The sequence below is a fragment of the Schistocerca cancellata genome, chromosome 6, assembly GCF_023864275.1.
Source record: "Schistocerca cancellata isolate TAMUIC-IGC-003103 chromosome 6, iqSchCanc2.1, whole genome shotgun sequence".
NCBI lineage: Eukaryota > Metazoa > Arthropoda > Insecta > Orthoptera > Acrididae > Schistocerca > Schistocerca cancellata.
This window is the reverse complement of record NC_064631.1, coordinates 194886537-194958625: the sequence shown is the minus strand read 5'-3', so window position 1 is coordinate 194958625 and position 72089 is coordinate 194886537.

Sequence of the window (72089 nt, the reverse complement as noted above, 5' to 3'; positions counted from 1 at the left end):
ACATTTAAATCTATACTCGATGTTAACAAATTCCTCTTCTTGAGAAACGCTTTCCTTGCCATTGCCAGTCTACATTTTATATCCTCTCTACTTCGACCATCATCGGTTATTTTACTCCCTAAATAGCAAAACTCCTTTACTACTTTAAGTGTCTCATTTCCTAATCTAATTCCCTCAGCATCACCTGACTTAATTTGACTACATTCCATTATCCTCGTTTTGCTTTTGTTGATGTTCATCTTATATCCTCCTTTCAAGACACTGTCCATTCCGTTCAACTGCTCTTCCAAGTCCTTTGCTGTCTCTGACAGAATTACAATGTCATCGGCGAACCTCAAAGTTTTTACTTCTTCTCCATGAATTTTAATACCTACTCCGAATTTTTCTTTTGTTTCCTTTACTGCTTGCTCAATATACAGATTGAATAACATCGAGGATAGGCTACAACCCTGTCTTACTCCTTTCCCAACCACTGCTTCCCTTTCATGCCCCTCGACTCTTATAACTGCCATCTGGTTTCTGTACAAACTGTGAATAGCCTTTCGCTCCTTGTATTTTACCCCTGCCACCTTCAGAATTTGAAAGAGAGTATTCCAGTTAACATTGTCAAAAGCTTTCTCTAAGTCTACAAATGCTAGAAACGTAGGTTTGCCTTTTCTTAATCTTTCTTCTAAGATAAGTCTTAAGGTCAGTGTTGCCTCACGTGTCCCAACATTTCTACGGAATCCAAACTGATCTTCCCCGAGGTCGGCATAGGCAAATAGAACTGGTAGAGTACGGAGTCTTTTCTTATATCGCAGTGTCTTGCAATAGAGAAGGCGTCTGCGTCCTCTTCCGCTGAGAATGACACCGCAGAGATACGCACGCGTGCCTAACGGGAGAGGTAAAGGAGAGCGCGTGAAGAAGTGAGCGCGAGATGACGGTCGCAGCGCACGCAGTACGCATGCCGAGTCGTTGCTAGGCAACCGCCAGTGTTTGTGGGCGGGACGGTCGGTGCCACCAATCACGGCACGCCGTGGGCCGTGGGCTGCTCCGCGGAAGCCTGGGGACAGGCGAGCTGTGGGAAACTGCGCGAGGCAAATGAAGGCGTCCTCCGTGTTTACAAACACCTCCACGTTTCTGTGATGGAGACAGAATTACACGTTTGTTCACTAGGTCCACTGACTACTCCACGTTACCAGTGCACGTAGGGGCGGATCAAGAGGAATTCGCGATACTAACCGTCGGCGTTGACCAGCGACCTAATGCTAATGGCTCCCCTGACGTCACTCAGTGGTGCGTATTTTGAATATCATTTCTTCATAGCGCTATTTGTTGTCATATTTTAGTTACTTTCGAGATAGTTTGTATGTTTAATGTTTGCCGTGTACGAAAACCAACAAAAAATAGTCTCTTCTGTTTCGGAGGGAATTATCAATGTTTATACTAATGGAGCTATCAGTCTTTTTTTAATACTTATTTCTTCAATTCGTAGTAGGCCTGCATACTTATATGCAATCGCTTATCGAATTCCCCACTTGAGCTATATAGTTAAAGTCTATTTTAGATACTAGCTTCGATTTATTTACCATAAATATTAATTTTTAGTTGGCACTGCGTAGCGATGTTTTCATTGCCGTTTCAGGGACGTTTCTACAATACTCGCTTCGGTTTATTTCGCACAAATAGTTTACTTTTAGTGAAACCCTTCTCGATTTATTACTGGTACACGCAATCATCGAGACTGCTTTGTAGCTGAAGTGTATTTTCCGATAATAATCGATTTACAAGACATAATTTTTTAGTTCGTATTGTCTCCGTAATGTCCGTTACAGCCGTACAACTTGTTTTTGCGATTCTCGATTAGTTTTATTTCAAAGGAATGTTTCTCTCCTTCGTATATGATTGATCACACCAATGGTAAATTGAACTTTTTTTCCCGATGTAGTCAGTTCTCGTAATCGGAAAAAAATGTTCAAATGTGTGTGAACTCTTATGGGACTTAACTGCTAAGGTCATCAGTCCCTAAGCTTACACACTACTTAACATAAATTATCCTAAGGGCGAACACACACACCCATGCCCGCGGGAGGACTCGAACCTCCGCCGGGACCAGCCGCCTCGTAATCGAGAATGTATTTGCTGTTTACGTTACAAAATGTCGCTGGTGACATGACGTTGTAGACGTCATGTTGTTTACATCGTTTTTCGTATACTCACTGCGTTACTAGTCAAAGCCGACTCTAATATCGCAATCAGCTGTTTATATGTAGGTAACCCAAAGGGGAGTGGCGGGGTAGAGGGTCAGGTGTGGCTGAAAGCGGCTCGCAGCCGTCAGCATCAACATAGCCAAGTATTTTGTGATTCTGTAAGATAACAATAAACTTTGTCCACGTTATCGTCCATAATTGTCTGAAAGTGTGGAGGTGGAAGGGGAGATGTACCTTTCAAAACGCCATTCATTCATTCATTCATTGTTGTTGTTGTGGTCTTCAGTCCTGAGACTGGTTTGATGCTGCTCTCAATGCTACTCTATCCTGTGCAAGCATCTCTTCGTCTCCCTCTACGATTTTTACCCTCCACGCTGCCCTCCAATACCAAATTGATGAACCCTGATGTCTCAGAACATGTCCTACCAACCGATCCCTTCTTCTAGTCAAGTTGTGCCACAAGCTCCTCTTCTCCCCAATTCTATTAATCCCTCCTCATTAGTTACGTGATCTACCCACCTAATCTTCAACATTCTTCTGTAGCACCACATTTCGAAAGCTTCTATTCTCTTCTTGTCCAAACAATTTATCGTCCACGTTTCACTTCCATACATGGCTACACTCCATACAAATACTTTCAGAAACGACTTCCCGACATTTAAATCCATACTCGATGTTAACAAATTTCTCTTCTTCAGAAACGCTTTCCTTGCCATTGCCAGTCTACATTTTATATCCTCTCTACTTCGACCGTCATCAGTTATTTTGCTCCCCAAATAGCAAAACTCCTTTACTACTTTAAGTGTCTCATTTCCTAATCTAATTCCCTCAGCATCACCCGACTTAATTCGACTACATTCCATTATCCTCGTTTTGCTTTTGTTGATGTTCATCTTATATCCTCTTTTCAAGACACTGTCCATTCCGTTCAACTGCTCTTCCAAGTCCTTTGCTGTCTCTGATAGAATTACAATGTCATCGGCGAACCTCAAAGTTTTTATTTCTTCTCCATGGATTTTAATACCTACTCCGAACTTTTCTTTTGTTTCCTTTATTGCTTGCTCAATATACAGATTGAATAACATCGGGGATAGGCTACAACCGTGTCTCACTCCCTTCCCAACCACTGCTTCCCTTTCATACCCATCGACTCTTATAACTGCCATCTGCTTTCTGTACAAATTGTAAATAGCTTTTCGCTCCCTGTATTTTACCCCTGCCACCTTCAGAATTTGAAAGAGAGTATTCCAATCAACATTGTCAAAAGCTTTCTCTAAGTCAACAAATGCTAGAAACGTAGGTTTGTCTTTCCTTAATCTTTCTTCTAAGATAAGTGGTAGGGTCAGTATTCCCTCACGTGTTCCAACATTTCTACGGAATCCAAATTGATCTTCCCCGAGGTTGGCTTCTATCAGTTTTTCCATTCGTCCGTAAAGAATTAGCGTTAGTATTTTGCAGCTGTGACTTATTAAACTGATAGTTTGGTAATTTTCACATCTGTCAACACCTGCTTTCTTTGGGATTGGAATTATTACATTCTTCTTGAAGTCTGAGGGTATTTCGCCTGTCTCATACATCTTGCTCACCAGCATTCAGTCATAGACACATTGATTCATTCACTCATCGTGTTCCTTAGATCCCATCAAAAAGAAGAACTTTCACCGATCGTGTACCAGTCAAAACAAAGATCAACATAAGACAAGGAAATCATACAAACTTAATTTTGATACCAGTTTCGTGTGACTCAGTGGCCGAGGATAAGTATTTCAAATGGACACCACTTCGAATTCTTGCGGATCCTTAATCAGCTCCCAGTTATCCAACCGGATAAAGGGGATGTACAGTTTAAGATGATATCCGAACCAAGTGCCGAAACTGTCGACTATTCACATCGTTGAGAGGTGAAAGTTAAATTAAACGCAGGCTGAAAATTTCCGTAGTGGGACTCAATCGCGCACCCTATGGGTTTCAAGTCACGCGCTGTACCGCTTTCTTTTCTTTCTTCCCTTTTCTTCATTTTCTCGTCATAGACTTCGTCGGTTGGTCTGGGCTGACGCCATTGGACGCCCCTTCAAGTTCACACTTGAATACTTCATTCAGATTATTTTTTATTACAGAGTGCAGCCAGCCCTCTGACCGAACTCTATGAGCTACTGTGCCGCCCTGCTACACCAGCAGGCACGACATAGAAACCTGATGTGTACACCGTATTATCAGTGAACTGTACTGTACTGCTTAGTACCACTCACACTTAGGCCAGGTGAATTTCATTGAGAAAATACAAACAAACCTGCTTCGGTACAGGTTTGTGCCTCCTTATTTTTACTATATAGTTGCAGTTAATCTGCTCTTAGTCTACACCTCTAAAGCTCCAGTAACGTTGGGCACATCAAAACTTGACTTCTTTCTGTCGTGATAACAAGCTCGCGTAAGGATGGAATTACGAGGGTAATCCCAAAAGTAAGGTCTCCTATTTTTTTATAAGTACAGAATCTGTTTGTGTCCAGTTGGTCACACTGCTATGAAGAGTGCTTCACGCGCTGTGTGTAAACATGCGCACGACGCGCTGAGGCGCTCAGTCTTGGCTTGGCAGCCATTGAGAATGGAGCTACCGTTGGATATTACCGCCAAGTGCGAATTACGCGCAGTTATTCGGTTTTTGAACGCAAAGAGCACTGCGTTGATTGAAATCCATCGCCAATTGACATAGGCGTATGGTGAGTCGTTCATGGACGTCAAAAATGTTCGTAAGTGGTGTAGAGAGTTTGCAGCTGGTCAGACCGAATATTCACGACGAACAAAGGAGCGGGAGACCGTCAGTTTCTGAGGAGACAGTGTTGAAGGTTGAGCAAAGCATGCCTGAAGATCGGCGGATCAGCCTGGATGATCTCTGCACGTTGGTTCCCGAGGTTTCCCGAAGCGCCGCTCACAGAATCTTAACCGGAAGATGTGCACAAATGGGTGCCACGCATGCTGACTGAGGATCACATGCAGCAACGAGTTGATGCTTCTCGCGCATTTCTTCACCGCCTTGCAGCCGAACAGGACAACTTTCTGGACTCAATTGTCACGGGTGACGAAACCTGGGCGTACCACTTTACATCTGAGACCAAGCAACAATCACGCCAGTGGCGGCACCCTTGATCGCCAAAGCCGCAGAAATTCAAACAAACAGAGTCTATCGGTAAAGTCATGACAACCGTTTTATGGGATCGGAAAGGGGTATTGTTGATCGACTTTATGCCCACTGGGACCACAATTAACGCTGACAGGTACTGTGAGACTCTTAAAAATCTCAAACGGGAAATTGAGAACCGGAGAAGAGGAATGTTGAACAAGGTCGTGCACATTCTCCTATAACAACGCTCGCCCATACATCGCTCGGCAAACCGGTGCTCCCCTGCAACAGTTTCAGTGGAACATAGTCACCCACCCACCCTATAGTCGTCACTTGGCACCCAGTAACTATCACCTGTTCCATAAGTTAAAGGAACATTTGGCCGGAAAGCGATTCAGCCCTGGCGACGAGGTGAAAGAAGAGGTTCATAACTTTCTGAACAGCATGGCGGCGAGCTGTTACGACACTGACATACAAAAACTGCCACAGCGTCTACAAAAATGCATCGACAGAAATGGTGATTATGTCGAAAAATCGCTAAATGTTTAAGCTGTAAACTGATGTAAACTGATGTACTTATACAAAAAATAGGATACCTTACTTTTGGAGCCGGCCGCGGTGGTCGTGCGGTTCTAGGCGCTCCAGTCCGGAGCCGCGCTGCTGCTACGGTCGCAGGTTCGAATCCTGCCTCGGGCAAGGGTGTGTGTGATGTCCTTAGGTTAGTTAGGTTTAAGTAGTTCTAAGTTCTAGGGGACTGATGACCACAGCAGTTGAGTCCCATAGTGCTCAGAGCCATTTGAACCTTACTTTTGGGGTTACCCTCGTATAATCATCACATCCCACACGTATATAAAGTCTAGAGTTTGGTAGCGTTCGATCAAGTCGAAAATTGATGTTTTCGCGTTTTATCAGAAACCTACCCACACGAACGGATATCTCCACGCTCCCTTCACACCATTCTCGGCGGGAGGAGGTCGTTTTGGCCCGGTTACGTATTGGACATTGCCGGTTCAGCCATCACCATCTGCTGACGGCTGCGCCGGCGCCGTTCTCCCCATGTAGGCAATTGATGACGGTACGCCACATTTCAACGTCCTGTCCGAATTTTAATTCACTGCGCATTGATCTTGGCCTGCCATGTACTCTGGATGAAATTTTAGGGGATGACCCAGGAGCAGCTGCTCGCGTTCTTCGTTTTTTCCACTTGACAAACCTGTCTAAGGACATCTGATTATGCTGTTTTCTTTTAATCCCTTGCTATGCCTTTTATAGTGTTGTCCTTTTTAGCTACTAGAATGAGATTTTCACTCTGCAGCGGAGTGTGCGCTGATATGAAACTTCCTGGCAGATTAAAACTGTGTGCTCGACCGAGACTCGAACTCGGGACCTTTGCCTTTCGCGGGCAAGCGCTCTACCATCTGAGCTACCGAAGCACGACTCACGCCCGGTACTCACAGCTTTACTTCTGCCAGTATCTCGTCTCCTACCTTCCAAACTTTACAGAAGCTCTCCTGCGAAACTTGCAGAACTAGCACTCCTGAAAGAAAGGATATTGCGGAGACATGGCTTAGCCACAGCCTGTTTTAACCTTGTGCCTCTCAGTGCATTCATAACTTAAGTCTGGGCGTTAATGACCACTGTAGTTGTGCGCCCTAAAACCCCCCAAAAAAACCTACCACTTAGCACCACCCGTAGTAGGAACGTTCTGTTCTGAAGATCTTGATGCGTCGAGCGGAAGCCGTTTCAAACGCTGAAAACCTGCCGAAGGAACTGACACACTTACGGAAAGCGTTCAAGGAAATCGGCCACAACAACCGACAAGTTCCGTAAGGCATATCTCCAACGAGACGTAAGGAGAAGCTCCTCGAGGAAGACATGAAGAAGACTACGTTTTTTTCCGCCATGTGGTTCAGTAACAGAAAGATTCGCCAGCTATTAAGAGGCGTAAATATATTCGGTCTGCAGGCCTGTAGCAACAATTCAACAACTGCTTACGACAGTCAAAGGCGACGCAGGCCTCAGAACACCAGGAGTGTACAGAATACCGTGTAGTGGCTGTGGACAACGCCGTGTAGAACACGAGACGTGTTACCGCTTACGGTATCCCGAGAAATCAGCGGCAGCAGAACACGCTCTGCTAAACCGAATTTCATTCGACGAGACATCTGTTAGTAAATGGGCAAATAGTTCCTGGAACAACGTCGCAAAATCAGTGACTGAAATAAGGACGGCGGCCTGCAATTGAGCACGGTGCGGGACCCGGCCGTCGGGGTGCTGAAGCGGGCGGGGAGGGTGTGCCAGTGTCCCACGAAAGCATTACCGTACACGGGGCTGGAGCGCCAGTGACGTCAGAAAAGGCAGCGTGACTTTCTAAGGACGCCAGTAGCAATTATATTACAGTTATCGCTTGACAGAACAGTCTAATGAGTACAGAATATGGTTCAAATGGCTTTGAGCACTGTGGGACTTAACTTTTGAGGTCATCAGTCCCCTAGAACTTAGAACTACTTAAACCTAACTAACCTAAGGACATCACACACATCCATGTCCGAGACAGGATTTGAACCTACGACCGTAGCGTACAGAATGTGGAAAGAGAGTAAATCGAAGAAGACGAATGAGAAGTAGCAGGAATGAGGACAAAAGTTTTAATATCATTGCCAGAGCGATGTAAACATTTTCGTCCAGCACGGGGTCTCTGCCCTTTGAGAAGGAAACGCTTACGAGAAACTTAACATCAGGATTGATGGTCACAAAGCAGATGAAGTTAAGGAATTCTGCTTCATAGGCAGCAAAATAACCAATGACGAATGGAGCAAACAGGACATCAACAGCGGACTAGCACTGGTGAAAATGGAGTTTCTGGCGAAGAGAAGTCTACTTGTATCAAAGGCCTTAATTTGAGGAAGAAATGTCTGAGGATGTACGTTTGGAGCACAACATTGTATGCTAGTGGAACTTCAACGGTGGGAAAACCGAAACAGAAGAGAATCGAACCATTTGGCATGTGGTGCTACAGACAAATGTTGAAAATTACGTGGACTGATAAGGTAAGGAATGAGGAGGTTCAACGCAGAATCAGAGAGGTAAGGAACATGTGGAAGCCGGCCGGAGTGGCCGAGTGGTTCTAGGCGCTACAGTCTGAAACCGCGCGACCGCTACGGACGCAGGTTCGAATCCTGCCTCGGGCATGGATGTGTGTGATGTCCTTAGGTTAGTTAGGTTTAAGTAGTTCTAAGTTCTAGGGGACTGATGACCTCAGATGTTAAGTCCCATAGTGCTCAGAGCCATTTGAACCATTTTTTGAACATTTGGAAAACATTGATAAGGAGGAGGGACAGGATGATAGGACACCTTTTAAGACATCAGAGTATCACTTCCACGGTAGCCTACTTGTGGGACCTGTAGAGTGCAAAAACAGTAGAGGAAGACAGAGCAGAGACTGGAATACCTCTGGAAAATAACTGAGGACGTATATTGCAAATGCTACTCTGAGGTGAAGAGGTTAGCACAGGAGAGTAATTCGTGAGGGGCCGCATAAGTCAGAAGACTGGAGACTGGTGACTCTCTTAAAGAAAAAAAAAAAAAAAAGAATCACTCGACAATGGAAGCGGAGCACCAGGCTGAAAGTTTGTGGAGATTTAACCAGATAATGCAGTTGGAACCTCCAAAAAATATTTCTTCGGTCACGGTGTGCGTGAAATGCAAAATTTTCTTTTGACAAAAATAATTTCTAGTAAAGTCTCGTTTTCTTTTTTCAGATGTAATCACTTGTGGGAGACGACGCTCTGGCACTAGGTCCGTCAGCTGAGATTAATGCGTGGTTTTGTGGAGTGCTCGATGGACAACTTCCGCGTCGGCAGAGCTCTCCAGCCGAGGCCCCGGGGAGAGCAGGGAGGCGGTTCTCCCGCCCCCCCCCCCCCCCCAGGCAGAGCCACCTGCGGCGGGGGCGGCTGTTGTGGGAGGGAGTGGGCAGACTGTCCGGAGAGTGTTTCATTTTTACAGCCGTGTCCATAAAGGAGAAGCAGAGCGCAGAGCGCAGAGTGCGCCCGGAATCTGTGTAGTTTACGGCGGCAGTAAAAGCGGGCAATCTGTGTCCGTCATAAAGACGGCCTGGACCGCGCCGGGCGGGCTCTCAGATTGCTCGCAGCCCCCGCCGGTTATCGATCCCGGTCCTCCGGAGCGGCGACCGCCGCCGCTTTCCCCGGGAGACGCCCCCACTCCTCCACCTCTTCACACTCTCCCCTTCCTCCGCCGCCCCCGCATCACGGACGTCGTTTCCCGACTGGTCCGCCCCCAGCCTCCCTCACACTGATTGCTGCACTCTCTTCTGGTTGCTCCTGTTGCGCTCTCGTTACTATGAAGAACCCACCTCTTCCTTTATACCTTCTACAAGCTGTCTTCTCAATGTCTCCAATCAACTTCAACCCTTATACAGCAGTCGTGCCAACATCTTAGCGATATGACGTAAATTTCATGCTACTCGAAGCATGCAACTATAGAATTTCCGTTCCAGTTACACTATTTTCTCAAAAGTTTTTGGACATTAGGGATTTTGAGGAAAAAATGAAAACTGAACCAGAAATGCTAGAAATACTCAAGTCATACTTGCAATAATCTTTTATTGAAACTAAATACATGCAGTCAAATTTTACTCTTCTCAAAGTAGCCTAGGTTGGCTTTAATCACTGCTCTGCAAACGCGAAGCATTCTTGCTGGCAGCTTCATTAGGATATGCCACCATTCCTCTTGTAGTCTGGTCCAGAGGTGATGAACGTTGGTAGTAGGCCTCGATTTAACTGCTCTATCCAACTGACACCGAAGGCAGTTCAATAGGATTACAGACGGGGGATTGAGGCGGCCGCATCTCGTGGTCGTGCGGTAGCGTTCTCGCTTCCCACGCCCGGGTTCCCGGGTTCGATTCCCGGCGGGGTCAGGGATTTTCTCTGCCTCGTGATGGCTGGGTGTTGTGTGCTGTCCTTAGGTTAGTTAGGTTTAAGTAGTTCTAAGTTCTAGGGGACTTATGACCACAGCAGTTGAGTCCCATAGTGCTCAGAGCCATTTGAACCATTTTTGATTGAGGCGGCCAGAGCATATTTTTCAGTTCCTTCTTCTTCCAGTTTTCTAAATTTTCCAAACACGCTTTACCCAGTTTTGAAGTTTGTTTAGGGTCGTTATTTTGTTGTAGGACGGGTGCCTTGCCTATCAAACGTCTTCCACATGGCTTTGCATGACACTGTAGAATGCGACGATAATCCTCTTTCTTCATTCTTCCGTTTGACTGTGCGAGATCACGAGTCTTACCGCTTCCAAAACTTCCCCAGAATGTGAGGAAACCTCTTCCATGCTTTAATTTTAGAGACACACATTGGTGCAACGGTCGTTCACCTGGCAACCGGCGAACAAACTTGCGTCGCTTTCTGCAAGGGATCTCAAAGCTGGATTCGTCAGTGAACAGTACCTTTTTCCATTGACTCACTGCCCAACTTCGATGTTGTCTTGCCCAGTGTAGCCGCTTCTGCCCATTAATAGCCGTCAGTAATGGTTTCTTAGCACCCACATGCCCGTTCAGGTTCACCGCCTGAAGACGTCTTTGCACAATACTTACACTCACGGGCTTTTCTCTATTATGGTTGAGTTCTGCCGCTAAAACTGGCGCTGTTTTGATGCGATCACGTTTATTTGTGACTACTATATATATTTGTCATCACTTTTTGATGTTATTTTTGGTATCCGTATGCCTCTGCAAGGTATAATGGACACATCCCAAGGAAATTGTTCTTGACGCGGTATTTGTCGCATACTAAGACCGGCTGCACGTAAAGACACAATTTCACAACGTTTTCCTGTTGAAAGCTCCTTTCTTCGTCACATCATCGGTGTTCTCACTGAGCGCTCACTGAAATTTACTCTTTGATATCTCGTGCATAACTACATGCCCCCTCTTACCTGTAACCATGTTTACAGATTTCTTGACGTCCAATGGGCGCCATGTAGTGAGGAAAGATTATGTTACGCCACCACAATACGAATTTAGCGGCCTGCAGTGCTTGGAACCTGAACAGCATAACAACGGAATGTTATGTTTTGAACTATTTCATTTTTTTAAATGTGCAACGGTACTCTTAAACGTTATATTGAGCATGAAAAATGAAATGTCGTGTGGCTAGGGCCTCCCGTCGGGTAGGCCGTTCACCTGGTGCAAGTCTTTTTAGTTGACGCCACTTCGGCGACTTGCGTGTCGATACGGATGAGATGATGATAAAGACAACACAACACCCAGTCTCTGAGCGGAGAAAGTCTCCGACTCAGACGTGAATTGAACCCGGGCTCCTTTGCACGGCATTCCGTCACGCTGACCACTCAGCTATTGAGGCGGACATTAGCACTGTTATTCAAGTGGCATAACAGTTATAAAGGTTCCTTTAAAAAAGTAGGTTTTCTCATGAAAACGTGTCTGTTCTTATATAATGTAGTAAACACGACAGAATGATGCAACACCTCACACATGGGAAAAATGAGGAATAAATTACACAACACAAAGAAAAAGCACTTGACAATGCGGTTCATTTCCCGAAATATTCCATGGAAAACATAAATAAAAAGAAAATTGTGACTAGTAGCAGAAAAGTAATTTCATAAACAAAACTATAAAATTATTTCCTTTTAAGGGGTATCTACTAAATAAGTAGTAGGTAATTACATAAATCTCTAACACTTTTATTCATTATCCTTTAGGGACAAAAACACAGCAAAGATGGAGAAGTGTGAAGGATTCATACATGAAATATGTGGAAAACCAACAAGGAAGAGGTGGTGACAGTTGCAGTCCCACACACCACACATATATTACAAGCGACGTCTTTCCTTGATGGAGAGTTTCAACGATGGGCGTGAGTGAGACTTCCCCATTTCTGCCTATGTATGTATAAGTTCAATGGTTGAGCAGTAGTGCTATTTCATTCGGTTTAATATCAAAGAGTACACAACAAAAAACGATCATTTAGGACTAAAAACAAGATCTTACTTTGGAATTTATTTCCTCCACCTACATAAAACAATTTCATATGCAGAATGGAAATGTCGCTAAATAATAGCACTAACCCAAGCGGTAACTTGAAAAAGGAATTCATCATTGCAATGCGCAGTGGATCGGGACCTAGGATTCGAAATTCAGGAAGAAATACTTCACTGGGACCGTAAACATAAATTCACTCCTCCGAGACTAAACAGCTCCTGGACGACCATGAAATTCAGATACAAAAAGATATTTCTAGATAAGCACATGATGGACACAGAAAACTACAGAGTATTCAAGGGAAAGCCAGCAATAAAGATAATGGTTAACACCCCTCACCTGGGGACTGCCTTTTACGTAAACAAAACCGTAGTGAACAATGTCATAAACTTCTCATCCAAATCTGAAAGATTAACAATACTGACAATCAAGTGCAAATACAAGACATATACTCTCATAAACTGCCATGCTCCAATTAATGAAGACAACAACAAGAACCCACAGAAAGCAGATGACTACTAGGATGTACTTGAAATAGAAATCTCCAGGATACCTGTAAACCACACAAAAATCCTTCTGGAAGACTTCAACGCACAGATTGGGAGAGAAAGAAAATACAGAGACATACTAAGAGACTAACCAGTACACAGCAGAACAAATCACAACGGTGAAAGGCTCACTAGACTCAGGAAAGCTTTCTAGTTGAAACTAATGTCAACTCAGTTTCAGAAACTCCAAAGAAAAGCAAGTGCATGGGTATCTCCAAATCCCAGCCTAGGAGAAATGCAAATAGACCATGTAGCAATAACCACGACTAACGCTGGACATGTGATGAATGTTAAAGTAATCAGATATGGTAAACAACTCTGGGGAAACAGTACTTCTAATTTGTATTTGAATCTTATAACTAGCTTTCTTTATCTTACAATCAGGGCGTTCGGAACCTTCTGAGCGATAGTGTACATGTGCACGAGAATAGCTTGCTCCAAATGAGCAAAAGTGTAAGTTAATGTCTATGAGCAGGCAAAGCAATGCTATTGTCATCGAATACAGTACTAACGGTGCGCTGTTTGACGCAGTCACGTCGGTTAAATATAATAGGCGATCATAAAGTTTCCCTTTCAAACCAGTACAGTCCATAATCGGTATGCCAATCAGGAAAAACCACCGTGAGCATTAAGGCAATCGTCCCACCGTCGCACCATGTTGAAGATACCCGTTTGCTAAAATACTGTGTCCTGATGTGCGTGAAGAAGTCTGTAACTGCCTGCTGCGTGTCCTCGTCCGACAGAAATCGTCGACCCTTCGAGGCCTTTTTTAGGGTACCGAAGGCTTGAAATCGCATGACGAGAAATCAGACCCACAAGGCGAGTACTCGATAGTCTCCCACTTGAGTTGGAGTAACGTCTGCGTCCGGCATTTGTAATGTGAGAAAGTGCGTTATCACGAAACAGCAGCACACCTTGTCGCACAGCGCTGGTTTTCGACAGACATGCTGCCCCATTCTCCAATGGGTCTCTACCATTGTTTGTTCTTCGATAGCCAAGAAAGGAGTAACTCCACGTTGGTCCTGTTCCGACGAATATAGTAATTTTATGGAACCCTGAGCAGGTCAATTAAAGGAAGACTTCGAAGCAATTCAGAGACGACCTACTAGATTTGTTACCGGTAGATTCGATAATATGCAAGTATTGCGTAAATGCTCCGAGAACTAAGTGGGAACCACTGAAGGGAAGAAAACATTCTTTTCGCGAATCTATATTGAGAAATTTCAAAAACCAACATTTGCGACAGACTGCAACGCAATCCTAGTGCCACCAACGTACGTCTCGCAAAGAACCGAGAAGACAAGATAAGAGGGAAGCATACACACAGATCACAGATGTTTTTCTCTCCCTCCATTTTCGAGTGGAACGTGATAGGGAACGATGTTCCGTGGTAGAATGTACCATCTTCCACGCTATATATAGCGGCTTGTAGAATATGTATGTAGATGTAACTGTAGCTCAAACGCCTATGTTCATGTATTTCTTTTTGTGTTACTGTTTTATTTACAAATCCCTGAAATTATTTTCCTCGTCCTTCAGTTGCTGAGAAGCATTTTATAATTATTTTGATAGTACCATATGCAATCTCTTCTATTGCGCTCTCTCTAATTTGATTTATTATAAAGCTGGTATCACCTACAAAAGTATTAAGTGGAACATCATTCACATGTATAACGAATAGTAGTGAGCCCTATATTGAAGCCTGTGAGACTGCCTTTCTGATTTCTCTCCATTCGCTAAAACTTTCTACCCTTCCAACATTGTTCGAATTTTTCAACAAAACTTTTGGCATGCTAACATTAGTTCTGTAAATAAAACCACCATTTCTTGCTGGAACTGTAGTTTATTTCTCCCAACGGGCTGCGCCTTTTTTTAACTCTAAGTCATCTTTAGTAGGATACTCTGTTGGTATCTGCGTTTCCTCTCATCTGGTCAGGAGGTTGTACTGCCACTTCATTTCCGAAACATAAGCACATTTTTATATCCCGAACTTTTTCTTTTACACCTTTACCATGTTTACCCCTTTTCTGGTGTACTATTACTTTTTCGCGACTAGTTATAGATATCTGTTCAAAAACTGTGTTTTTAAAGACATAATTATTGTGGTTCACCACAAAAATTGGAATCAAGTTGGTGAACAGTGTGAAAGAAAAAGTTCAGATGTAAAAGTGTACTTATGTTTCGGAAATGATGTGTTATTGCGACCTCCAGACCAGATGAGGGGAAAGAAACTATTCCACTGAAGATTCCTTAGAGGAAAAGAAGACGAAACGCGTCTGGGAGAAATAAATTATAGCTGCAGCAATAAAAGGCCGTTTTCTTTTACAAAAAAAATATTTCTGTGCTTGCTGCGGAGGATAGCCACGCAACAACCTTGATTTATGCGTTCTGTTTGTTAACTTCACTGGTGTCCAAAATTAAAGCGACAAACCGCTGTTTCCCCGTCCTGTGTCTAAGTACCGATATACACTGGAGTCCAAAATTAAAGCAACATACCACTATTTACCCGTTCTCTAAGTACCGATATAATCATACAGACTGTCGATGCCCGAATACGAACCGTATACGATCGATGTCCCTATACGATCGTGTTCCGTACGTAAGATGGCATTTTGATCAACGGACAACCACGCCAGCGATGGCGTTATGGCGCCCATCAATCGGGGTAATATCTGTCGGGTAGTTCCACATCCACAATCGCTGTGTACACAGTAACAGACGGTGCAGTATGGCACGGAGAAGACGCCTACCAGACTCTCTGCAGTGGAGAGCCTTGGGAAGAACAGAAGTAGGAAAGTAACAAACTGGTGTAGCCCGAGGGCTCAAAGTGAATCGTTCTGTTGTTTCTCACATGTGGCGACAGTTGATAGAGAGCGAAACCGTATCCCAAAGACCAGGGCATGGCCGACGACGTGTGACATCAGAAAGAAAAGACCGCTATTTGACTTTAAGAGAAGAACGGAACCGCCTTATTACTGCACTACCACTGTCAACTGACCTCGCAGCATACCCTGGACGTGTTGTATCGAGGCAAACGGTGTACACAGTGCTTCGGCAGAGTGGCCTTTATTGTCGGAGACTTACTGTATGTCAGCCTCTGACGGGTCTTTGCAGAAGGGAACGTCTAGACCGTAGTCGTCACCATGCCACCTTGACACTCGAACAGTGGGCCTATGTTCTTTCCACAGATGAGTCCCGATTTGATCTGGAGAGTGAACCTCGGCGGATTCGCATCTGGAGGTAATGTGGAACACGATTTCGGGACCAAAACATTGTGGATAGAGACCGATATCGAGTATGATCCCTAATGGGATCCATTAGTTGTAGGTGTAGACCTTAATTTGGCATCTATTGACTGGGAAAATTTCACGTTTATCACAGGGGGCAGAAGCAAAGACTCGTGTGAAATTATTCTAGTGCGCTCTCAACACACAACCTTGAGCAGTTGGTTAGAAAACCAACTGGAGAAGGGAACATATTAGATATCTTGGCGACAAACAGACTTGATCTTTTTGAAGAAATTAATCTACAAGAATGTATGTCGTTGTGGCTTCTATGTCAGTGGAGGTTGCAAGAAAATAAAAGAAACAGCGTAGAGTTTTCTTGTTTCGGAAAGCAAATAAAAGTGTCATTAATGAACATCTTTATAGTCAGCTCCAAACATTCACCGCGGGACACAAATATATTGAGCATCTTTGGTCGGAATTTAAAGGTATTGTCCACCATGTGCTAGAGAAGTATATGCCTAGCAAAAATATAGGGAAGGGAAAGGATCCAACTTGGTACAACAAACATATTAGGAAGTTACTGAAAAAACAGGGAATTTGTATAGTCGTTTTAAACGTAATTCAAATTGCTCTGAGCACTATGGGACTTAACTTCTAAGGTCATCAGCCCCCTAGAACATAGAACTACTTAAACCTAACCAACCTAAGGACATCACACACATCCATGCCCGAGGCAGGATTCGAACCTGCGTCCGTAGCGGTCGTCCGGTTCCAGACTGTAGCGCCTAGAACCGCTCGGCCACCCCGGCCGGCTTTGCTCTGCCCCGCTGACAAACAGAAATTATGCGAAATGAAAGCTGCTGTCAAAAGGTCAATGAGAAGTTTGAAGTGTAACATACTTGGAGATAGATGGCGCGCTAAGCGGAAGGAGCTGCTCACTAAATTCCGAAATCCGATCTCCGCCGAGGATGTAGAGCATATATTATTACCACCAACTTTCTAGTCGCGCAATGATTACCATTCGCCGGCCGGAGTGGCCGAGCGGTTCTAGGCGCTACAGTCTGGAACCGCGCGACCGCTACGGACGCAGGTTCGAATACTGCCTCGGGCATTGATGTGTGTGATGTCCTTAGGTTTGTTAGGTTTAAGTAGTTCTAAGTTCCCTAGTTAAGTTTAAGTAGTTCTAAGTTCTAGGGGACTGATGACCTCAGATGTTAAGTCCCATAGTGTTTAGAGCCATTTGATTTGAATGATCACCATTCAAAGGTAAGGGAAATTAGAGCTCGTACTGAGGCGTTCAGACAGTCGTTTTTCCCTCGCGCGATCCGCCAGTGGAACAGACGGGGGGAAATATGACTTTGGTGCGAATTGTGCCCTCCGCCACACACCGCTTGGTGGCTAGCGGAGTATATATGTAGATGTAGATATAGATGGTGTGAGTGTGGATTATGTTGACCACTCCAAAACGGCTTCATGAGATTTTACGGTTGAATTGGCAAGGTGTAACCGCTGTCAGCTATCGTGACGAGATCTTGGGACCTCATTTGAGGTTGTAGCGAGGTGCTGTGGGTTCGGACTTCGTACTGAATGACAATACCGGTGGATCTCATACAGCACGGATGGTTGATGCTGTTTGGAAAAGGAAGATATTGAAGGTATGGCATGGCCTGTTTGCTCTCCCGATTTGAATCCCATAGAATTTGTCTGGGATGCACTATGGAGACGGATGGCATCACGTCAGCATCCAACAACCACTCTACAAGACTTGCGAGCAACTCTGCAGGAAGAATGAGCGTTACTGCCTCAATATGAGATTCATGACATCATTCACAGCATGCCCCGTCTTTGTCAAGGCTCTATTCCTGCCAGGGGTGGTCACACTCCATACTGAGCACAGTAATCAGTTGTCGGAATACGTGTGCAAATCCGTTAACTTGAAAAAAAAAAACACCGAAACCATCATGCACTTTGCAGTTGTTTGCGTTCTGTATTCTATACATTGTCTCTACTGTTTAAACTGTTCTGTAGCAAAATAAACGCAACCTAACACTGGAGTCACCAAGTTTCTCCTCTGGATGCATAAAATCGCGAACGGTGAGTTAAGGAAGGTACTTCCGGCGGAAGGAGAGATATTTTTGGCGCCCCGCTGCTACTGGGTGAGAGGGCGCCCGCAAGTTGGAGCCGGCAGCGGCGGACAGTGATACAGCGGCTCGGCTCGTCCAGTCCGGCGCTAGGGAGAGCTGTCAAATCAGGCGGCAACTTTATTTGTCCTGCGGGAGGCGGCCACTAGCCAGCAGCCAGTGGCCGGCAGCCGGCGCGGCACAGATTACGGCGCGGAGCGGCGCGCAGAATGCTGAGCAGGCGACTCCGACGCTTCATCTCGCGGCCCCTGGGAAGAGTCGCCACCCGGCAGCTGAGACCCTGCTGAGCTCAGCGCCGCCCGCGAAAAACGCCTCGGAACTCGCCTGGTGTCGCCCACCGCTTTGTACGAACACGTTTAGTCTTACAAAACGTGGCGCAACTCAACAGCATACTCCGCAGGACAAGTTTGTACTGTGGAGTGATCAGTGGGCTGCCGTTTGCTTATTAGGGTTTTTATCTGCCTTGTCGGTTTACGCAGGGTAGACAAAATAGGGCTTGTCCGGAAAACATTTCAGGCACTTTAAGCAAGGAAACCTAGCTTGCATCCTTTGTATCAGAAGTGGATGAAAAAGGTGGGTTGCCTATCTTAAGGAGCAATCGCACAGTAACGCTCTAAAAAAGTCGAATTTTTGTTTTGTTTTTTTGTTACGAGATTCGAACGTATATACACTACTGGCCATTAAAATTGCTACATCAAGAATAAATCAGTATCCAGAACAGCCACCTCTGGCCGTAATAATGGCCTTGATACGCCTGGGCATTGAGTCAAACAGAGCTTGGATGGCGTGTACAGGTAAAGCTGCCCATGCAGCTTCAACACAATACCACAGTTCATCAAGAGTAGTGACTGGCGTATTGTGACGAACCAATTGCTCGGCCACCGTTGCCCAGACGTTTTCAGTTTGTGAGAGATCTGGAGAATGTGCTGGCCAGGCCAGCAGTCGAACATCTTCTGTATCCAGAAAGACACGTACAGGACCTGCAAGATGCGGTCGTGCATTATCCTGCTGAAATGTAGGGTTTCGCAGGGATCGAATGAAGGGTAGAGCCACGGGTCGTAACACATCTGAAATGTAACGTCCACTGTTCAACGTGCCGCCAACGCGAACAAGAGGTGACCGAGACGTGTAACCAATGGCACCCCATACCACCACGCCGGGTGATACGCCAGTATGTCGATGACGAATACACGCTTCCAATGCGCGTTCACCGCGATGTCGCCAAACACGGATGCGACCATCATGATGATGTTAACAGAACCTGGATTCATCCAAAAAATGACGTTTTGCGATTCGTGCACCCAGGTTCGTCGTTGAGTTCACCATCGCAGGCGCTCCTGTCAGTGATGCAGCGTCAAGGGTAACCGCAGCCATCGTCCGAGAGCTGATAGTCCATGCCGCTGCAAACGTCGTCGAACTGTTCGTGCAGATTGTTGTTGTCTTGGAAACGTCTCCATCTGTTGACTCGGATCGAGACGTGGCTGCACGATCCGTTACAGCCATGCGGATAAGATGCCTGTCATTTCGACTGCTAGTGATACGAGGCCGTTGGGATCCAGCACGGCGTTCCGATTACCCTCCTGAACCCACCGATTCCATATTCTGCTAACAGTCATTGGATCTCGAGCAACGCGAGCAGCAGTGTCGCGATACGATAAACCGCAATCGCGATAGGCTACAATCCGACCTATATCAAAGTCGGAAACGTGATGGTACGCATTTCCCTCCTTACACGAGGCATCACAACAACGTTTCACCAGGCAACGCCGGTCATCTGCTGTTTGTGTATGAGAAATCGGTTGGAAACTTTCCTCATGTCAGCACGTTGTAGGTGTCGCCACGGGCGCCAACCTTGTGTGAATGCTCTGAAAAGCTAATCATTTGCATATCACAGCATCTTCTTCCTGTCGGTTAAATTTCGCGTCTCTAGCACGTCATCTACGTGGTGTAGCAATTTTAATGGCCAGTAATATACAATGAAGAATTCTTCTCCAAAATATTATACTCGAACTATGAGCGTTTGAAGCCGAGCGTGCACGGAACGCCTCGGCGTTACAGAACCGGTTGCCACAATTCGTTATCGACGCCATCACCTCGGCCGCCAACTCCGTCCCAGGAAAATTACTAAGTTATGACTAATGTCTTAATGATGGAACATGGCTGAAATCAGGCGATCTCGCGAGAATAAACGACTGTGGTCACAATAAAAACCTCTGTTGTGGAAAACAAAATAGTCTTAATAAATTTGTAGCTTTGAAACCCGATGTGAACAAACTTACCGACTTCAACATGTTTCTTTCTTTATATCTGTATAGCTCCCATCGCTTCATGCGGGCGGGAACTGGACTTTCATCGGTACAGAATTCCACTCTTTTGCCAAAAACTTTAAAAATTGTAAGTAGGCAGTTTAGGTTTTATGTTGGTAACGCCATGTAGCGCTCTGTACGAAAATCACTGGCTGTGCTGTGTACAGTCTGTGGCTGGTTTGCATTGTTGAAATTTGATATTGTAGTGTTGGGCAGTTGGCTGTTAACAGCGCGTAGCGTTGCGCAGTTGGAGGTGAGCCCCCAGCAGTGGTGAATGTGGGGAGAGAGATGACGGAGTTTTGAGAGCGGATGATCTATACGTATATATATATATATATATATATATATATATATATATATATATATATATATATATATATATAATGACTTTTGAACACTGTTAAGGTAAATACATTGTCTGTTCTCTATCAAAATCTTTCATTTGCTGACTATGCCTATCAGTAGTTAGTGACTTCAATAGTTAGAATCTTTTATTTAGCTGGCAGTAGTGGCTCTCGCTGTATTGCAGTAGTTCGAGTAACGAAGATTTTTGTAAGGTAAGTGATTTGTGAAAGGTATAGTTTAATGTTAGTCAGGTCCATTCTTTTGTAGGGATTTTTGAAAGACAGATTGCGTTGCGCTAAAAATATTGTGTGGCAGTTTAGTGTTGATCAGAATAAGTAAAGAGCGAAATGTCTGAGTACGTTCAGTTATGCTGAGCTGTTTGAAAATCAAATAACGTAAGGGGTTTACCAGCACTGTAATTCAATAATTTTTCGAAGGGGACGTTTCAAAATATGAACAAATACCGAACACATACGACTGAAATCTGAAACGTTTACTAGCATTTTAAAAAATCTATTAAAAGATGTATTTTGTGGTATCGATAGCTACGATGCCACTGCTTAGGTTGGCACTACGACAGACACAGACGACAGCGCCCTCTAGCTGGTGCTGTGCAGCTCTACGAGCTCCGCGACTGCTTCAGCCCATTTGATCAGGTGCAGCCAGCCAGGAAACTACGCTTCAACTTGGCACCACATTGCAAGTTATGTATTCTTATTGCTTGAGTAAAGGGGATTTAAATTCATACAGCAGTACCGACGTGTTTTACCTTTTCCTGATCCAACCCACGTGCCGCCTTCCAGGCGGGATACAAAATATTTCACTGACATTTACATAAACATATTAAAGGTGTTGATTTTCTGTGTTGTTTCAATTACAACTAAGGGACTAAAAAGTAAAAACAGGCAAATATATTTAAAAATTTTGCAGATACTGTGGCTTCTTATAAAAAACAGCCCCGCACCTTCTCTAAAAACCTGAAAGTTCTGTGTGGGGGAAAAGGATTTGGGGAGGGAAAAACGTCTGCCAGAGGGCTGAAGGGCGTGGGTAAAAAATATAGGAGTCCGCTGCGTGGGAAGTGTGGAGGTGTAAATAGGTGCTGGCGGGCAGTGGAAAGACAAAAGGTGAGGAGTAACAGTAGGACAGGTGGAAAGAAGTTATTATTGGCAAGACGGATAAATTTTGATGCAGGTTTCATTGAAGTAGCCTAGTGTGGTCGCTCTATTGGTTGCTTGACACGGAGATTTCCAAGTTAGTTGCTGGATGGGGGTTAGTCCATGGTAGTTTAGTGTATTACTTAACTGGATAGGACTGGTGTAAATGGTGTGGTAGAAGTCGTGGGGGCGGAATTACGGGGGATGGACAAAAATATGGAAACTCATGAGACATGATACCATCTCTGATGCGGCGTAGCAAAACCCTTGGCATTAACAACGGTTTCATGTCGTGTCGGAATGGATAGATGCAGATGCTGTATGGTTTTCAAGACAACTTTACACCAATCGTTCTGAAAAGAGCAACGATGATGCAAGTGAGTAACGATAACGAACCTTCTCTCCACGGGAGACCACGAAGGCTCAATAATATTGAGCTCTGGTGACTATGGTGGCCAGGGGAGAAGTGACAATTCGTCCTCGAGCTCACAGAACCCTACCTACAAGATGTTATCTGTGTGAACAGGGGCGCTATCCGCGTGTAACTCAGCATCGATCTTGATGAGGCGAAATGGTCACATAATCCTTGGGAGTAATTCGATCTTGCACAGTAACCATCGGGCCCATGAAATACCACGATATGGCTGCCCAAATAATCACCGGACCCTCGGCACGTTTCACTCTTGGGACGAAATTCGGTCAGAAGTTGGAAAAAGTTGGAAACAGTGTGCAACAAGACCCATCCGACAAAATGACATTCTTCCATTGCTCCATACTCCAGGTCTTACGGCTCCGGCGCCACGTACTCTGTTACCAGCATTTACATCACTGGTGATTTTGGAAATCCATCTCACCCAGCAGTTTCCTATTAAGAGAGCTCGTTAGTTAAAAAAAAAAGAAAAAAGAAAGAGATACATCTACATCTACATCTACATCCATACTCCGCAAGCCACCTGACGGTGTGTGGCGGAGGGTACCTTCAGTACCTCTATCGGTTTTCCCTTCTATTCCAGTCTCGTATTGTTCGTGGAAAGAAGGATTGTCGGTATGCTTCTGTGTGGGCTCTAATCTCTCTGATTTTATCCTCATGGTCTCTTCGCGAGATATACGTAGGAGGGAGCAATATACTGCTTGACTCTTCGGTGAAGGTATGTTCTCGAAACTTTGACAAAAGCCCGTACCGAGCTACTGAGCGTCTCTCCTGCAGAGTCTTCCACTGGAGTTTATCTATCATCTCCGTAACGCTTTCGCGATTACTAAATGATCCTGTAACGAAGCGCGGTGCTCTCCGTTGGATCTTCTCTATGTCTTGTATCAACCCTATCTGGTACTGCTGAGCAGTATTCAAGCAGTGGGCGAACAAGCGTACTGTAACCTACTTCCTTTGTTTTCTGATTGCATTTCCTTAGGATTCTTCCAATGAATCTCAGTCTGGCATCTGCTTTACCGACAATCAACATTATATGATCATTCCATTTTAAATCACTCCTAATGCGTACTCCCAGATAATTTATGGTATTAACTGCTTCCAGTTGCTGACCTGCTATTTTGTAGCTAAATGATAAAGGATCTATCTTTCTGTGTATTCGCAGCACATTACACTTGTCTACATTGAGATTCAGTTGCCATTCCCTGCACCATGCGTCAATTCGCTGCAGATCCTCCTGCATTTCAGTACAATATTCCATTGTTACAACCTCTCGATACACCACAGCATCATCTGCAAAAAGCCTCAGTGAACTTCCGATGTCATCCACCAGGTCATTTATGTATATTGTGAATAGCAACGGTCCTATGACACTCCCCTGCGGCACACCTGAAATTACTCTTACTTCGGAAGACTTCTCTCCATTGAGAATAACATGCTGCGTCCTGTTATCTAGGAACTCCTCAATCCAATCACACAATTGGTCTGATAGTCCATATGCTCTTACTTTGTTCAATAAACGACTGTGGGGAACTGTATCGAACGCCTTGCGGAAGTCAAGAAACACGGCATCTACCTGTGAACCCGTGTCTATGGCCCTCTGAGTCTCGTGGACGAATAGCGCGAGCTGGGTTTCACATGACCGTCTTTTTCGAAACCCATGCTGATTCCTACAGAGTAGATTTCTAGTCTCCAGAAAAGTCATTATACTCGAACACAATACGTGTTCCAAAATTCTACAACTGATCGACGTTAGAGATATAGGTCTATAGTTCTGCACATCTGTTCGACGTCCCTTCTTGAAAACGGGGATGACCTGTGCCCTTTTCCAATCCTTTGGAACGCTACGCTCTTCTAGAGACCTACGGTACACCGCTGCAAGAAGGGGGGCAAGTTCCTTCGCGTACTCTGTGTAAAATTGAACTGGTATCCCATCAGGTCCAGAGGCCTTTCCTCTTTTGAGCGATTTTAATTGTTTCTCTATCCCTCTGTCGTCTATTTCGATATCTACCATTTTGTCATCTGTGCGACAATCGAGAGAAGGAACTACAGTGCAATCTTCCTCTGTGAAACAACTTTGGAAAAAGACATTTAGTATCTCGGCCTTTAGTCTGTCATCCTCTGTTTCAGTACCATTTTGGTCACAGAGTGTCTGGACATTTTGTTTTGATCCACCTACCGCTTTGACATAAGACCAAAATTTCTTAGGATTTTCTGCCAAGTCAGTACATAGAACTTTGCTTTCGAATTCATTGAACGCCTCTCGCATAGCTCTCTTCACACTACATTTCGCTTCGCGTAATTTTTGTTTGTCTGCAAGGCTTTGGCTATGTTTATGTTTGCTGTGAAGTTCCCTTTGCTTCCGCAGCAGTTTTCTAACTCGGTTGTTGAACCACGGTGGCTCTTTTCCATCTCTTACGATCTTGCTTGGCACATACTCATCTAACGCATATTGTACGATGGTTTTGAACTTTGTCCACTGATCCTCAACACTATCAGTACTTGAGACAAAACTTTTGTGTTGAGCCAACAGGTACTCTGAAATCTGCTTTTTGTCACTTTTTCTAAACAGAAAAATCTTCCTACCCTTTTTAATATTCCTATTTACGGCTGAAATCATCGATGCCGTAACCGCTTTATGATCACTGATTCCCTGTTCTGCGTTAACTTTTTCAAATAGTTCGGGTCTGTTTGTCACCAGAAGGTCTAATATGTTATCGCCACGAGTCGGTTCTCTGTTTAACTGCTCAAGGTAGTTTTCAGATAAAGCACTTAAAAAAATTTCACTGGATTCTTTGTCCCTGCCACCCGTTATGAACGTCTGAGTCTCCCAGTCTATATCCGGCAAATTAAAATCTCCACCCAGAACTATAACATGGTGGGGAAATCTACTCGAAATATTTTCCAAATTATCCTTCAGGTGCTCAGCCACAACAGCTGCTGAGCCAGGGGGCCTATAGAGACATCCAATTACCATGTCTGAGCCTGCTTTAACCGCGACCTTCACCCAAATCATTTCACATTTCGGATCTCCGGTCGGAGAGTTCTACATTCAATTCTGCAGTGACTTTTGGACTTTTGCAACTACTGTCCCTTTATTTTTCGTCACAATCCTCTTCAGTGACCGTCCGTCACGATTACTCAACACACACTTTCGTTGCATTGTGATGCGGATGGTGTTTACCCGCTTTTTCCTGTATACGGCATAAATTTTAGATACAGCGCCTCTCGAAAAACACGAAACGCTTCGGCTATGTTGTTTACGGAAGCACCCACAATATGACCATAAGAACTTCCCCGCATTCTAATTCACTTAGCTCCGACTTAATGGTTCAAATGGCTCTGAGCACTATGAGACTTGGCAGCTCTAGTGGTTCTAGGCGCTCAGTCCGGAGCCGCGCGATTGCTACGGTCGCAGGTTCGAATCCTGCCTCGGGCATGGATGTGTGTGATGTCCTTAGGTTAGTTAGGTTTAAGTAGTTGTAAGTTCTAGGGGACTGATGACCATAGATGTTAAGTCCCATAGTGCTCAGAGCCATTTCAACCATTTTGAACTTGGCAGCTGAGGTGATCAGTCCCATAGAACTTAGAACTACTTAAACCTAACTAATCTAAGGACATCACACACATCCATGCTCGAGGCAGGTTTCGAACCTGCGACCGTAGTGGTCGCTCGGTTACAGACTGAAGCGCCTAGAACCGCTCGGCCACACCGGCCGGCCCCGACTTAATGCACTCGCAACTATACAGACCATTGTTCTTACCACAACTGACAGTTGCGACGAATTGCACAAGTGTCATTCGGTACAACAACTGACAATTGCGACGAACTGTGGACGTTAAACAAGTGTCGTCCGTGGTCAGTTACTTGCGGTGCTCAATGAGTAAAGCAACACTTTTTTTTCTCGGGCGATTTAGGTTGAAAAAAACGCGGAACTTCTTGTAGGACATCGTGGAATATTACCGCATGAGGACCTATAGTTTCATGAAGTTCCGATAGGTGGCGGCGCTATACCTAGGCTTCAAACTGGCGCCAGTAGCGGAGGTGCGTTCCAAGTAGAGATTTGTGATTGACTTTCTTTTGGCGGAAAACCAGAACATGTCAGATATTCATAGGTGCTTGCAGATTGCCGACACAGACATGGAAGTGAACAAAAGCACGGTGAGTCGTTGGTCGAGGTGTCTTATCATCGCAAAAAGGTCGCGCTAAACTGTCGGATCTTCCACCTACCGGGCAGCCGTATACAGCTACGAATCTTGCAATGTTGGGACGTACGGACACTCTCATTCGAGGTGATCGATGGATGACAATCAAACGCCTCGCTGCACAGCTTAACACCTGTGTTGGTAGTGCTGACACACCCGTCCACCTGTTGGGGTCCTCAAGAGTGTGAGCTCGCTGTGTTCGTCGCCTTCCGACATCCGTCTGACCCAATGAAGGACCCACTTTGAGGGCAGCAGTACTTGGATGACGGGCAGGTTATTGATGGAGCAACACCTCGGCTCCGACATCGAGCAGCAGAGTGCTACCTCTCGGGCATACAGGCCTTCCCAGTAAGGTGGCGTAAGTCAGTCGCACTGAACGGAGATTAAGTTGAAAACGAAAAGGGTTTTGTAGCCAACAGAGAGGGGACTGATAGATGGTATTGGAATCCAGAATCCTGGAATCCTGATTTTAGAGAAAAAAAGGTGTTGCATTACTTACTGAACGCCCCTCGTACAACAACACAATCTGCTGCAGCACTGTCTAGCATTTTCTTTTGTGTCGAAGTATGCATTTCTCGCGGTGTTTGCAGGTATTTCTCCAACCCCTGTACGCTAACGACTGCAGCAATTATGCGTGGTCTCACATCACAGTATTAAAACGAGGAATTCTTTTATTTTATAATTTTTAACATTTTTATGCAGCGACAGCAACTGATATTGTTTATATAAGAATATACAGCCTACAGTTGGAGGTTACCTTTATCGTTTACCTAGGTTTCAACGTTAGTAATAACATCTTCTTCAGAACATAAAATACTATTTAAATGTTTGCCTAGTCACACGACGAGGCCCATACTACTGACTTAAAGTGAGTTTGCTACAGCGTGTTTTAATAGAAGTGACATAACCTTATGGTTATGCATCAAGTTTTATAAAGTGACTTAGGACATAGCTTGTTTTAGGCAAACATTTAAATAATATTGTATGTTCTGAGGAAGACGTTATTACTAACGTTGAAATCTAGGTAAACGATAAAGTTAACCCGCAACTGTAGGCTGTATATTCTTATATATCTTTTATTTTAAATTTTTGCTGTTGGGAGGCCTTTGTGTGCTGCACGTATGTACGCCGCGGTCCATATAAGTTGCGGCACCGGCTCACTCGGTGGCATGGCGGGGGAGTGACCTGTGCAAAGCCACTTTCAAAAGAGACGACGCTCCGATGTGTCCCCCTGCCTGTTAGCACAGAAAGTACCGGCAACAGCAGCCGGAGGTCGGCAGCCGCCGGCGGTGTGTTACCAGTGGCATTACACAGCTGGAGGGTCGGGGGGGGGGGGGGGGAGGGTCTGGTCCGCGACAGGTCCCGGCGGCGGGGCGCGTGTCAGATTTCCGGGCGGCTCGCGCGTGTACACAAAACAGAGCGCGCCGCGCGCCGGCAAGGAGCTCGCTTATTGTCATAATCCCTGCTGCGGCCGCGCGCGCCGCCGTAATCCACTTACTCCATTAAACATTCATAAAGGCGGCGCTCGTAATCCACTTAGGGCGGGAGTAATGATTCATAAGTGTTGCGGCCGGCCCGAGACGCGCCCTTAATGGCGGCTCGGCCGCAGCCGTGGCTACCCCAGTCCCAGCCCCTCCGGGATGAGGATGCGGGGCTGTTCGAGGACCACGGACCCGCCAGGATTAAGGAGCGCGGGCGCCGTGTGCCAGAGGCTGCGCGTACACTGGCGCGACGAAGGTCACCGGATAGGGACACTTACATACACACATGGAGGTAGTATCGCATACGCAAGGTATACGCTACTGGCCATTAAAACTGCTACACCAAGAAGAAATGCAGATGATAAATGGGTATTCATTGGACAAAAATATCATGCTAGAACTGACATGTGATTACATTTTCACGCAATTTGGGTGCATAGAACTGAGAAATCAGTATCCAGAACAACCACCTCTGGCCGTAATAACGGCCTCAATGCGCCTGGGCATTGGGTCAAACAGAGCTTGGACCGTGTGCAGGTACAGCTGCCCATGCAGCTTCAACACGGTACACAGTTCATCAATAGTAGTGACTGGCGTATTGTGACGAGCCAGTTGCTCAGCCACCATTGACCAGACGTTTTTAATTGGTGAGAGATCTGGAGAATGTGGTGGCCAGGACAGCAGTCGAACATTTTCTGTATCCAGAATGGCACGTACAGGACCTGCAACATGCGGTCGTGCATTATCCTGCTGAAATGTTGCGTTTCACAGGGATCGAAGGAAGTGTAGAGCCACGGGTCGTAACACATCTGAAATGTAACGTCCGTTGTTCAAAGTACCGTCAATGCGAACAATAGGTGACCGAGACGTGTAACCAATGGCACCCCATACTATCACGCCGGGTGATACGCCAGTATGGCGATGACGAAAACACGCTTCCAGTGCATGCTATAAGCAGAACCTGGATTCATCCGAAAATATGACGTTTTGCCATTCGTGCACCCAGGTTCGTCGTTGAGTACACCATCGCAGGCGCTCCTGTACGTGATGCAGCGTCAAGGGTAGCCGCAGCCATGGCCTCCGAGCTGATAGTCCATGCTGCTGCAAACGTCGTCTAACTGTTCGTGCAGATGGTTGTTGTCTTGCAAACGTCCCCATCTGTTGACTCAGGGATCGAGACGTGGCTGCACGATCCGTTACAGCCATGCGGATAAGATGCCTGTCATCTCGACTGCTAGTGATACGAGGCCGTTGGGAAACTTTCCTCATGTCAGCACGCTGTAGATGTCGCCCCCGGTGCCAACCTTGTGTGAATGCTCTGAAAAGTTAATCATTTGCATATCACAGCATCTTCTTCCTGTCGGTTAAATGTAGCGGTTGTAGCACGTCATCTTCGTGGTGTAACAATTTTAATTGTCAGTGGTGTATAAACGAGCAGTGCCCTGGCGGAGCTGTCGTTAGTAGTCGGATAATTCATATGAAAAGGTTCCCGACGTGCTTATGGCCGCACGGGAATTAACGGACTTTGAACGCTGAACAGTAGTTGGAGCTAGACGCATGGGACGTCCACTCCGGAAATCGTTAGGGAATTCAATATTCTGACAAGGGAACCTCCCCATCGCACCTCCCTCAGATTTAGTTATAAGTTGCCACAGTGGGTAGGCCTTGAAAAACTGAACACAGATCAATCGAGAAAACAGGAAGAAGTTGTGTGGAACTATGAAAAAAATAAGCAAAATATACAAACTGAGTAGTCCATGTGCAACATATGTAACATCAAGAAGGGTATAAACTGAGGAGCGCCGTGGTCCCGTGGTTAGCGTGAGCAGCTGCGGAACGAGATGTCCTAGGTTCAAGTCTTCCCTCGTGTGAAAAATTTTATTTTTAATTTACATCACTTTTTTGGGAGTGATTATCACATTCACAAGAAAATCTAAATCGGGCAAGATAGAAAAATCTTTCTACTCATTCGCCAAGTGCACGAGTTAGGTGGGTCGACAACATACTCCTGTCATGTGACGCACATGCCGTCACTAGTGTCGTATAGAATATATCAGACGTGTTTTCCTGTTGAGGAATCGGTTGACCTATGACCTTGTGATCAAATGTTTTCGGTTACCATTGGAGAGGCACGTCTTTTCGTCTACTAATCGCACGGTTTTGCGGTGCGGTCGCAAAATACAGACACTAAACTTATTACAGTGAACAGAGACGTCAATGAACGAACGGACAGATCATAACTTTGCGAAAATAAAGAAAGTAAACTTTTCACGCGAGGAAAGACTAGAACCAAGGTCCTCTCGTTCCGCAGCTGCTCACGCTAACCACGGTACCACGGCGCTCCTCAGCTCCGACTATCCTTGATGTTATCTGTCTTGCACACTGTGCCAACTTTTAACTAAATCTGAGGGGGGTGCGATGGGGAGGTTCCCTTGTGAGATCCACCGTGTCAAGAGTGTGCCGTAAACACCAAATGCCAAGTATTACCTCTCACCACAGAGAACGCAGTGGCCGACGGTCTTTACTTAACGACATTTGCATAGAGTTGTCGTGAAATAACCGCAGATATCAATGTGGGACGTAGGACAAACATATCTGTTACGACAGTGAGGCGAAATATGGCGTCAATGGACTATGGTAGCAGACGATCTACGCGAGTGCCTTCGCTAAAGGCACGACAATTCTTGCAGTTCCTTTCCTGGCCTTGTGATCATATCGGTTGGACCTTAGACGACTGGGAAACCGTCTCCTAGTCAAACGAGTCCTGGCTTCAGTCTGTAAGAGCTGGTGGTAGGGTTAGGATGTGGCGCACACCCCACGAAACCATGGACGCAAGTTGTCAAGAAGACACTGTTGGTCCATCATGGAAAGGGGACATCGGTTGGTTAAGTAATTGTCAATGTCAATCACATTCACCGACAGCAGTGTAACTTAAGATATTATTTTATTTTATTGAGGAGGATACCAGTTTCAGCATTTCATTATGCCATCTTCAGGCCCCATACGCCTCTACCCAAATAAACGAACATGTCGTATAGAGCCGGCCGCTGGTGGCCGAGCGGTTCTAGGCGCTACAGTCAGGAACCGCGCGACCGCTACGGTCGAAGGTTCGAATCCTGCCTCGGGCATGGATGTGTGTAGTTTCCTTAGGTTAGTTAGGTTTAAGTAGCTCTAAATTCTAGGGGACTGATGACGTCAGATGTTAAGTCCCATAGTGCTCAGAGCCATTTTGTCGTATAGAGTCATAAATCTCTGGATATCATCAATTCCATCGTTACACTATTGCTTCAATCGAAGACGTGATAACAACTCAGTTAGAATCACATCTTTGAATGGAGCAATAGTGTGACGATTGAATTCACGATATCCAGAGACTTATGGCTCTATACGACGTGTTCGTTTAATTGGATAGCGGCGTATGGGGCCTGAAGATGGAATAATGAAACGCAGAAACTGGTAGCCTTCACAATGAAATACTCGTAAAATAATATCTTAAGTTACACGGCTGTTGGTGAATTTTATGGCATTGACAGACACTGGGGAAGCTGTCGGTCACCCCACAACAGCGTGGGCGGTGTTTTCATGGAATGGACTGGGTCCCATCGTACAACTGAACCGTTCATTGGCTGGGAATGATTATTTCCGGCTGCTTGGAGATCATTTTCAGCCATTCATGAACTTCATCTTCCCAAAAAAACGATGACATTTTTATGTCGCCGGACCACAACTGTTCGCGACGGGTTTGAAGAACAATCTGGACAATTCGAACGGGGGTCTCACCACCAAGATCGCCCGTCATGAATCCCGCCGAATATTTACGGGACATATTCGAGAGGTCGCTTCGTGCACAAACTCGCGCACCTTCGCAATTATGGACGGCTATAGAGGCATCATGGCTCAGTATTTCTGCAGGCTACTACCAACGGTTTTATAATTGCGTAGGCTTCCGCGGCCAGAGTCAGTCGACATAAAAGTTTTCTGGGTTTGGTACCGCGTCATAATGTAAAAACTACTACTGCTGGAGAAAAATCAACGTTTCGGTCACGATTGCAGCGGCCTTCTTTTGGGTCTAATCGTGACCGAAACGTTGGTTTTTCTCCAGCAGCAGTAGTTTTTACATTATGACGCGGTACCAAACCCAGAAAACTTTTATGTCTACCAACTGTTTGTTGAGTCCATACTGCATGGAGTTGCTCCACTATGCCCACAAAAGGCGGTCCGCCATGATATTAGGAGGTGTCTCACGACTTTTTTTCATCTCACCGTGCTGAAGAAGCCTTCCTCAATCAGGGCCTTGCGTCCAGCTGCAGACAGCCTGAACTCCCGACTGAAAGGCGCCTAACAAGGGGCTACATAGGAAATTAATTTTTATAGTTTTTTATATTTATGTCACATGATGTTGAGAGCCCTCATATTACTCCCCCGAAGCAGTTCGATGTAACTAAAAAATTTTAAAGAAAATAGGCTTTTAAGTTTTCGCTGCAGCTTTAAAACACTAAAGCAAGCATGTTGCTTCGATGGGCCGTGTAGCCCAGTGGTAATCAGGGGATCCATACCGTAGGACTGGCCGACGCTACCCTCTGCGCCGTCTGTTGTAGTATCGACGATGATCACCAACAATTCAGCTTTGTAGCCGTTGCGGATATCTGGTTGTTTGAGCGTCAAATAAACGCGTGTTCTCTACGAGCGCTGTTGCATGTTATTGGCAAGTCCTTTCTTTACACAGCGGTGAAATATTTTCCTGTCACTAAGTCCCGGGCGATTCTCTGGATAAAGGCATGGAGATGCTCATTATTCTCACCTTGTTTTTTGGCAGTAGCTGCATTAGAAGAAGTGCATTTTTCACAAACTGAAAGATATGAGTTAATTGGCATATATGATGTAGGTATTCGAACTGAACAGAGAAAGAAACGGAAAGAATAAAAACCGAAGCGAGACTCGAACCAGAGATCCAGCGATTACCATCTCGAGCGCTACCGATTTTTTCCCATCTCTGCTTTTTATGTTTCAAGTAAACGTTCGTTGAACACGCGCCTTTGCTTAAAAATTTGTTTCGGCCGTGAATCGAAGCCAGGCCACCCTTGTGCAGGTGAGCACTGTACCATAAAGCCATGCAGCTATGCGGGAAAAAATCTCCGTTTAGTGTATTAAAGACGCTCGGAAAACATAAAAGTCGATTTTCTCGTGAATGTTTGATAGTTGTATCAAACTGCTTTGGGCTATTGACATTTGAGTTTTTAACGACACATACCACCGGGTTCCCGGGTTCGATTCCCGGCGGGGTCAGGGATTTTCTCTGCCTCGTGATGACTGGGTGTTGTGTGCTGTCCTTAGGTTAGTTAGGTTTAAGTAGTTCTAAGTTCTAGGGGACTGATGACCATAGCTGTTAAGTCCCATAGTGCTCAGAGCCATTTTTTTTGACACATACCATGAATTTAAAAATATTACAAAAATCTGACTACCGTGCCGTCTCCGCCTGTGACTGCCTCCCTATTTGCCTCACACATCTGTGTCTCTGCATTCTCGACGCTGGTTGTCGTAACAGAGGAAGATTTAAGTCCAGCGACCTGTCACGACCCAACGTTTCAGGTGAAACTGTAGAATGTCAGTACGATAATATTACTTATTTCTGCCTAGATCATTTGCTTCAATAAAAGAAGGTAAAACAAATAGCAATGAATATCTGAGCCGACAGAAATCACAAATCGTTGTGAGATTCTACACTTTCTTATAAATCGAACCTAAAAACATATCCGAAAGGACTGATTTCAGCGTAAGTTCAAAGAGCTTACCAGCCATGACTCATCTGCTATCGCTCGAATATGACCAGATATTTCTCATGAAAGCTTAACTACTTTGTTGGGATGTTTAGTATAATTATAACTGACAACAGGCTCAAAAAATAAACCGATTTATGATGAAGTGATTAGCTATGTGAAGATAAAAGATGACTGTTTGCTGAGTGTCCCAAACGTTCCCTCTGGGTTGCGCCTAGATGTGGGTCACAAGCCCGTTGCAACCGCTAGGCAGTTTGCATAGCATCCAGGCGCAGTAGCTTTCCTCGTAGCACTTGGACTTTAACTCGGCCTAACAGAACATCGTTTACGTAGCACTGTAAGTAGGCTGCTTATGTGTTTGGATGTTGGCAGCACTATGTAGCGCTTTGCGTTAATAACTCTGACAGCGCTGTGCGCACTCTGTAAGAGACTCTGTGGCTGGGCGGACTAGCAGTGGGAGGTGAACAGCCAGCAGTGATGTCAGTTGGAGGTGAACAGCCAGCAGTGGTGAAAGTTGAGAGTGATTAGTCAGCAGTGATGGAGGTTAGAGGTTAATAATTAGCGGTGTTGGAGGTTTGCAGAAATAGCGTGAGCATACGGTCTGAATGTATATCCGTCATTGAGATTTATTACTGATGATTATATAATTCTTCAACTGGTTGTCACATTCTTAAGGAAAATACATTGTTTGCTCTGCAACAAAATCTTTCCTTTGCTTACCACCTGCCTATCAGTAATTAGAGCCTTCAGTAGTTAGAATTTTTTATTTAGCTGGCAGTATTGCTGCTTGCGGCATTGCTGTAGTTCGTGTAATGAAGTTTTTTGTGAGGTAAGTGACTTATGAAATGTATAGGTTATTGTTAGGTTTTCTACTAATTCAGGGCGATTCTTTTGTATTAATTATTTGAAGTCAAGTTGTCATTTTTGATCAGTCACATTGCGTTACGCTAGAATATTGTGCGTCAGTGTTGAAATGATAAAAATATAGTAAAGAGATAGTACGTTCAATTTCACTCAGCAGTTTCAGAATTAAATCAAGAAGTGTCATCTCCCCAGTTGTTCCAGTCCAAGTAAATATTTTATTAAGAAGTTTCAGCACATGTATGAAACCACTCGGCCTTTATAATCAGCGTTTCCAATACGTGCTTCCTCCAAGTTTGATAGGTTCTTGGGTGATAAGTGTACGTCAATTCGCACAACTGATTCGATGCTGCAGACTGGTACATGTCCGAAATGGACATCCAACCAGTTGCTGCAGACAGAATGTAGGTTAATTATTGATGAATATTAAGGCAAAAAGTTTGCAATACATCCTACACTATTAATCAAATCAGTTGAGACAGGTAGTTTGTTATTTGCGCTCTACTTTTGTGCTCTCACAACAGCCTAACCACAAAATGTCCAGGGGATCACAGGAAATACCCTCACGGACAGGTCCGGTGGCGTCCTCTTCATCTTACTAATAACTAGAGACGTGAGAGTGACAACAAAAAGGTGACGGAAAACTGTTTCATTACTGCCCGGAGGTGGAATGTAACAAACTTAAAGTGAGGGCACAACGTGGTGCAGAGTGGAGTTCTAAAATCTCCACAGGGACGGCAAAATTAAAGTTTTTACGTATTTCATTGCGAAGTTGCTAGTACGTGCTCTATGGCAGCTTTTGTTATGATTAAATACTACAGGGAGAGACCACCCCCCGTAAACGTGCCATCCGGTGCTCCAAATAGCTAACAAATAATCATATAATTATTTTACCCACGACATTCCATTTTAAATACTAGGGAAGTGGGAGACATATATTACACAACGTATAGTATAGGGCTTGTGTAGTATCAACATAGCCCATTAATAATGCACTAGGTCATTTCTTGTGCAGCTAAATGCACAGTACGGTAGTTTGCAACAGTGGGAGGTGAGCAAGACCCGGATCAGTACCAAAGGTCGCATTAACGGCGGTTGGTCCCGTAGAACAGCCAGCATTAGTGTCGATTTTAGGCGGTTATTGGAGGTGCTTTAAGCAATTGCTGCACGGGTGTTCAGTCTCCGACTCAGAGAATACGACACACAAAAAGTGAAAAAGCACTCGATTCACAGACGGATGGCGAACACGACTTCCCTTTCACAGGCTGCCTGACAACTGCAGGGAAACGAAATTAAAAATAAAATAAAAATTTGCCGGATCATGGAAAGACCGTACCTTGTGCTATGGGGTTGAATGTTATAAAAGCCGTAGAGAGTTAGCCATGCACTGACAATCAAAAACGCCTGGGCCAGATCAATGCCCTGTGTCTCCAGTGTAACATTTTTAAGTGATGTAATTTTTCCTTGTGTTTGGCTGTCAATACATCTACGACTGTAGGCTGAGTTTTGCCCCTGTGATCCGCCTTAAGTGATCAATATACAGATGATCATCCTTATCACCCCTCCCCCCCCCCTTACAAAATTTGGGAAGCTGTTCAACATATTTTCTGAGTATTTTTTTATGAGGCACCAGTAATCTCTTATTAGCCGTTACAAAGTGATAATGTAATATCAATCTTTCTGAGTATAGTTAGACAAATACAGGGCATAGCTAATTGGCTTTGGAGCACTCAAAAATTGAACCCTGTCTTGTAAGATGGCAATAACTATGCCCCTTACATGAAGTCATTAAAGATCACCTAACTCACGTTGAGCGAACAGTAGGGCTGAACAAAAATGACTGACAAGGCACAATGCATCCTGTAGAGGGTATAGTATGGACGTATTGGAATAATTAATGTCGGGTGATGGTTTTAAAGTAATTCACATGACATGAAAACTTTGTGGAAACACGTCGATTTACTGGAGGCTAGTTTATCCCAGGGAAGTATTAGAGTTGTCCGTGGCCGGCTAGAGAGCGGCGAAGGGAAGTGACAATAGGCAACTTAGGGTGGCTCAAGCTCTGAGAAAGCGGTAACAGGGCGCGGCCTCCAGCTGCCTTAAGATGAGTGACAGTAAGTGGGTGGTTGACCCCATGCTGGTGTACCGGGAAGCAGACGGAGAACTTGTACGCCTGTTGATAAATGTCTGTCGTCCCATTTTCAGTGAAACATGCGAGAAAGCCGCGCAAAGCTACGGTGGAGCGGTCAGCAGAGGTCAAAATATGCATGTTCATGACTATAGCAACTACATGCTGAATTCACGGTCCACAGAGTCTGAAGTAAATCAGGTGAAGAGCGACAGCATGAAATACACCGGCCCCTGATGGGAACGTAGGACCAAGGAATTTGAAGTACTCTTCTGGGAGTCAGAATTCCAGAAAAATTGGTGTTTGTGCAGATGCTAACCTTGATGGGTGGCCTGGGAGGAGCTAAATAGCAGAAGTTGAGAGGAAGGAAAATTTTGTGGGAATTTCTTCACTTCCCAGAGCGGGCATTGGTCGATGCTGGGAAGCGACGCATAATTAACGCGACTTGCACTGCGATTGGCGTAAGTGATTTTGCTGGAGGGGAAACCGAGGCGAAGAGCGGACTGTGAGAAGTCTCCGTAGTGGTCTTCCGTTCCCAGCTTGCCTAGAGTGCGGACGTGGCGTTCTATACTCAGCTTGCCTGAGAGAGAGTGAGCATCTCTGCAGTTAAGGACTTAGCAAACGGAACGATTGAGCTTGGAGATAGACAGTTTTCGTTCAGCTATGTACTGAGCAAGATAGCTAGAAGTGAATAGACGAGCGCAGCCTTGCAGCACCACGAGGTCGGCCGGCGTCCACACAACGACGCCGCTCCGCCACGCTGTATTCGGTGATATTGTGCCCGCTCCGGCCACTGATTAATTTGTTGGATCACGTCGGCAAAGTTTCCACGAGGGTTTCATGGTCCGTGTATTGTAGAATTCTTCTCGCACTTCGCCTTGCGCCTGGGTCAGTCGATAGGAATTACTTTTGATTTATCGCGTTTTACTCCACGAAAACGCAATTTATTACCACTGCCTGTTAGGAGAGTCATGCATGTGATGATTGAAGGTCGTGAGTTAAAATAAATCTGTGCTAATCGACTGCATCTGTTTTCAATCAAGTAGTTGAAATCCCAAGTCACTTTTTTAATTAATTTTATGTTCAACATTTACATCTGGTGTTGAATAGCTGAATATAACATCAATGTGCACCCCTTTTTAATTAAAAGGGATCAATTCTAAATCAATTAATGTCAACACTGCCACCGCAGTTCAATCAGGAGTCACAGGGCCTTATTACTTTCTTTGCATTATCCGACATTGTGGCAGTTTTGCACTCTCTGTTAGTCAATTACCTGGGGTGAACACACGCCAAAATCAGATAAGTGACGGGTAGGGTGTTACAGTCTGGCGGGGCGAAGGTAGGCTGGCGACTCATCTCAAAATTATTTTATAAATGTAGTTGTTTATGTAGCATAGGGATGGTAGGTAACGCCATTTTGTTAAATTTTATGGGAGAAACAAGAACAGCATGTTAAAAAAATATATAAAGTGGTACAGAAAACATTGCTGGATGTCTAACTGTTAGCAGAAGTCTAGTTATTGACAGATTGGTGAAATCCATCGACTCTCAAATCTGTCTTTATTAATAAGGTACTAGTTATTGGAATCATGAGGTTTTCAACAGAAAGATGGAGTTACAATGTTTTCATTGCCTACCATCGATAGGTATGCTGAAAGTCATTGACTTAACTGTGCGTATATGTGGACAAGTACACCTGCCCTTAGTTCCGACCAGGGTCTTCGGATAGGTTTCCCTGGTTGTCAGGGGAATGATGGATCTGGAAATTCCCCCTCACATATTCCCAATTCTGATTCCCTTTGCACCAATAAGCAGCTCGCTTGGTATACGGTTGCAAAGTCACTGACTTTATAGTGAGCCATTACTCGAACAGCCTCTGGAGACAGGGAATCAAATGTGTATAAAAATTGTGGCAGTACACTGAATTGAATAGGGCCTACCGAGAAACGTTTTCCTTGTTAATATTCGGAGCTGTACGTCACACCAATTGTCTCGTTCAGCCCTCTGAGCATGGAATCCGATACACATTTGATTCCCTGTCTCTAGAGGGTAAGGGGTTCAAAAAAACTATTTTTTAAAATAGCATTTTTGGTTCCATAAAAGTGTTTAGAATTCACTCCTGAAACGATTTTTCCGAATACGAAACGGAAATGTTTGTTATTCGTGGTTGAAAAAAAAATGCACCTGCCTGAAATAGGCCTTTTTCACGCACCAGTTTTTTTCTTTCGGAGGACGAGTTGTTGTACCGGTGCTTGGGAGGAAACACACAAAATTTAAATGAAAGTTTGAACGTTTGTGTTTGGAAGATAGCCCCCCAAGCATTTGCATTCTGGCGCGAAGACTGTGGGGATTGCGACTTTCCTAGCAGTGAGCAGTTTCAACGAAGGGTATTCAGCAATTCTGAAGACTATGACAACGATGGACGTCACCTTGGGACTGTATTCGACGCAGTTCGCCCAGCATTCGGACGACCACCGGATTAAAAACCGGCCGAAAACCGCTTCTCACCGGCCGTAAGAGCGGCTCTGGAGCAGCGCAGGATGGCCCAGATCGAGCAGAACGCCCTCTGAGGAAGAGGAAGGACTAGTTTAGGGACCCGGAATAGCAGATTGAACGTACGTTGGATAATATTGCATTTATATGTAGTCAAAACTTCAAACGCGTTTTACTCTAAATGACGTGTTTTTTTATCGCGCGGTATGGTAACTTCAAATCTACTGAACCGATTGGCATGATTCTTTGTTTCCGACGAAGCTATCTAAATTTTCTAGGGGTTGTACCACTTTTATTCCGATCCATGAACTATAAATATTTTTACTTGTCCGAAGAAGTTAAAAATCGATGGAAAAAACCCTATTATTTTGAATTGGCCGCCATTTTGTTTCCTATGGTCCAAATAAATTAAGCGAAATACAACTCCTAAAGAATCTTATATACTTCGCTAACGTCAACTCAGTTTTGATTTCAGATGAGCCAGCTGACCTGTGACATACCACGCGTGGAGGTCTACATCGAAATTTTGTTTCGCTCCGACGGCACTTCCGCCTTTGCTCTAAGACATTTCCGGTCGAAAAAATTCCAGTTTGTAGAGGAAATATCAATAAACTTTTTGACCAAATTTGACATTGATATCTATAACTCATCCAGAGAAAAAAATTCTCAAAGAACATGCTTTTTTCGGGCCAAAGATAGTAAACCTCCCCTTAAGCAAGCTGTTCGAGTATTGGCCTCTATAAAGTCAGGGAGTTTGCAGCCGAATACCGGGCGAGATGCTTATTAGTGCAAAGGGAAACAGAATTGGGAATATATATATATATATATATATATATATATATATATATATATATATATATATATATATATATATGATACAGTAGCGGATAATTTTGTGTTAGACAACACATCAGTGTGTTGGTTGTACTTTTTTCTTCATCTAATAGGCTAGCCACAAACTTTACGACTCGATGCTGTTTGAACGGTCGTACTCTGACAGTAAGCGGACTACGCCTGTCGGTGTAGACTAAACGTTTAGCGTCCACCGCACTTCAACACCTCACCTGCTGCCCAGGGTAAAATAAACATTCATGGCTTCCTCTTGCCACATGTTCTTGGCTGTAGTAGCTAACGAAAAAACATACAACTTGTACTGACTAAGTGTAATTAATGTGATGGGCTATGTCGATGCTACACACGCCCTAGGGTCTTCGTGGTGTAATATGTGTCTCCCTCTTCCCTAAAAACGTACACTACTGGCCATTAAAATTGCTACACCAACAAGATGACGTGCTACAGACGCGAAATTTAACCGACAGGAAGAAGATGCTGTGATATGCAAATGATTAGCTTTTCAGAGCATTCACACAAGGTTGGCGCCCGTGGCGACACCTACAACGTGCTGACATGAGGAGAGTTTCCAACCGATTTCTCATACACAAACAACAGCTGACCGGCGTTGCCTGGTGAAACGTTGTTGTGATGCCTCGTGGACGGAGGAGGAATGCGTACCATCACGTTTCCGACTTTGATATAGGTCGGATTGTAGCCTATCGCGATTGCGGTTTATCGTATCGCGACACTGCTGCTCGCGTTGCTCGAGATCCAATGACTGTTAGCAGAATATGGAACCGGTAGGTTCAGGAGGGTAATACGGAACGCCGTGTTGGATCCCAACGGCCTCATATCACTAACAGTCGAGATGACAGGCATCTTATCCACGTAGCTGTAACGAATCGTGCAGCCACGTCTAGATTCCTGAGTCAACAGATGGGGTAGTCTGCAAGAGAATAACCATCTACACGAACAGTTCGACGACATTTGCAGCAGCACGGACTATCAGCTCGGAGACCATGGCTGCGGTTACCCTTGACGCTGCATCACAGACAGGAGCGTCTGCGATGGTGTACTCGACGACGAACCTGGGTGCACGAATGGCAAAACGTCACTTTTTCGAATGAATCCAGTTTCTGGTTACAGCATCACGATGGTCGCATCCGTGTTTGTCGACATCGCGGTGAACACACATTGGAAGCGTGTATTCGTCATCGCCATACTGGCGTATCACCCGGCGTGATGGCCATTGGTTACACGTCTCGGTCACCACTTGTTCGCATTGACGGCACTTTGAACAGTGGACGTTACATTTAAGATGTGTTACGACCCGTGGCTCTACCCTTTATTCGATCCCTGCGATACCCAACATTTCAGCAGGATAATGCACGACCGCATGTTGCAGGTCCTGTACGGGCCTTTCTGGATACAGAAAATGTTCGACTGCTGCCCTGGCCAGAACATTCTCCAGATCTCTCACCAACTGAAAAAGTCTGATCAATGGCGGTCGAGCAACTGGCTCGTCACAATACCCCAGTCACTACTCTTGATGAACTGTGGTATCGTGTTGAAGGTGCATGGGCAGCTGTACCTGTACACGCCATACAACCTCTGACTCAATGCCCAGGCGAATCAAGGCCGTTATAACGGCCAGAGGTGGTAGTTCTGGGTACTGATTTCTCAGGATCTATGCACCCAAATTGCGTAATCACATGTCAGTTCTAGTATAATATATTTGTCCAGTGAATACCCGTGTATCGTCTGCATTTGTTCTTGATGTAGCAATTTTAATGGCCAGTAGCGTACATGTAATGCTTTGGTAGATTAGTATTTGAGCTTCGAACTTAACGCACCATAAATATTAAAAAAAAAAAAACCTGATTGCCCTGTGGTCTCTTCGTAGGTGAAATGCCCAGCTCTGTCTGTGCTATGGTGGCAGCGACTGCCGAAAGAGTTTATCGCGGGGATCCGGCGTTGCTGGCCTCTGGCCGCTGTATATCGAGTTGGTGGTCTGCAGTGAATACAGTGGCCTGCCGGCGCGCCCAGAGTTGCCCATTTGTCGGCGGTAATCCCGTTAGGGGCGCTGCCGGCGCCAGATGCCCGCGATGCGATCTGATCTGGCGGCGGCGGCAGATGGCCGCCTGCGGGCTGCTACTGGACGCCGGCCGCTGCCGCTGGAGCGCGCTTCCGGGACCGGAGGCGTCGCGTCACCGCTGGAATCCAGCAGCGCCGAGCTCCCCTCTCCCTCACTCCAGCCCTTCAGTTCATTACGAGTGCCAGACCAGCAAGTGTTAATAACGGCTGCCGCAGGAGAATAAGCACTACGAAAGGAAAAAAAAACCGTGACGTCTTCTTGACAGAAGAATGAAGAAATTGACAGAGACCGGACGCGGAGGAGAAATGTTGTAACATGTGAGACGTGAGCAGACGAAGGCAAATTTTCGTCTATAGTATTTGCAGATCTAGAGAAACCATACGACAATGCTGAGTGTAATACACTCTTCTAAATTCTGAAGGTAGTACGGTTAATCCACAGGGAGCAATACGATATGTACGACTCATATAGAAACAGACTGCAGCTATTAACAATCGGACGTGAAAGGGAACAGTAGCTGAGAAAGGAGTGGGACAGAATGTTAGTCAACACCCGATGCTATTTAGTGCGTACGTAGAGCGCGCAGTGAAGACACCGAAACGGATCTTTTGCGAAGTTCATGTATGTTCAGAATGAAGAACATTTGAATGGAATGGTTAGAATCTTGAAAAAAAGTTATGAGATCCACGTTAACAAAAGTAAAATAGTGATAATGGATAACGGAATGTAGTCGAATTAAATCAAACGGCGCTAAGGAAATGAGGTTAGAAAGTGACACAGTGGACGTAGTAGACTAATTTTCTTATTGAGAGGCGAACAACTGACCATGAGTAATGAAAGGAACTGGGAAGAAAAGAAATTTTTGGCACAACTTGACCAACAGAAGGGATCAGTTGGTACGACACACCATGAGGCACATTTATTCGTGTTAGTATCTTGCAGCCGTGACTTATTAAACTGATTGTTCGGTTAATTTTCACATCTCACAACACCTGCCTTTCTTAGAATAGCAAGTATTATATTTGTTTTGAGACTGAGGGTATTTCGCATGTGTGATAAATCTTGCACACAAAGAGAAATAGTTTTGTCACGGTTGACTCACCCAAGAACGTAATGATTCCGACAGAATATCGCCTACACGAGAAGCCTTTTTTCGACAATGGTCTTACAGAAATCTGTTAGATTCTTCTCGCAGTATCTTACCTCTGCTCGCACCATGTATTTCATCTTCTCTTTTTATAATACTATCTTCAAGTTGCTATAACCTGTATAAACATTCTATATACACTGACAGGAAAAAATCGCAAGACCAAGAGGGACTTGTGCAATATAAACGAAAGATGGTAGACGTATTTCTACGTCTGAAAGATGATATCTATTCAAATTTCCCGCCAGTCACATAAGAGAGTCAATATGACGATGCTAACTAAGTTTATCTTAAATACACCCTGTTACTGTCTCGAGCGTTAGTTACCTTTGAGATTGGACGTGGTGGGTTGATGTTAGTCAATAATGTCCTTAAGGCGACAAAGACGTCATAATCAACAACTCTCTGATATTCAGCGAGGTCGTGTAATAGGCCTTCGAGAAGCTGGGTGTTCCTTCTGCGATATTGCACAAATTGTTGGTAGAAATGTAGCCACTGTACACTATTGTTGGCAGCGGTGGTCACGAGAATGTACGGTCACAAGAAGACCTCACTCCGCACGGTCACGTGGCACTACCGAGAGGGAAGACAGTGGTGTTCAGCGTATAGCTCTCGCGCATCGTACTGCAACTGAAGCATCAACTGGAGCAGCAATTCGCACCACAGTGACACGACGAGCTGTTACAAATCAATTTCTTTAAGGACAGGTCAGAGTCAGACTTCCTGTAGTGTGCATTCCACTGAGCCTAAACCACCGCAACTTCAGTGGTTTCGAGCGAGAGCAGAGGTCTGTCGAGTTTTCTTACGAATCTGGTTCTGCCTCGGTGCCAGTGATGGCCCTGTGTTGATGGCGACCAGTTGAGTGCCTGCACCCAACCTGTCTGCGTGCTACACTCACCTGACCTTGACCTGGAGTTATGGTCCGAGGTGCAACTTCTGTGGCAGCAAAAACAATCTCGTGGTTACCCCATGCAACCCCACTACAAATTTGGACGTCAGACTATGAGTCGACCTGTTCTGTTGCCATCCATGAAAAGCATCCCAGGGGATGTTTCACAGCAGAATAACGCTCGCCCACATACGCCGTTGTAACTCAAAATTCTCAACATTCTCCAATCAGGCGCATATGGGACATCATCGAACAATTCCAGCGTCACCCACAACCAGCATTATCCGTCCCCGTACTGACTGAGCATATACAACAGGAATGGAATTCCACCCCACAAACTAATATCCGGCAACTGTACAACACAATGCATGGACGTTTGCATCCTTGCGTTCGACATTCTGGCGGAAACACCAGTTATCAATGTACCACAACGTCAGATTTGCAATGGATTATGTGGCGCTTACATTAACCTGTTACCCTGCAATGTCAATCACGTAAATAACTATGTTACATATACAAATACAGTTCCGCACTGTCGGCTGATAAACAAAGTAAGAGCCTACGGAATATCAGGCCATCTGTGTGGCTGGATTAAAGAGTTTTAAGCAAACAGAACATAGCATGTTGTTCTCAATGGAGAGACGTCTACAGACGTTAAAATAACGTCTGGCGTGCCACAGGGGAGTGTTATGGGACAATTTCTTCTCACAATATATATAAATGACCTAGTAAATAGTGTCGGAAGTTCCATGCGGATTTTCGCGGATGATGCTGTAGTATACAAAGAAGTTGCAGCATTAGAAAATTGCAGCGAAATGCAGGAAGATCTGCAGCGGATAGGCACTTAGTGCAGGGAGTAGCAATTGACCCTTAACATAGACAAATGTAATGTATTGCGAATACATGGAAAGAAGGATCCTTTATTTTATGATTATATGATAGCGGAACAAACACTGCTAGCAGTTACTTCTGTAAAATATCTGGGAGTATGCGTACGGAACGATTTGAAGTGGAATGATCATATAAAATTAATTGTTGGTAAGGCGGGTGCCAGGTTGAGATTCATTGGGAGAGTCCTTAGAAAATGTAGTCCATCAACAAAGGAGGTGGCTTGCAAAACACTCGTTCGACCTATACTTGAGTATTGCTCATCAGTGTGGGATCCGCACCAGATCGGGTTGACGGAGGAGATAGAGAATATCCAAAGAAGAGCGGCGCGTTTCGTCACAGGGTTATTTGGTAAGCGTGATAGCGTTACGGAGATGTTTAGCAAACTCAAGTGGCAGACTCTGTAAGAGAGGCGCTCTGCATCGCGGTGTAGATTGCTGTCCAGGTTTCGAGAGGGTGCGTTTCTGGATGAGGTATCGAATATATTGCTTCCCCCTACTTATACCCCCCGAGGAGACCAGGAATGTAAAATTAAAGAGATTCGAGCGCGCACGGAGGCTTTCCGGCAGTCGTTCTTCCCGCGAACCATACGCGACTGGAACAGGACAGGGAGGTAATGACAGTGGCACCTGAAGTGCCCTCCGCCACACACCGTTGGGTGGCTTGTGGAGTATAAATGTAGATGTAGATGTAGAAATGTATTCCCGAAATTTCATTACTCTTCATTAATTATTTTTTGGCGTTGCTGCTTTTTTTCAGCAATGTATTTTACTTTGTGTACTCTTGCCACACTAATGTATTTCAAGTTTACCTCTCTTGTAGCGACATTCTGTGCATTCAGTCCAACTTTCAGCATTGCCTTACTAGTCAGCACACACTTGTCATCAAATATCGTAATACTGGTACAGGTGCTTGTCTCTCCTCCAAAGGTTGCTTTAATTCTCCCTGTACTCTACTTTTATATTTCCGACATGCGTGCCCTGCAGCACTGCATTTCTCGCCCAGAAATTACTACTTTTCTGGTTTGCACGTCCTATCGATTTAATTTTTTAGACGTCTGATACGGCGCGCGCCGCTATCCTGCGATCTTGTTCAGAGCGCGCACTGTAATCGATTATAGTTCGCTGTCCTGGTGCGGGTGGCACTCCAGTGGCGATTTGCTATGACGTCGCTGGCGTGTGTTTGCGGTGGCCGGCGGAAAGCGAGAGGGTAGTCGGTTTCCGGGTATTGCACGTAACGTGAAGTTCACTCTGTGGTGACTAGCGCTAAGGTTGTTGTGCCTCGCAATATGAGCGGAGTGGTCTGGGGCGGAGGCGACTCGCCGCTGTGCTGGCCATGAGGTGGTCATTAATTGGAGTCGGCGTACTTGTTCTTCCGGCCTGTTTGATGTAGAGGTCCGGCGGCGTCGTGTGATACTCTGGCCCGGAGACAACTAGTTGCTGAATTTTGGAGTCGTCTGCCAGGTTAGGGTGTGGGCTCGGTTGGCTCGTCAGAAGCTCCAGCAGCGGTTTCTGAACTTCATTCTGATGTGGGACGGCGTTGTTCGAACTTTTCGCTGTGTGTGTGTGTGGGGAGGGGGGCTCGTTTTATATTTGTTGGTACTAATTTATTTGCTCAACTGGAGTCCTGCCCTGAGTTGCGTTCATACAGGATGTTACAAAAAGGTACGGCCAAACTTTCAGGAAACATTCCTCACACACAAAGAAAGAAAATATGTTATGTAGACATGTGTCCGGAAACGCTTACTTTCCACGTTAGAGCTCATTTTATTACTTCTCTCCAAATCACACTAATCATGAAATGGAAACACACAGCAACAGAACGTACCAGCGTGACTTCAAACACTTTGTTACAGGAAATGTTCAAAATGACCTCCGTTAGCGAGGATACATGCATCCACCCTTCGTCGCATGGAATTCCTGATGCACTGATGCAGCCCTGGAGAATGGCGTATTGTATCACAGCCGTCCACAATACGAGCACGAAGAGTCTCTACATTTGGTACCGGGGTTGCGTAGACAAGAGCTTTCAAATGCCCCCATAAATGATAGTCAAGAGGGTTGAGGTCAGGAGAGCGTGGAGGCCATGGAATTGGTCCTCCTCTACCAATCCATCGGTCACCGAATCTGTTGTTGAGAAGCGTACGAACACTTCGACTGAAATGTGCAGGTGCTCCATCGTGCATGAACCACATGTTGTGTCGTACTTGTAAAGGCACATGTGCTAGTAGCACAGGTAGAGTATCCCGTATGAAATTATGATAACGTGCTCCATTGAGCGTAGGTGGAAGAACAAACTAAAATGAGCTCTAACATGGAAATTAAGCATTTCCGGACACATGTCCACATAACATCTTTTCTTTATTTGTGTCTGAGGAATGTTTCCTGAAAGTTTGGCCGTACCTTTTTGTAACACCCTGTATATGGTATATTGGGCATTCGATGTGTTAGGTTAAGTCTGCCTAAGAAGGGCGATTTTCTACAGTATATACATATTGACTTACTGCTGCTTGGTATATGTGGTCTTCTGGGACCTGAACAACACGATCTCGTCAATTTGTTTGTGTAACAGTATTTAGTGGTATATTCTGTATTTTTCTCACTTTGTTATTATTAACTTGGTGGAGGAGTGGCGTTCGGTGTCGTTAAGGTACTTCTAAGACTGTCGTTTGACTATTCATGTGCGCTTGGCTTTTATTGTTTCGTTTTAAGAAGCGAGAGTTGTTTACTGAGATTTGTGTGTGTTGGCTTCCGGCACTTATTAAGAGCGCCCGAGTTAACGGCGCCGTGGTGATCATGTGCTGACGGGATGTTATACTGTATTTTTGAATTTTATCTTGTGTTGATATTATCTGTCGTGTGTTACAGAACATAACCAAGGTGCGTAAGCCGGCCGCGGTGGCCGTGCGGCTCTAGGCGCTTCAGTCCGGAACCGTGGGACTGCTACGGTCGCAGGTTCGAATCCTGCCTCGGGCATGGATGTGTGTGATGTCCTTAGGTTAGTTAGGTTTAAGTAGTTCTAAGTTTTAGGGGACTAATGACCTAAGATGTTAAGTCCCATAGTGCTCAGAGCCATGTGAACCATTTTGTTGAAGATGTGTAAGTGATAGGCAGTTGTGGGAGGCATGTCGGGGAGCTCTCAGCGGTTTATTTCGGGGACCGTTTCTAGTGGGAAGGCTCCGAAGTGTTGAGAGCTCGCTCGTCTGTGATTGCATTGGGAGTTGCCCTCGCCCTTCGGTTGCATCAAATTATTATTTCGTTATTATTTTTTTATATAAATCATTTTAAATTGTAATGTGAAATTAAATTATTATTGGATTTTGTCTTTTGGGCAAACTCTAAAAGCACTATTGTAAAAGGTTCTTTGATTTTATGGTGGCGAGCCGCCGTTATTGTTTTCAAAGCTCACTCTTTTATCCATTTGACAAGTTCTGTAAGTTATTTGAATTTGTTGTTATTTAAAAGAGTTCAGTCTAATAAATTGTGTACAGAGTGTGCTCTTTGGATGTTATTGGGTGGGACTCCTTGGACTGATGACCATAGATGTTAAGTCCCATAGTGCTCAGAGCCATTTTTGGAACTCCTTGGATAGTTGTCCTATAAGAACACACACTCCTGACGTCTGTATTGCCTTTCGCCTACTTCTTGTGCCACATTTTTACATTTCCTCCCTTCACCTATTAGATTCAGTACCTCTTCGTCCCGCTTAACTAGGGTGCACCTCACGCAGCTCGGCGTGCCCCGCCGGTGGCAGGGTGGGGGAACCGGTCTTGTCTGAGGCGCGGAGCTTCTTGGGGCGGCGCGGCTGTCGGTCGCTGCCGGTGTCGGGTTTCGCGGCTGCGGGCCGAGATTATTGCGATCGAGACGTAATGGGATTATGAGCGGCCGGCGGCCATCTATCAGCGCCGACAAGTTCATTTACACTGAAACCCGAGAGCCGGCTTTTTGTCGCCGGCCGGCCATTGTTGCTGATTGGGAGGGCGGCGGAGTGTGGCGCGTGGCGGAGGGTGCCTGCGGCAGGGCGCGGCGCGTGCTGAGCGCAGGGGGGCGCGTCGGTGCGTGCGTGCGTGCGTGCGCAGCCCGAACAACCCGCTGCTCCTTCGCAGCCGCTCGCTGCGGGGCGCCAGGCAGGGCACTCGAGAGTGAAGCGGCCCCTGCCGCGTCGTTACGGCCACCTGCTACCGACTGCACTCCGGGGATGGACGGTGTTCAACCTAATTACTGAAATAACGCTGCTGCCGGCGTCGGAATCATGCACCCAGAAGCCCACCTTATTTCTCATCTTTGGACCGACTTTAGTACAAAGCTTTTTTTTTTTTTTTTAGTTCTTCACCTCAGAGTAGCACTTGTACTCTACGTCCTTAGTTACTTGTTGAATGTATTCCTCTACTCAATACCCTCTACAGCTCCTAGCGCCATGAACGTTATTTCCTGATGTCTTAACGCAAGTTCCATCATCCACCCCTTTTTTTGTCAGTGTTCTCCAAAAGATCGTCTGTGGAGAACCTCTTTATCCAGTACGTCATCAGTCCACCTGTGTTTTAACAGCCTTCTGTAGCATGGTATTTCGAACGCTTACATTCTCTTCTTTTCCGCCGGCCGCGGTGGCCGAGCGGTTCTAGGCGCTTCAGTCTGGAACCACGCGACTGCTACGGTCGCAGGTTCGAATCCTACCTCGGGCATGGATGTGTGTGATGTCCTTAGGTTAGTTAGGTTTAAGTAGTTCTAAGTTCTAGGGGACTGATGACCTCAGATGTTAAGTCCCATAGTGCTCAGAGCCATTTGAACCATTTTCCTCTTTTCCGGGTTTCTCACAGTCCATCAACCGCCGGCCGAAGTGGCCGTGCGGTTCTGGGCGCTGCAGTCTGGAACCGCGAGACCGCTACGGTCGCAGGTTCGAATCCTGCCTCGGGCATGGATGTGTGTGATGTCCTTAGGTTAGTTAGGGTTAACTAGTTCTAAGTTCTAGGGGACTAATGATCTCAGAAGTTGAGTTCCATAGTGCTCAGAGCCATTTGAACCATTTTTAGTCCATCAACCACTATTATACAACTATGTGCTCCAAATGTACAGTTGCCCAAATTTCTTCAACTGATAAAGGCCGACGGTCGATACTAGCAGACTTGTCTTGGCCCACAGTGCCCTCTTTTCCTGGGCCACTCTGATTCCCTTCCTTCGTCGTGATATTTTGCTTCCAGGATATCAGAATTCCTTAGCTTCATGTACTTCGTGGTTACCAATTTTGATTTTGAGTTTATCGGTAATCTGACGTCTGCTACCCCTCATTACTTCCGTCTTTCTTCGGTTTACTCTCAATCCACCCGTATATGCTAATTGTGTGTTCAGTTGTTCATTCCATACAAAAAGTCCTGCAATTGTTTCTTAATTTAACTGAGCATAGCAATATCATTGGTGAAACTTGTCATTGATGTCCTTTCACCCTGAATTTTATTCCCACTGAATACGTCTTTTACTCTGATCATTGCTTATGAATTCCATAGACTGAACAGTAGGAGCGAAAGACTATATTCCTGTCATTCTAACCACAGCACTTGGCACTTGGCCTTCCATTTTTATTCTTCCCATTTGGTTCTTCTGCATATTATACAGTATCGATCTTTTCCTACAGATTAATCCTGTTTTAATACGTTTTCATTAGATCGCTTTCTTGTTTGTCTGTCTGTTTCATACAAATTTTGCAATTCATTTTAAACTTACTTCCCGGTAAGTTAGTGACTTGAAATTTTAAATATACCTAAGAACTGAATGACAGTGCGATATTAATTCGGTTTCTTGTCTGTCTGTTCGGTAGGGGTGAGGGTGAGAGTGAAACAGTTTGTAAGGCCTGACATCTCTGCTGCCCTGCACGACCAGAGTGTTGTGCGAGTAGTATCAGAATGTGTTCCAGGCGGTATGTGAGTGTGGCCACAAAGCAGAGAGTGGGTGGCTGGGGGGGGGGGGGGAGGGGAGAGGACAGAGGAGAAGGAGAGACATAGGCGGGCGTGCATGTGTGTACACAGGCAAAGCTGTAGGTAGAACACTAGTATAACCCAAATAAATACAGAAATAAATAATATAATCTCAGCAAAAAATGTGAAATTCGTACACCCAAGACTAAAAAGCAGAAATAATTAGTTACATAAAAATTAATTTTTAATGTAACACATTTTTAAATCAAACCGAAAAGTAAAAAATAATCTCTTCTAGCCCCATACAGGTACCTAACCCCATACAGACAGTACTGAAAGTTTGTGCTTGTGAATTTTTAATACCTGTGACAATACTTGTAAGATTTATAACGAAAATCGTGGGGCACATGAAATGGATAATAATTAAGAAGTGAACTATTCATGCAAGAATTATGTACTTCAAGGACATCATCAATCTTTCAAGTACTGTTGAAGCTATTAAAAATTCACAAGCTAAAATTATTAGTACTATCCGTATGGGATTAGGAATCTATACAGGCTAGTCAGATATAAAAAGGTGTTACATTAAAAATTTATTTTTAATTCAAATATTACTTCTCGGAACTTCGGCCATCTTATTACGTTGTCGAATGCTATTTCTCGGTCTATAGATCCTATGGATCTACTTTGGTATTACTTAAGTGTTGCTTCTGCTATGAAGCGCAAGCTCATAACTGCCGCTCTGGGGCATTTACGTTTCCTACAGCCAAACTGATGCTCATTTAACAGCTCTTCGATTTTCTTATCTATTCTTCTATGAATTATTCTTTTCTGTAATTTGGATGTGTGAGATGTTAAGCTAACTCTGCAGCAGTACATACTTAGGTGTACTGCCCTACTGCGTTGCGCTACTGAGGCGTTTTCCTGAAATCGAGGTTCATAAGTTTAGGAGCGTGTTAAGTAGCACGCGCGGGGGCAGCCGCACAGGCTCTGCCTTAGCGCAACCTTTCAAAGCGGCAGACTGCACGGTCTCGGGATGTCCAGTATTACGAAATGTAGATGTTGGGAATTTAAACGTGGGTATTTCCGTATCGATACTGAAGACTTACAAACATTGTAATATGATGTTAAGGACAAAATATCGACCCTCGATGTTGTCAACAAAACTAGGCATATGTGAAACTTTACCAAATACATCTATCAATTAAAACCCAAATCTTCATTTATAATTATAGTCCTGATCCCACTGAGCAAATAGTGAATATAAACATTTCTTTCAGTGTGCTGGACAAGAATGTGGCCTTGCAGACTGGGAACTATGGTCAGTATGTTCTCCATCGCTTTCTGGCTGACCACAGAAATAATTTCCAGGCTCTCGTAAAAGACGGCGAACAATATTCCAATATTTACAGCAATTCCAACATTCAAATATTTTCTCCTATTACTTATGACTGATAATAGATTATTATTAATACTTTTATTAACTCGCCGCCTCACAGAGGGTGTGGAGAAAGTGGTCAAAAATTGTAGGTGGAGACCAAGGTTCGAAGACATTAGGCAGATTCCAATGGATGCAGCGTGCAAATATGAAGAGGTTTATGCAGGATACACTAGCGTGGAGAGTCGCATGAAACCAGTTTTCAGGCCAAAGAGCACAACAAAATTCGAGGTACCCATAATTATAAGATGTTCTACCTACGAATGCCACGTGGAGAAGGGGAGGAGAGGAGATGTACAGGTGAGTTCAGTTAGGTGGACCCGATGTAGATCAAAGTAAGTGAGCGACGGAATGATTGCTAGCAATTCCAGCAAATTAGTGATCCTTCGCTGGCACTTGCTCGATACTAGTAGTGTGTCGAAATCGTTCTGACGCATCACATCTAATTCTCCTGTCATACCTTGAAGATAACTAAATCTGTTATTGCGAAATTTCACCCACTTGGAAAATAAAGTCTGCGCCTTCTCCGAGGTGACTGAAATCGGCTGTTCGTTATCTGGTGTTGATATCAGCGCCCAGCTGTCATACTCACACTTGTGCCGTGATTTATGAAGCTCTACCTGCTGTTAAGGCCCCACCAAGACCAGAGATAGCAGCTGAGTCACATACCACACGGGCGGCGCGCTCGGAGGTCTGCCTTTGGTCATCTTGTACGCCATGTGATACTGAGCAGTAAGTGTACAAGGGGCGTCTAACAACTTCTGTGAGTGGGAGAGGACATCAGAGCCCCAATTTCTATTAAAAATGCCCTCATGTGGAAGTCAGACACGGCGATACACTCCGCGCAGAATTGAGTACACTAACGGACAGCTAAGGCTTGACAGAAACACTCCTTACCACCAGAGCAAAATCCTTTCCATTTCGCACAATCACAAAGACGTCTTCTGAAGTTACTTCCTATCTGTCAACTTTACACAAAGTAGGAGTCGGAAGACAGGATGTGCCAGCAGGTTGTTTTTTCGAACAGTGGAAGTTACGGAACTGGATGGCGGTGGAGAGTAAACAAACGTTTCGCACGAGTTACGAGGCCATACGGAGCTTCGGAATCCGGACATGGGGAGAAAGGGGAAAGATATTCTTAATCTGGAAGGATCTGAAACGTTCGAGAAAATACTACAGAGCGAACAAAATAAAACTGGCCCACACATAACTTCGTGCACAGACACTCAATTCAGCTTACACCATCCACCCTGGGTGCCTTTGATGTAGGATGGGTTGCTGTCTTAAGGTGTAGGAAACATTTTCCGAGCCAATTTTACTTTTGCCCACCGTGAAAACGCTCCATGCCCCTCAAGGGAAAACTAGAAATCCAGTCCACACGATGCTATCAATAACACGGAAATTAACTACTTAGGGACCATACGTAAGATGGCGTTTTCGACGGTGAGACAGTCTGGAAGTTTCAGTCTTGGAGGAGTGCTACATCCTCAGAGGTTGGCAGTTGGAAAGTAGCGAAGTGGCAGTCCTTGAGTCACTGTTGAGAAATCACGGCAGAGTGACTTTATGGAGAAACACCCCACGAGGAGACAGTAGCGTATCGTCATGGGACCTGCAATCTCAACAATTAAGTGTTTAGTAAAGTATTACTGGATGATCTAATAGTAATCAAGGTTATACTTACAAACTAAATAAGGTTATTGGTTGTTCTCAACTGCACGGGAAGTAGCAGATAGTTGGTGGAAGTAGAACAAATGCGAGTTGCATTCGTTTCTACACCACAGTTAAAAAACAAGCCAGTTAATTGTGAGGAACATCTACCATTTAGGGAGAGAAAAAGCGTAAGCTGTGAATTCAGTTAACATCTGTCGATAGCTGATTTAAATTATGAAAATTTTCCAGTACTGCAACAAATTTGCCATGCTTGTGACTCCTGTCCATCCCGTAGGGCCTATACAAAAAAAGTAGCACATCATGTTACAAGAAGCGAGGCATGATAGGCGGAAACTTTGATCGTGGTGTACAAATACGCTTAATAACAGTCCAGGTGAAAACAAACACAGTATTTCGTAAAAGACTGCAGAACTGTGGACGCAGCTAAACAGAAACATTGGATCGGTAGTGAAATGTAAAATACTGTGAAAATCAAAATTGTTTCGATTGCAACTTTTACCTACACCTTCGAGCTATTCCTCGACACTGTCGCATCTCCGATTTACACGTCTGTCATAGAGTTGTACCAACCTGCCAATACCCTCGTTACAGAATGCAGCCAACTGTGATTTCGGCGAATTCCCTATTCTGATCTGCAGCTCATTGCTGTGTCAAATTCTGTCCTCATAGCAAGCGATGCATGTGAGGAAGAAGAGATGAAAAGCAGAGAGAGCCGAAGTCCGGGCTGTATGGAGGGTGATCGAACACTTCCCATCGAAAACGCTGCAGGAGTGTCTTCATCACCCCTGCAGTGTGCCGCCGAGAATCGTCACGAATAAGGAAACGTATAACAGTTACGTTATGTGGACTGCATGAAAGCAGGCGAAGCCCCTCACCAACACATCACACTAGGCGGAGAGACTATTTTCTAGGTCTCTATACGTGCTAACTGTGCGTTGAAAACTGAAAAGTGTGACATAATGTGATAGGTATACTAGAGACACTGCGTAACACGTGAGTGCAAAGCTTTACCGGATTTTTCCGCTTTGGTTGTAATTTTACGACAGATAGCAGCTAAGAAAAAGAAAAAAACGCTCTTAAATTCTTAACAGAAGTGATGAAGTGAATGAATATTAACACATTGGCTAAGTAATATTATTCCCCATTGCAACCCTATATTTACTGTTTAAATTTACGAATAACTGCATATTTTGTCTTAAACACCTTTCTCAAAGTTGTATAAATTTTTGATATAAATTCTTTCTTAGTCTACCCCTACTATTTTTTAATGTGATGAGAAATAAAGACAATATTATTTTAGAAGTTTTTGTTGGTGTAGTATGCCCAAAAAAATACAGGCATATGCAACGCCACTAGACATTTCACGCGCTCAAAGTGTTAATCACATTTTTCCTTCCTTGCTTTGAGCACTGCATAATTTCTGCTGTGTGTTTTCTTGATGGGATTGGGAGGGATAAACCTAACAACACCTGAAAACGATTGCTTATTCAGCGCAAAATAATGAAAGAAATCGAGTGTGTCACACAGCAGTAAGCAGATCCATTTCTCAGCTTTTCAGTAATTTTTAACATGTCATGCCACCTATTAACACATAAAAACAAACACTAATAAGAAGCTGTAACTGCTTGGTCTGTTCACAGCCGCCAATTTAATAACGGGCTTGAAACCTGCGAATGGCTGTGGAACGGCTATGTAAGCCAGTGGATTAATGACACCTACGATCAACGTACGGAATTAGATTAAGAAATGAGACACTTAAAGTGGTAAAGGAGTTTTGCTATTTGGGGAGCAAAATAACTGATGATGGTCGAAGTAGAGAGGATATAAAATGTAGACTGGCAATGGCAAGAAAAGCGTTTCTGAAGAAAAGAAATTTGTTAAGATCGAGTATAGATTTAAGTGTCACGAAGTCGTTTCTGAAAGTATTTGTATTGAGTGTAGCCATGTATGGAAGTGAAACATGGACGATAAATAGCTTGGACAAGAAGAGAATAGAAGCTTTTGAAATGTGGTGCTACAGAAGAATGCTGAAGATTAGATGGGTAGATCACATAACTAATGAGGAGGTATTGAACAGAATTGGGGAGAACAGGAGTTTGTGGCACAACTTGGCAAGAAGAAGGGACCGGTTGGTAGGACATGTTGTGAGGCATCAAGGGATCACCAATTTAGCATTGGAGGGCAGCGTCGAGGGTAAAAATTGTAGAGGGAGACCAAGAAATGAATACACTAAACAGATTCAGAAGGATGTAGGTTGCAGTAAGTACTGGGAGATGAAGAAGCTTGCACAGGATAGAGTAGCATGGAGAGCTGCATCAAACCAGTCTCAGGACTGAAGACAACAGCAACGATCAACGTTCTTATTATTTGCCATATGTCGACTCTTCCGGTGCTAAATGTCGCAACTACAAAAGTGGAAACTCACAAGGGGAGGCAACGACGTTGAGATTACAGATTTACTTCAAACTTACTACGCGTGTTGTAAGTCGTTGCAGCAAGTAATGTGAGAATAGTAACTCGCACTACTCTGGAAATTCCGAGAGAATCGCAAGAGATGTTTAGCGCGTCTATTACGTAAATCATGTATGTGTGCATAGACGCCAGCTGTAAGAATTCGTTGTAATAATGTAGTAAGCATTCGCGCGTTACGAGAGGATCGTGCACGAGGACGTAATTCGAACCCCGGTAACACTCTCTAATCCATATTTTTTTTCATCGTTGATCTCATTACTTAATTTATATGACATTTGAGAGATAATATAATGAAAAAACCCACATGCATATTCATGAAGTAGAGGTGAATTTCTTATGTTATTTGACTATTCACTATTCGTAATTAAATTTTCAAGAAATGCGGGGTCTGAGGTGCCTTGCCATGGGTTCGCACGGCTCCCCCCGTTGGAGATTCGCGACCTCCCTCGGCCATGGGTGTGTGTGTGGTCCTTAGGGTAGTTAAAGTTAGAGTAAGTAGGGTGTAGGCCTAGGTACGGAAGACCTCGGCAGTTTGGTCTCAAAGGAACTTACCACAAATTTAAAAAAAAAAATTCAAGGACGAGGGATAGCTTTGGAAAGCCCAAGTCAAACCCCTGTAGTCCTGTAAATAATGATGCGAATGACGTTATTCAAAATCGGTAATGTAAGTCACAGTGTACCAGACAAAATAGAATTACTTGTCGGATATGCACTCGGCATAACAGGTTGCAGGCTGTTAATTGTCATACAGACATGGAAAACATAAATTGGAGCTTCATACAAATACTTCCTGCAAATATACGTGCTTCTTTCTGTATATTATCTCTCAAATAGCATATAAATTAAATAATGATGCCAATGATGAAAGAAATATAGATTAAAAGTAAGTGTTGGCGTAATTCGAACGGTTGTATCGCCTACGACCCTCTCGCCATACGCGAAAGCAAACTGCATGACTACGACGAATTCTTACGGTTGGCGTCTTTGGACACATACATGGTTTACATCTCTTGGGATTTCCTCGGAGTTGTCAGAGTAGTGAGCCGTCCTACTTTCACATTGTTGTTATTGTTGTTGTGATCTTCAGTCCAGACACTGGTTTGATGCAGCTCTCCATGCTACTCTATCCTGTGCAAGCTTCTTTATCTCCCAGTACCTACTGCAACCTACAACCTTCTGAATCTGCTTAGTGTATTGATCTCTTGGTCTCCCTCTACGATTTTTACCCTCGACGCTGCCTTCCAATACTAAATTTCTGACCCCTTGATGCCTCAGAACATGTCCTACCAACCGATCCCTTCTTCTAGTCAAGTTGTGCCACAAACTCCTCCCAAATTCGATTCAATACCTCCTCATCAGTTATGTGATCTACCCATCTAATTTTCAGCATTCTTCTGTAGCACCACATTTCGAAAGCTTCTATTCTCTTCTTGCCCAAACTATTTATCCTCCATGTTTCACGTCCATACATGGCTACACTCCATACAAAAACTTTCAGAAACGACTTCAGATGACGGCTCTAAACACTATGGGACTCAAAACCTGAAGTCATCAGTCCACTGGACTTAAAATTACTTAAACCTGACTAACCTAAGGACATCACACAGATCCATGCCCGAGGCAGGATTCGAACCTGCGACCGTAGCAGCAGCGCTGTTCCGGACTGAAGCGTCTAGAACCACTCGGTCACAGCGGCCGGCAGAAACGACTTCCTTACACTTAAATCTATACTCGATGTTAACAAATTTCTCATCTTCAGAAACGCTTTCCTTGCCATCGCCAGTCTACGTTTTATATCCTCTCTACTTCGACCATCATCAGTTATTTTGCTCTCCAAATAGCAAAACCGCTTTGCTTCTTTAAGTGTCTCATTTCCTAATCTAATTCCCTGAGCGTCACCCGACTTAATTCGACTACATTCCATTATCCTCGTTTTGCTTTTGTTGATGTTCATCTTATATGCTCCTTTCGAGTCACTGTCCATTCCGTTCAACTACTCTTCCAAGTCGTTTGGTGTCTCTGACAGAATTACAATGTCATCGGCGAACCTCAAAGTTTTTACTTCTTCTCCATGGATTTCATTACCTACCCCGAATTTTTCTTTTGTTTCCTTCACTGCTTGCTCAATATACAGGTTGAATAACATCGGGGATAGGCTACAACCCTGTCTCACTCCATTCCCAACCACTGCTTCCCTTTCATGTCCCTCGATTCTTATGACTGCCATCTGGTTTCTGTACAAATTGTAAATAGCCTTTCTCTCCCTGTATTTTACCCTTGTCACCGTCTGAATTTGAAAGAGTTTATTCCAGTCAACATTGTCAAAAGCTTTATGTCCTTTTAATGGCCTACTGAAAGTGTGCAAAGTTTAAAATAAATCAATGATCCCAGCGTCGTGGCCTCCCCTTGTCAGTTTAATCTCCGGAACTTCGCGATTTCAAGCGGGCAGATGCCAATCACAGCGGATGACCGAAGCTCCGGTACCGAAGACGTTTGGCCGAGGATTTCTCTTTGTGCGCCAGCGTTAACCGGAAGGGGCGTACCGGAGCCAGCGTGGGAGGGGCGCCGCCGCGGGGTGCGAGGTGCGGCGTGTTTAGCGCGGCCCGGCCTGCTCCATTTGCGTACGTAATGACACGGCGCGCGGCGCCCGGCGCAAAAGAATCCACGCGTTTGAAGCGGCAGCGCGTTTATCATTCTTTTTGGCGTCCCGCGTCAGCGCCTGCCAGCGCAAACGCGCCAAATTACTTTCCGCAGTTGATGACGCCGCGGAAAACAATAGGAGGAGGCGGTGCGGCATTAGGCTGATGAAATATGCCGGGGCCCGTGGGAACGGCGCCGGCCTATTAGGCCGAGCTTTAGGAGCCGCGCGGGGACACTGCCCGGCGTCCACTGTCCGCAGGCCGAAGATTAATAACGCGGCGCTGGCCGGCGCTGCCTCCATTACATTAGCGGCCCGCTGACACCTGCTGCGCCGTGTCACGACCCGGCCCGCGACACGACATCCCACGCCTCCTCCTCGTCTTTGGCGTCGCGCGCCCGCCGGCGGAAAATACACTCCGCCGTCGACGTTAAACACGGCGGCTGCTGTGTCCGCGGGAGAGGCGGGCGAGTCCGTCTCGTTTCTTCTCTACCCTCCTCCCCTCCCTCCGTCCCTATCTCGTTTCCGCGACGCATATCTCGAGGAGATGGACGTAGACCAATTCCTCTACCTCACATTTCTCGAGGACGTTATGTAGACTAATCTCTCGACTGGTATGTAGGCCAGTTTCTGTATCTCATGCTGCTGTAGGTTGGTACATACGAGGTCAGTTGAATAAGTAATGCAACACATTTTTTTCTGAAACAGGGGTTGTTTTATTCAGCATTGAAATACACCAGGTTATTCCCCAAACTTTAGCTACACAACACTATTTTTCAACGTAATCTCCATTCAATGCTACGGCCTTACGCCACCTTGAAATGAGGGCCTGTATGCCTGCACGGTACCATTCCGCTGGTCGATGTCGGAGCCAACGTCGTACTGCATCAATAACTTCTTCATCATCCGCGTAGTGCCTCCCACGGATTGCGACCTTCATTGGGCCAAACATATGGAAATCCGACGGTGCGAGATCGGGGCTGTAGGGTGCATGAGGAAGAACAGTCCACTGAAGTTTTGTGGGCTCCTCTCGGGTGCGAAGACTTGTGTGAGGTCTTGCGTTGTCATGAAGAAGGAGAAGTTCGTTCAGATTTTTGTGCCTACGAACACGCTGAAGTCGTTTCTTCAATTTCTGAAGAGTAGCACAATACACTTCAGAGTTGATCGTTTGACCATGGGGAAGGACATCGAACAGAATAACCCCTTCAGCGTCCCAGAAGACTGTAACCATGACTTTACCGGCTGAGGGTATGGCTTTAAACTTTTTTTTTGGTAGGGGAGTGGGTGTGGCGCCACTCCGTTGATTGCCGTTTTGTTTCATCGCCTGTAACAATCTTTGACAAGAAATTGTCACCCTCAGCCACATGACGAGCAAGCAATTCCGCACAGATGGTTCTCCTTTGCTCTTTATGGTGTTCTGTTAGACAACGAGGGACCCAGCGGGAACAAACCTTTGAATATCCCAACTGGTGAACAATTGTGACAGCACTACCAACAGAGATGTCAAGTTGAGCACTGAGTTGTTTGATGGTGATCCGTCGATCATCTCGAAAGAGTGTGTTCGCACGCTCCGCCATTGCAGGAGTCACAGCTGTGCACGGCCGGCCCGCACGCGGGAGATCAGACAGTCTTGCTTGACCTTGCGGCGATGATGACACACGCTTTGCCCAACGACTCACCGTGCTTTTGTCCACTGCCAGATCACCGTAGACATTCTGCAAGCGCCTATGAATATCTGAGATGCCCTGGTTTTCCGCCAAAAGAAACTCGATCACTGCCCGTTGTTTGCAACGCACATCCGTTACAGACGCCATTTTAACAGCTCCGTACAGCGCTGCCACCTGTCGGAAGTCAATGAAACTATACGAGACGAAGCGGGAATGTTTGAAAATATTCCACAAGAAATTTCCGGTTTTTTCAACCAAAATTGGCCGAGAAAAAAAATGTGTTGCATTACTTATTGAACTGCCCTCGTATATTTCGTTCATCATAAGACTAAACTTGTCCCTCCCGGTAGCTGCGTGGTCAGCGCGACAGAATGTCATTCCTAAGGGCCCGGGTTCGATTCCCGGCTGTGTCAGAGATTTTCTCCGCTCAGGGGCTGGGTATTGTGTTGTCCTAATCATTATTATTTCATCCCCATTAACGCGCAAGTCGCCGAAGTGGTGTCAAATCGAAAGACTTGCACCCGACAAACGGTCTACCCGAGTCCCTAGTCACACGACATGTACGTTTACCTGATGTAAACAATCACGAATGCGATGACTGATCAGCAGTCGTAGCTCTCGTATACTGGTGTTGTTCCGCTCTTGGAAGTACTGTAGGTCCAGCTTATGTATTAGACACCTTATTACTACGTCACTGTAAATGAAACTTTACGACATTCTGTTGTATTAACAGCCGTCAACATTTTTCTTAATCATACTTCAGCCACGTAATTTTTATTCAAAAAATCGTGTACAGTTACGCTCTCTGTAAACGCTACTTGCGATGCGATTGTCTCGCTGTGCCGGCCGGAGTGGCCGAGCGGTTCTAGGCCCTACAGTCTGGAACAGCGCGACCGCTACGGTCGCAGGTTCGAATCCTGCCTCGGGCATGGATGTGTGTGATGTCCTTAGGTTAGTTAGGTTTAAGTAGTCCTAAGTTCTAGGGGACTCATGACCACAGCAGTTAAGTCCCATAGTGCTCAGAGCCATTTTGTCTCGCTGTCCAAACGTACCGTGAAAATCGATGACACAGTTTGGTAGTGAAACATGCAAGCGGGACATCGTTAATAGCGAGAAACATGTTGTTAACGTTTTTCGCAAGACTACAGAGAAAAATCACCTTTAGTTTGTTCTAGAAACACTATCTATTAAAAATAAGAAGAATTATCGTAATTTATGCTTGGCGTAATCGGTAGCGTCGTAAGTCGGCCGCGGTGGCCGAGCGGGGCGCTGGCACGGTAACTCAGCGTATTCGGTCAGAGAGTTAGGTGCCCTCTGTAATAAAAAACTGAGTTAATGGATCAACGACGAACTGAAACGGGTATCTTGCGACGTCAGCCACGAGCAAATGCAACGAACGAAAACGAACAAAATGAGATTGTCGGCACGGTAGCTCAGCGTGCACGGTCAGAGGGTTAGCTACTCTCTGAAATAAAAAACTGAGTGAACGTATCAACAAAGAACCTGAACGGCTGTCACCGGACGTCCGCAATGAACAAATTCATCGACCAATATAGAGCAAAATGAGATATTTTTTAAAAAAAAGAGAGAGAGAGAGGTTCTAGGCGCTACAGTCCGGATTCGCGTGACTGCTACGGTCGCAGGTGCGAATCCTGCCCCGGGCATGGATGTGTGTGATGTCCTTAGGTTAGTTAGGTTTACGTAGTTCTAAGTTCTAGGGGACCGATGGCCTCAGATGTTAAGTGCCATAGTGCTTAGAGCCATTTGAACCATTTTGTAGCGTCTTAAATCAACAAACACGCGTGCCGGCGGACGGCGATGCGAAACTCGTGGTGTATAATTTTTTGTTTCGTTTGAATACCTAAATCATATAAATATTAAATTCATCGAACATATGGTGATTAACTCACAGTACAGTACACAACTAAATTTTTTGAGAAAAATGAAAAATCATACACTCTTAGTTTGAATACGCCCATTGTTTTGTAGGACAGATGTGGTCTCTAACACGAACCACGAGATAAGCGTCCTAGGGACAAGGGAAACAATAATTTTCACTGCGTCGAGCACGCTGTACAAGTGCTGTAGTCTTACAGTTGTCGCCTGAACACAGCAGTAGAATGGATATGGAGCCAAGTGAAGGGATTTGTTGAGAGACATAGCAAGACCTGCCAAACGCACTGGAATTAATGCATTAAGCTTTGTGACACACCACTGCCGCACAATTTCGAAATGCAGAACAGCACGTCATAAAATAGGAGGGACAAACGTCGATTTTTTGGTGGCTTGAGGTTCTGCTACTGATCGCCTCGTTATCGACGTAGCAGTACTGAAATGTATTCCTCGGAGTCCGATGTGGAAGAATTTCAGACATCACCAGACAACTGACTACAACACCTCCAGTGGCTTCAATATTTAACTACACTTTTAATTACAATAATATATTAGCTAAGATCGACAGCATGTTATGCTTTCGGTCCGGTCACCTAAGAAGCGTATCGCCTCAGTTTTATCATATATTGTTTCCTTCTGTTTAAAAATCAAATGACATTCTAAGCTATATTCTTTTCTACTCGTCTCTTTTATTGTCTTTACTGCAACTGTTCACATCACTCCAGGTTAGTTGTATCACTTGCGTGGCAAGTGCTGTCCGAGTTAAGTGCGCCAGTACAGCTGTTTCCCCGTTTTATCGCTGAGTCAAAACTTCAGTACAGAAAAAAAATGACATTCTAACAGTTGAATATTGGTGAGAGTAGAAGATGGTTTCCCAGACTGACTACCATCACTGGAACTTGTCATGTCAGGGTCGCCACACACCACGCCCAGATTATCGTCATCTTTGAAAGTCATTGGCCGAGGGACGTGAGAGTGTCACACAACCATGTCGCATAGACAGTTGGCTGTACTGCAAAGACTGTAGAAGTTGTGGTGACGAGACGGACTCAGGACAATTGTGTAATAAGAAGAGTAGGCTCACGTCTTTCCAGAAGGATTACACCACGATTAATCTGTAAGGGTTGATCATGTGATTCACACCGATTCACGAGCAAATTTGCTGAAGTATCATCTACCGAAGTTCCGTGCCACTGTGAAAACCACGCCATTGCCATCTGTCGGTGAATGGCAGAACTCCTCGGACTCATCATTCGTATCATAAATTAAAGTCTGTATGTCAGGGCTAATTGCAGTAGCTACTACAGGGATTTCGTGATTTTCATTAATAGGTCGACTGATTCACGAGGAATGGATTGTGGGCGCGAGAGATAGGCGTGTGGCTGTCTGACTGCGGCGGCAGACCCTCGCGATGTACCATTCCCGCGGGATCAGCGCAAACTGCCGCCGGCTTCCTAAACAACTTGCGATTCAAGGCGTATCAAATGATGAGTTGAAAAGAACAGATAATATGGTACAGAGTTAGTGTTTAAGAGGTGTGAAGGGAGATGCGGACAAAAGTCGCACAAAAAACTTATCTCACACTAGACGCGTTGGAATCGAGTGGACGAGGCCACACATGGCTCAGAGTTCCTATGATTGCCAGAGATGTCACTCTAAACACCTCTTATGTGTGGATAAGATAGCCGGCCGAAGTGGCCGTGCGGTTCTAGGCGCTGCAGTCCGGAACCGCGAGACCGCTACGGTCGCAGGTTCGAATCCTCCCTCGGGCATGGATGTGTGTGCTGTCCTTAGGTTAGTTAGGTTTAACTAGTTCTAAGTTCTAGGGGACTAATGACCTCAGAAGTTGAGTCCCATAGTGCTCAGAGCCATTTGAACCATTTGGATAAGATAGCACTCATGCCTCCTTCATGGTGTGCGCACACTGTTTAAATCGTTTGAGTTATCCGGAACTGCGCTGCTGCTACGGTCGCAACTTCGAATCCTGCCTCGGGCATGGATGTGTGTGATGTCCTTAGGTTAGTTAGGTTTAAGTAGTTCTAAGTCTAGGGGACTGATGACCTCAGATGTTAAGTCTCATAGTGCTCAGAGCATTTTTAACCATTTAGTTTGAGTTGTGTGTACGTGATGATATTCAGTTAACTAATCTTTATCTCTGAATTTTAACTATAGCTCTACTAAGCTACCCGTAAATGAAATTACGGCTACGTCATACAAGCCGTTCGCCCACAGATACTTAACGATAAACCTGCGAAGCCAGGGGTGCGAGTCGGAAGTAGAATATAAACAATAAATGGACATAAGCAATCCATCAGTTGATATCTATGGACTGTATATATTTTTTCCAAACTTTTGATATTATCTGTTACTACCAGGTAGCTTGACAGAACCCAATCAGCCTAAATAATCTAACTGCAGGAAAGAGCCATAAATACCTTGTTTCGAAATGAAGAACAGTCCACGCGGCCAAATGACTTTTTTCAACTAATTTACAACGGCCTTGGAACCATACTTAAAACAACCGGACAATAGCGAGTAGGACGCGATCTCTGAGGGTTTAGTAGAAACTTAACTACGTGTCTACATAGTTCATCCATAGGTTTTGCTGAATGAGTTTGTGAGTACCAAAAGATGTGACAAATTACCGTATCTTTTGATAACACTGACTTCGAATCTTACGCCGCTAAAGAACCGTAACCCTTAGTTCTAGTATTTGACATAAAATTCAACTTGAGACCTGTTCGTCAGAAGAGGAGAACAGCATATAGACAGACAACAAATGCAAAAATTATTTTTTTATGTGATATAATTACAAATTATCAATTTTCGGATTTTTTTTCAGTACTTGTACCGTGAAGTCTCCCTTCTTGACAAATTTCATTATTTTACGTCAACGATCTGTGTCTAGGTTTCGAAGAGTGACTTTGTGAGTATTGAAATGTGTGACATACACTGACGTAACAAAAGCCATGTGACACCTGCTAATATCGTCTTCGTACATTCATATTTAAACTGGATTAAGGAGGAACACAGCTGCTATAATTTTTATTAAAAATGAAATTTCTCCAGCTGTACTTAAGATTTTTTATTTACTTCGCTACTAGTTTCGGCGTAGTGTCAACGCCATCTTCAGGCCCGTAAACTTTGCTGAAATCATGTGTGTGTGGCTCAGTCTAGAAGTCCGCGGTGAGATCAACAGCCGGCCGGAGTGGCCGAGCGGTTCTAGGCGCTACAGTCTGGAACCGCGCGACCGCTACGGTCGCAGGTTCGAATCCTGCCTCGGGCATGGATGTGTGTGATGTCTTTAGGTTAGTTATGTTTAAGTAGTTCTAAGTTCTAGGGGACTGATGACAACAGCAGTTAAGTCCCATAGTGCTCAGAGCCATTTGAATCGTTTTTTTGAGATCAACACGTGCTCCACAAGGAAGGCGGACAGTAACTAGTGTGAAGTTTAAACCAGTTGGTTTTTAGTTACTGCTCGCCATCCGTGTGCAGCACGGGCCTGAAGATGGCGTTGACGCAACGCCAAAACTAGTAGCGAAGTTGTAAGATGGCATAAACTATGCCCCTTACATAAAGTCATTAAAGATCACCTCACTCACGTTGATCGAACAGTAGGGCTGAACAAAAATGACTGACAAGAAACAATGCATCTTGTAGAGGGTATAGTATGGACGTATTGGAATAATTAATGTCGGGTGATGGTTTTAAAGTAATTCACACGACATGAAAACTTTGTGGAAACGTGTCGATTTAGTGGAGGCTAGTTTACCCCAGGGAAGTACTCAGAATTGACCGTGGCCGCCGGGGGAGCTGCTAAGGGAAGCGACAATAGGCAGTTTAGGGCGGCTCAAGCTCTGAGAAAGCGGTAACGCGGCATGGCCTCCAGCCGCCTTAAGATGAGTGACAGTGAGTGGGTGGTTCACCCCAACTCCATGCTGGTGTACTGGGAAACAGACGGAGAACTTGTACACCTGTTGATAAATATCTGTTGTCCTGTTTTCTGTGGAACATGCGAGAAAGCCGCGCAAAGCTACGGTGGAGCAGTCAACAGAGGTCAAAATGTGCATGTTTGTCACTATAGAAACTTCATGGTGAATTCACAGTCTGCAGAGCCTGAAGTAAATCAGATGAAGAGCAACAGCATGAAATACGCCGGCCTCCGATAGGAACGTAGGACCAAGGAATTTGAAGTACTCTCCTGGGAGTCAGAATTCCGGAAAAGTTGGTGTTTGTGCAGACGCTAACCTTGATGGGTGGCCTGGGAGGAGCTAAATAACAGAAGTAGAGAGGAAGGGAAATTTTGTGGGAATTTGTTCACTTCCCAGAGCAGGCACTGATCGGCGCTGGGAGGCGACACATAATTAACGCGACTGGCACTGCAATTGGCGTAAGTGATTTTGCTGGAGGGGAACCCAAGGCGAAGAGTGGACTGTGAGAAGTCTCTGTAGAGGTCTTCTGTTCCCAGCTTGCCTAGAGCGCTGACGTGGCGTTCTTTACTCAGCTTGCCTGAGAAAGAGTGAGCATCTCTGCAGTTTAGGACTTAGCAAATAGAACGATTGAGCTTGGAGAAAGGAAGTTTTGTTTCAGCTATGTACTGAGCAAGATAGCTAGAAGTGAATAGATGAGCGCAGCCTTGCAGCACCACGAGGTCGGGCAACGTCTGCACAACGACACCGCTCCGCCACGCTGAATTCGGTGATATTGCGCCCACTCCGGCCACTGATTAATTTGTTGGATCATGTCGGCAAAGTTTCCACGATGGTTTCACGGGCCGTGTATTGTAGAATTCTTCTCACACTTCGCATTATGCCTGGGTCAGTCGATAGGAATTACTTTTGATTTATCACGCTTTACTCCACGCAAACGCAATTTATTACCACTGCCTGTTAGGAGAGTCATGTAATGTGATGATGTTAAAATAAATTAATTTTATGTTCAACATTTGCATCTGGTGTTCAATAGCTGAATATAACATTAATGGGAATCCCTTTTTAATTAAAAGGAATCATTTCTGAATCAATTAATGTCAACACTGCCACCGCAGTTCAATCAGGAGTCACAGGGTTTTATTACTTTCTTTGCGTTATCCGACATTGCGGCAGTTTTGCACTCTCTTTTGATCTGTTAGTCAATTACCTAGGGTGAACACACACCAAAACCAGATAAGTAGCGGGTGGGGTGTTACAAAGTAAATAAAAAATCTTAAGTACAGCTGGAGGAATTTTATTTTTAACAAAAATGCTAATATCGTGTCGTACCCCTTTCTGTCAAGGGTACTGCAGCAACTCGACGTGGCAAAGACTCAACAAGTCGATGGAATCCCCTGCAGAAACATTGAGCCGTGCTGCCTCTATAGCCGTCAATAATTGCGAAATTGTTGCCAGTCTAGGATTTTGTGCACGAACTGACCTCTCGATTACGTCCCATAAATATTCGGCGGTATTCAACGTCTTGAGATCTGGCTGCTAAGTCATTAGCTCGAATTGTCTAGAATGTTCTTCAAACCAACTGCGAACGGTTGTCGCCCGGTGACACGCCGCATTGTCATTGGAACATTAAGTCCATTAATGGCTGCAAACGGTCTCCAAGCATCCGAATATAACCACTTCCAGACAATAATCGGCTCAGGATCCAGTCCATTCCACGTAAATACAGCCCACACCATTATGGAGCCACCGACAACTTACACAGTGCCTTTTTGGCAACCTGTGTCCATGGCTTTCTGAGGTCAGCGACACGTTCCAATCCTACCATCAACTCTTACAAACAGAAATAGGGACCCATCTGACCAGGCCACTGTTTTTCAGTCGTCTTAGGGTCCAACCGATACGGTCTCGAGCGCAGTAGAGTAGGTGTAGGCGATGTCGTGCTGCTAGCAAACACACTCGTGTACGTCGTCTGCTGCCATAGCCCATTATCACCAAATTTCGCCGCACTGTCCTAACGGATACGTCCGTCGCACGTCCCACAATGATTTCTATGGTTGTTACACTCAGTGCTGCTTGTCCATCAGCACTGACAACCCTACTCAAACTCCGCTGCTCTCGGTTTTCAATTGAAAGTCGTCGGCCACTGCGTTGTCCGTGGTCAGAGGTAATGCCTGAAATTTTGTATTCTCAACACACTCTTGACACTGTGGATCTCGGAATACTGAATTCGCTAACGATTTCCGAAATGGAATGTCCCAAGCGTCTAGTTTTAAGTAGATTACACGTTAAATGTCTGTTAATTCCCGCCGTGTTCCCTTAATCAAAATGGCTCTGAGCACTATGGGACTTAACATCTGTGGTCATCAGTCCGCCAGAAGTTAGAACTACTTAAACCTAACTGACCTAAGGACATCACACACATCCATGTCCGAGGCAGGATTCGAACCTGTGACCGTAACGGCCACGCGGTTGCAGACTGAAGCGCCTAGAATCGCACGGCCACACCGGCCGGCGTTCCCATAATCAAGTCGAAAACTTATCACATGACTCAGCAGAATACAGTGCGCCCCCGGTAGCTGAGTGGTTAGCGCCACAGAATGTCAGTCCTAAGGGCCTGGGTTCGATTCCTGGAGATTTTCTCCTCTCAGGGATTGGGTGTTGTGTTGTCCTCATCATCATCATTTCATCCACATCGATGCTCAAGTCGCCAAATTGGCGTCAAATCGAAAGACTTGCAACCGGAGAACGGTCTGCCCGACGGGAGGCCCTAGTCACACGACATTTTTTTTTTACCTGAATACAAACTACAGCGCCGCGAATGAACCATCATTTTACACTTTGTTTACGCGATACTATCGCCGTCTGTATGTGCGCTTATCGCTGTTCCATGGCTTTTGTATAAGTAGCCGTATCTTTTGATTGCACTGACTTAGAAGTTTAAAGTTTTTACACCGCCAAGAGACAGTAGACCTTGGTATTTGATGTAAAATTCAACATGATGGCTCCATCCGTTCCCGAGAAAAAGGGATCTAAACAGACTAACAACGAAGTGATCCTAAAAGGGTTCCGCTTTTTACCGACTAAGGTACGGGTCCCCAAAATGGCTTTTTGAGGCAGATTTCATCAGAAATAGTGCTGGTCGAAATGGCTGCAGTTAAGGATGGCAGTCAAATAAAAACTGTGTGACAAGCTACATCCCCCAAAAAGACCCCTTTTCCGTTGAAACATTAAAACCCGTCGCTTACGCTCTCTTTGTGGGAGAAGTTTGTTCATCGCGAAGGTACTAGGTCGGTCCGGAAAAGAAAAACAAAGAGACGAATTGCCCTCCGTAGATGGCCCTTTTTCCCCCGAAAATTTAATTCGTCGCGCCAACCGAATTCAGTAAAATTAATCGGAGGCTCCGGCCACTGGCTAGCCGTTCCCAGCCCGGCGTCAGGAGCGGAGGCCCCTCCGCCATTAGTAAATATTTAAAGCTTTTTGCCGGCCTCCCATGTCGTTACACGCTGTAGCAGAAGATTGGAAACGCGCTGGTCCCATATGGCCTCCAAGTCCGGCGAAGGGTGTGCGCAGCGCGCCGCCGGCTAATACCTATCGACCGCCGGCTAAACTAACCTAACCGTTTAGCCGGCCGCGGCCACCCCACAGTTCCGTCTCCGCTGCGCAGTTTAGTTAGCACAGCCACTCTCTCTCCCTCTCTCACGCACACACACACATACACACACGGTGTGGAGAACGCTCGGCAGAACCGGTCACCACCCCCTGCCGCCACCCTCACACCCCCTGTGGTGGAGGCAGCGGCGGCGTAGCCTAATTGAACTCCGCGACCCTCTGCAGACAAAAATCCTTGCGCCAATTAACACGATTGGGTTCCGGGCGCTCCCGCGGGGGTTGGCACCCTCTCTCCGCTGCCATGCTCGCCACTCGGCGGACCGCCATTCGCGCAGGCCTGCCAACCTAGCGAGGGCTCTTCATTAAGCGGCGCTTCCCGCCGCCACTTGCATCAACACGCTGCCGCCACTGCTGCGGCCCCCGCAGCCTCCTCGAGTGGCTTCTATCGAGATCAGAGCAAACTGTAGCCCAGGAAAAGCTACCGGCTGCCGCCGCACTAGCCTACGGTGGGGGACGCTCAGTGATATTTTCCCACCTCCGATAAAGACGCGATATAGCGCGAGTAAACACTTATGCATAAAACAGGGGACTGCTCTTGCAAAATTACGGAAGATTTCTGCATGGAAAAGCCTCGTGAGATTACAATATCTAGGTCTTGGAGATGATCTACATGTACACAGATATCTCTCAAACATCTGCGCAGCGGAGGGTACCCTGTACCGCTTCTTGTCATTCCCTTTCCTGTTCCACTCGCAAATAGGGAAGGGGAAAAAACTACCGCTTATATGCCTCTGTATGAGCCCTACTTTCCCATATCTTATCTGTGTGGTCCTTAAGCGCAATGTATGTTGGCGGCAGCAGAATCGTCCGGCAGTCAGCTTCAAATAGCGGTCCTCTAAATTTTCTCAACAGTGTTTCTCAGATATGAGACTGCGTGAAGAGTTTGACAGAGCACTCAAAGACCTACGTCGAAACGAGGCCCCGGGAGTAGACAACATTCCATTAGAACTACTGACAGCCTTGGGAGAGCCAGGCCTAACAGAACTCTACCATCTAGTGAGCAAGATGTATGAGACAGCCGAAATACCCTCAGACTTCAAGAAGAATATAATAATCCCAATCCCAAAGAAAGCAGGTGTTGACAGATATGAAAATTACCGAACTATCAGTTTAATAAGTCACGGCTGCAAAATACTAACGCAAATTCTTTACAGACGAATGGAAAAACTGGTAGAAGCCGACTTCAGAGATCATCAGTTTGGATTCCGTACAAATGTTGGAACACGTGAGGCAGTAATGACCCTACGACTTCTCTTACAAAATAGATTAAGGAAATGCAAACCTACGTATCTAGCATTTGTAGACTTAGAGAAACCTTTTGACAATGTTGACTGGAATACTCTCTTTCAAATTCTGAAAATGGCAGGGGTAAAACACAGGGAGCGAAAGGCTATTCACAATTTGTACAGAAATCAGATGGCAGTTATAAGAGTCGAGTGGCATGAAAGGGAAGCAGTGGTTGGGAAAGGAGTGATACAGGGTTGTAGCCTGTCCCCGATGTTATTCAAACTGTATATTGAGCAAGC